Source organism: Miscanthus floridulus, chromosome 5, assembly GCF_019320115.1.
Source record: "Miscanthus floridulus cultivar M001 chromosome 5, ASM1932011v1, whole genome shotgun sequence".
Taxonomy (NCBI): domain Eukaryota; kingdom Viridiplantae; phylum Streptophyta; class Magnoliopsida; order Poales; family Poaceae; genus Miscanthus; species Miscanthus floridulus.
The window spans coordinates 97,068,192-97,139,923 of NC_089584.1; the positions used below are offsets into that span (position 1 = coordinate 97,068,192).

Here is a 71,732-nt window from a genome sequence, read left to right on the forward strand (position 1 = left end):
AAGAATAAATTTGATCACAACATCTCGTTGCAGTGGGTACTAAATCACAAAAACAAAAAATAGAAAATTAGAACTTTCTGCTCTTGTGCTTAGCTATGGGTTTCATTTACAAATAAATCACCCAAAAATTAAATAGTCAAGGTGTCGATGCAGAAAGTGACCAACACATAAATATTTATAGTTTTGCTGTACGTTGTGATCGGATGTGGCCTAGCACTCAATGACACAGGGTTTATACTGGTTCAGGCAACATGCCCTACGTCCAGTTTGAGTCGGTCGGTGACTTTATTCCTAAGCCTTGGTGCTCGAAGTTTGCTGTGGGGTTACAAACGGAAGGGAGAAAGATGGAGGTGCAAGAGGCTCGGTCAGAGAGTGATAGGAGCTCTGCTATGTGCTAAGTGTTTGAGCATGTGCTTGAGGTTTGAACCTAGTGGTTCTTATCATGGTGTGTGAGTGAACTGATCGATTGCCCCTTTTGGGAGAGAGCGCATCCCCTTTTATAGATGAAGGGGATGGTCTTACAAGTGAAAGAGGGAGAGTGTACATATGCCTAGTCTTGTTGCCCATGCTGTTGGGTACAAGATGATTGTAGGCGCCCATAATACTGTTAATGTTAGATGCATGTGGGAGGTTGCGTCGTCTTCTTCTGGTATGGCAGACATCGGTGCCTGCCATACTATTGATGCCCAGAGGCATATAGGGGGTTCTACCATGTTCGTCTAGTATGGTAAATGCCGGTGCCCACAACACAATTGATGCCTAGAGGCATGTGGGGGGAGCCTTACCGTGTTCGTCTAGTATGGGAGTTGATGGCGCCCATAATACTGTAGGGAAAATGTCGGTGCCCACAACACTGTTTGGGTGGATCTACGGACATCACGTGGCCCCAAGGTCATTGGTTAGAAAAGCCTTTCGTCAAGGTTTTTACTGGCCCACCGCACTACGAGATGCAGAGGAGGTCGTCCGCAGGGGCGAGGGATGCCAATTCTATGCTTGACAAACTCATTTGCCGGCGCAGGAGCTTCAAACTATCCCCATTACCTGGCCATTTATGGTCTGGGGCCTCGACATGGTAGGTCCCCTCAAAAAAGGCCCGGGTGGCTTCACTCACCTACTCATAGCGGTCGACAAGTTCACCAAGTGGATAGAGGCCAAGCCCATCACCGACATCCTGATAAGAACATGACCTCCATACATACAACCATGCTTGGAGATAGAGGTTGTAATAGAACCGACCAATTATACAAAATTAAGTAAGAAAATCATTCGCCAGAGCAGACGATCTAGCAAACTTAAGCCCGTATAACCCGGTAGTCCGTGAAATCACGAAGGATTTCAAACCAACTTCCATTCCAGCCAAGATCGTAATAAGTTTAGCGGTCACCATCACATATTACATAAAAGTTTGCATCTCAGATACATTAGAGTTTAAACATAGTTATTACAAAACAAGTTCGAATAAAAGTAGCGGAAGCCATTTGTTCAAACCACACACATACTCACACGGAGTTCAAATACAGTGCCAGCGAATGATCGTCTCCAACAAAAGCATCAGACAAGACGTAAGGAATGACCATGCCCATGGTCCTAAGCATCACCCATCGCAGGATAAAGGCAGTTGATACAGTAGCCGTAATACATCTGCCCATCTGCAACAAGTGGGAATAAAACCCTGAGTACGAGAAGATACTCAGCTAGACTTACTCGATATAACCGAAAATAAGTGACACCAAGGATTATTAAGGCTTTATAGTAGGGTAGCTGACTCATTTGTAAAGAAAGCATTTTTAGCATTTCAAGAACCTTTCTAAAAGTATTATTGCCAAATTAATTATTTATAACCTGTCGACTAGATTTGCACCTACACTAGAGCAAACATGTGATTAAGCCAATAATGATAACCAATGATCATTAACAACTTCCATACTGTCATATTCATTATAACTGTCCAAGTGTTCCATCAACATTACTACGATGAAGTAACTCAAGTCAAGTGCTCACTATCCAGGAGCGATGGCGATTCGAATCGATTCCTAACCAGCTGGTGATTTATTCCTTACACAAACCTCACTCACCCGCTAAAGTGAGATATTGATCACCGAGTCAACTATCCAGAAATCTCGAGTTTGCCAGGAACCACATGTACCCGGGGGCCGACCGACTGCACTTTGGTCTTATCATCTCGCCCCCGTGTCCTACCACACCTGCTCCGGCACAGTGCGCTGCGGGCAATCTACTCGGCCCGAATAATCTCCCAGCTTCGTGGTCGGAAGGTACTTTATCCGGCCAGCTAAATGTAAGGCATGCGTTCAACATGACTCGAGGCCCAACAATGGTCGGTCCTTAATCGACACAGACGGAAAGCACTACAGTCCAAAACTCTACAAGTCTCTGTCCGGTCTCAACTTCATTTAACACTTAGTTATACCATGACTTCATAGTCATCCAAGCAGATCCAGGTAACCACCTATAGCTCGCAGGTGACAGGAAATCACCCGACTTCTACCGGTCTAAGCCAGCTAAGCATTGACTCGACTGCGGATACCAGGGTAACAAGGATATAGTATAACAAAGGTAAACAAGGTATAATGCAGCAACGGTTGCAAACAACTCCTGAACGTAATGCATCAATTAAAGTAAAGCATTGAATTAATAATTGCAAACCAGAAGAAAATGCTCCGGGGCTTGCCTCTCTCGAAGGAGCTCGGGCGGTGATCGGGGCACTCCGGAAGTTCCTCAACGTCCTCCTCATCGACTTCGGGCACTTCATGCGGCTGCACCACGAGCTGCTCCTCGGGCTCCTCAGGTACGACGACTGGTTTCTCGGTTTGCGATCCTGTATGATGCAATGTGCGTAAGCGCGTATGCAATCGGTGCATCGAATGAGATGAATACAATGAATACATATATTTGAATGCAATGTAGTCAACATCATCCAAGAACATATACTACAAGCACATGTCATCTACTGCATTCTCTTCTACTACTACTATGCTAAATCAACACATCTTATTAATTGCTTCAAAGATACACCAAAGCTTCACTAATTTCTTAATCACACATAAAGCAACACTTGATTAAACCTTAATTAATAATAGGTTTGAATAGCAACATCTATTTTTATTGCTTAGAAAAATCTTAGAAAATTACTACAGCATAGTACTACCCTAAATAGTCTACTATCAGATTTTCATGGTATTTGAATAAGTGGATTAGCCTACACAAAAATAACAAGCTATGGCATGATTATGAACATGAAAATACTTTGTACTATGAAAAGTGTCAAACAACAGAGTTAGCATTTTTCCTATGATCTTCATAGCATGCAATCACTGTACAAAAATTATCACATGCAAGTTTTATACAAAGTTTGCTCTCTAGCTAAAATAACAAAAATCAGCCATTAAAGGTACTTGAACTACACCTCAAAATTTTTCTACAGCACATGCATGACACATATTTTTCCTAGGAAATACATTACATACGAAGGTTAAAAATCTTGGAAATCATATTTTTCTGAAGCCTATAGATTTTTCTACACATTTTTCAAGTTATCAGCAATATACATGATTAAATAAAGTTCTATAGAAAAGTATCCCAAAAATGACATGCAATAATTTTCCCAAGTAGATCTGGTGATAAGGAACCTAGCAAAATTTATTTCAACAGATTTGGAGTAAATTTGAGTATCCAAACATTTTCCAAACCATTTCTATTTTCAAATAATAAAGAAAAATTGAAAACGAATCCTCCTATTGCTACTGGGCCGGCCCATGAAAATCAATCGGCCCACTGCCACACTTGGCCTGCGCGGCCCGTGTGACGGGAAAGGGAGGCGGCCTGGCCGGGCGTCGGCCCAGCTCGGCCGAGGCGAAGGCCACGCCGGCGCCGTGACGTCGCGGCGGCGCGGCTCGGCCAACGAGGCCGGTGGCCATCACCGGCCGTGCTAGAGCAAGCGAGCAAGCGCATGCGGTTCGTGAGAAGCTGGCGAATGCGGGCAGGTAGCTAGGCAGGGTGGAGAAGAGGAGGAAGGGTGCCTTCCACGGTGGCCGAGCACGGCGACGCCATGGCCGACGGTGGCGAGGCGCGAGAAGGCGCTACCTGGGCTCAACAGTCGGCACAAGCACGAGCACCACGTGCCGGAGAGCAAGGTGGAGTTGCTGGCGCATGATTGCTGGCCGAGATGGAGGAGGGGCGGCGAATTTGACCGGCGGGTGCGGTGGCACGGCGAGGGGGAGATTGAGCGAGCTCGGTGCGGGTGGAGAAGAAAGGCAGCGTGGGAGAGTGAAGGAGAGCGCAGCGGCTTCAGTAGAAGTAGCGGGCACGTGGGAGTGGGCGCAGGCCGGCTACGACGCGCGGCGGCGTTGACGGCGCATGGCCACCACGCGGCGGGCTTGCTCTGCCATGGTCGGGACGCGGCGCGGCGCGTCAGCGGGCAGGCGAGCGCGGAGGCAGGCCAGGCGCGGCGCTGGGCTGGGCTAGGCTGGCGAGGCACGCAGCACTGGCACGGGAGGCTCGCTGCTGTAGGCCGGGCCGGCTTCGGCTGTGGGCCGGGAACGAGGCGACGGCCCGCGAAGTGAGGGAAGCCTTTTTCAATTTATATTTTCAAGAAATTTTTAAATGCCAGCTTTCAAATATCATTTTGAGCAAGAAAATGACAACTTTTGAAAATGTACCAAAAATGAAAATTGATTAGAATATAATTCTCTACAACTTTGCTTTTATGACCAATGCCAAATTCTTGATAGATTTTGAATTCTAAAATTAAAGTCAATTTTAACTCAAAACCCTAATTTTGGAGAATTATTTTTAAAAGCAAAATTTGGCAATAATTCAAATACAAACCTTGCTCCAAAAATTGTGCTAAACAGTTCTAGATGATTTACCATGATAGCCAAACATGTTTTACTAGCCTAGCAAACATAATCAGGGCAAAATAACTCTTAAACAGGTGTATGCAACATTGACGTTTCACGAACATGTTTCATATGTTTCGAAGCAGTGTTTCAGTTGTTATTTACATGATTAGGCATGTATGGTTAGGATGCTTTATGATGCATGATATGCATGATTTGCAGTGCCTAAATGCTGGCATAACACCGGGGTGTTACAGAGGCCAAGGAGATCAACGAGGTTGTCCTAACTGAGAAGGAGGCCCAAAGCTCATCCGGTTCGAGTCACCAAGGTGGAGGCCCAAATCAAGTTCGAGCCCTCGGGTTCCAGGATTAGTCTGTCATAAAACTGGTCACACGGGCGCGTATCGACTCTGTTTTCAACGATCCACATATGGATGGAAAGCTAATTAGATAAGGAAGCCAATGCAAGTGGCCTCATGTCAAAAGCCCTTCGGAATCAATTAGGATCGTCGAAACAAGTCAGCGTCCAGAATCTGCCAGGGTGTTGCGACACCATCTTTTGGTCTGTTGGACCGTGTATCGTGTTTAGGCCCATTAGGGGGCGCATCTAGGGGGGTGATGCTCAAGACTCTATAATTAGCAGCCGTCGTTCTCCTTAGGGTTTGGGTTTTGTTTAGTTCTTGATTTCCTTGTGAAACAGACATCGTTTTGCTATAACTGTGCTGCCAAGGCTACTTGCTGTTAACCAGGGCCCTAATTCTTGATCTTGTTCGCCTGTGGTGATTAGTCCTTTCAAATAAAGACTTGAACTCCTTCTTGTTTTCATAAGCCTCATATTTATTTGCAATTTTAGATTGCATTCATCCCGTTCATGCTTGTGTTCTCGATTCACTTGCAGAAAAGCCTTCTCGACGAGGTCAATCGTGTTTACGTGGTTGATAATAAATGGAGCAGTGGTGTAATGGTTGCGGGGATCATAATTAGTCTTGGTTCGAAGCCTAGATCATGAACATCGAGTCTCCACCAATCAACGCTATCATACCTTTCAGAAGATTGGGCCTTGTCTACATCACATCCACTCGAAAGAGGCGGTCAAATTCTTCCTCGACATCATCTATAGGTTCAGCGTTCCTTACTATATCATCACTGATCATGGGACTAACTTCACCAGGAAGAAGTTCCTAGACTTCAGTGATGGATACAGCATTAGGATCGACTAGCTCTCGGTCGGACACCCATGTACTAACGGTCAGGTCGAGCGTGCCAATGGCATGGTCCTCCAAGGACTTAAGCCATGCATCTTCAACCGATTCAACAAGTATGCCAGACAATGGGTTGCAGAGGTCCTAGCAATCCTCTGGAGCTCGAGAATGACCCCAAACCGATCCACAGAGTTCACACCCTTCTTTTTGGCCTACGGAGCTGAAGTAGTGCTGCCCTCCGACCTCGACCACGGTGCCCCAAGAGTGAAGGCTTTCGACCATGATCGAGCCGTGAAGGCTCAGCAAGACACAATTGACCTACTCGAGGAGGTAGGTGAGACGACTGTCATTCGCTCCGCTTGCTACCAGCAAACCCTCCATAGGTACCATGAAAGGAAGATCAGGGGGAGGATCCTCGAAGTCGGTGATCTCATACTCCAAAGGACCCAATCAACGAAGGAGAAACACAAACTCTCTCTACCATGGGAAGGTCCCTATACGGTGATCAAGGTGATCCGACCGGGCACCTACCGACTAAAGGACGACAACGGTAATGTTCTGACCAACACTTGAAACATTGAACAGCTATGTCGTTTTCCCCCTAAATTCAGTCTTACCTCTTTTTTCAACATTTACTCCTGTAAAAGCACCCTAGCCTGAACACTTTTAGCCCGGGTCGCTCGGAGGCTCCATGAGGATATAATACTACCTCTCTTTTTTACTATCACATGGTAAAAACTTTTTGCCCAAACGAAAGGGCATTCCATTCCTTTGATTACCCTATGTGACTTTATTTTTACTCCTGACCGAGCGCACCCCACCGCGACCTACGGTTACGAACAGCCGAGCCTCGTGGGCCACGCCCAGGTTCTTAGAGTTGCAGCCTACGGAACAAACGGGCAGGTGCAAAAAAGAAAGGATAAAAACAAAGCTATGCTAGGATAAAAAACAAGGAATGGATAGTGATTCTATCACAAAGCAAAACTGATGTATTCATTGATACAAAAACTGTTCACACGGGGGCTCCCCCATGAACTTAACATTTATATTTGCTGACTATTTCTACTCCAAATGCTACTATGGCCGCTCGGCGGCATCGACTGATGCCAAAGGTGAGGCCACGACACAGGCTGTCGAACATAACCACCACCGCAAGGGCCCCGCCCTGTTCCGCTCCCTCGACTTCAGCGAGCACAATGGGTACCTCAAGGGCGTCGCACCCATAGATGCTCAGCAGAAGAGCATGGAGCCCTAGACCTTCTCATGCAGTTGAGGCAGCTCCTGGGTAGTGATGCTACCCGCCGAAGTATGGCCGCCATGGCCGGAGGATGTCTCATCAAACTTTATGAACTAACCAACCTAAGTAGCTACAAGGGTGAAACCCCCCACTAGCGCAGTCCTGAGCATCTTCCCCTCCGACAAGACTAGTCCAGAGAAGATTCACCGGAAGGAGTCCACATGCGGCTCCATCCCGATGAAAGCCTCGCAGATGGTGATGAAGCCAGCGACGTGCAGTACTCTCCAATGCACCACCTCCTTCGACAGAAGCAACCCCTTCCCGGTGAAGGCAGCCAACACCACCTCCTTGGGCGGAAGCAACCCCTTCTTGGCGAAGGCGGCCAGCACCACCTCATCTACGCTGGATGACCTCCACCTCAACATTGCGCTCTGAAATCATGAACGGGTCTGTGAGTTCTCCTTTCCCTCTCCCTTCCCCTATTTAAGGAGGAGATGTAGTAGCTGAAGAAGGCGTGAAGGATTGGGGCGAAAAACCCTCTCCCTTCCCCCATTTAATGCGGATGGGAAATGACGGGTCACACCCTGACTGATGGGACATACCTTGCCTAACGGAACGGCGCTTGGTCAAATGAGACATGGCCTGGGTATGGGCCACCACTACTACACGCTAGGCGTGAGAAACAAAATGACACCATGCGTAGGCGACCCTCTGCCTTCCCAGGAGGGACTTGGAAATGCCCAACTACGGGATCTCCACCTAGGAGAGACCATCGGGCTTCCTGAGTCAATCGGATGACTCAGGCAAACACCAAGAGATAGGTAAGGAGCAAAGGGACACCCCATGTGGGCCATGCCGACTCTGTCACGAATGACGAGCGTGGATCCTGGCCGGACATTTCCGATTGGAGCTCCTCAAACCCCGTCACTCGAGTCATCAAGGTAACATTACCAACCCCCACTATTTCTTTATATAATCATTCATTCATCTATACATACATTCATTCATTCCATACATCCGAGGCATCGCATATGCAGTTAAATGCATCACAACGCTCCGTGTTGCGTCACGAAGCGGTAGTTGCCTCATTCAACATGAGCAACGACCGACCGGGGTTTGAAGGCCGGCCAACGAAGGGCTCGAGGCTGCCTCGCATCAAACAGAGCTAGGGGAGAAAATGTAGATGAGCCCTGAGCGGCCCTCGCCCAGTCTACCCTGAAGCAGACAGGGTCATCTCAACCTTCTCGTTCGATCCGAACCTCAGCCAAACCCATAGAATCTCCATCGAGGGGAGGCCAGCGGGCCACCCGGGTCGGTCTCTGAAATGACCCAGGCATTTGTCGGGTTGCAGGTTAAGGAGCAGTGGTATATCACATGAGGGCTATGCCAACCCCATCATGAATGATGGACCAGGATTTCACCCGAACGTGACCGTTAGCGAGCTCACAGAGCGCGTCACTCGAGCCATCGAGGCAAGCGATGTTAGCTCAAACCCTCCGGTTGTGAAAAACTGAGGATGTGGTAACACACAAAACTCAACCGACCCCTACCAAAGCCTAACAGGGCTCAGGGGCTCAAGACACCTAAGCTGCATCGGCTACGCCCGATGCTAGGATCTGCGACTCCACCTAGCCCGATCCCTCAGCTGCGCCCGACGCCAGGATCCGCGACTCCATGTTGCCCTATCCCTAAAACTACCTTGGCTATGCACGATGGGTCCACGAGTCCACCTCGCCCGATCCCTCAATTGCGCCCAACGCCAGGATCCGTGACTCCGTCTCACCCGATCCCTAAAACTGCCTCGACTACACATGACGGGTCCGCGACTCTGCCTCGTCCAATCCCACGGCTATGCCCGACACCAGGATCCACGACTCCATCTTGCCCGATCCCTAAAACTACCTTGGCTACGCACGATAGATCCATGAGTCTACCTCGCCTGATCCCTCGGTTGCGCCCGATGCTAGGATCCACAACTCCATCTCGCTCGATCCCTAAAAACTGCCTCGACTACGCACGATGGGTCTACGAGTCCACCTTGCGCGATACCTCGGCTGTGCTCGACGTTAGGATCCGCGACTTTGTCTTGCCCGATCCCTAAAAACTACCTCGGCTGTGCACTAAGGGTCTACGAGTCCACCTCGCGCGATCCCTTAGCTACGCCCGACGCCAGGATCCGCGACTCTGTCTCGCTCAATCCCTAAAAACTGCCTTGGCTGCGCACGATGGATCTGTGAGTCTGCCTTGCCGATCCCTCGGCTGCGCTCGACGCTAGGATCCACGACTCCGTCTTGCCCGATCCCTAAAACCTGCCTCGGCTATGCCTGATGGGTCCACAAGTCCGCCTTGCCCGATCCCTCGGCTGTGCCCGACGCCAGGATCCGTGACTCCGTCCCGCCCGATCCTTAAAAACTGCCTCAGCTGCGCATGATGGGTCCGCGAGTCTGCCTTGCACGATCCCTCAGCTACGTCCAACACTAAGATCCATGACTCCATCTCGACCGATCCCTAAAAACTACCTTAGCTGCGCACGATGGGTCCACGAGTCTGCCTCGCCCGATCCCTTGATTACGCCTAACGCCAGGATCTGTGACTCCGTCTCGCACGATCCCTAAAAACCACCTTGGTTGTGCACGATGGGTCCACAAGTCCGCCTCACCCGATCCCTCGGCTCCGCCCAACGCTAGGATCCATGACTCCGTCTCACCCGATCCCTAAAAACTACCTCGGCTGCGCACGATGGGTCCATGAGTCTACCTCGCCCGATCCCTCGACTGCACCTGATGCTAGGATTCGTGACTCTGTCTCGCCCGATCCCTAAAAACTGCCTTGGCTACGCACGATGGGTCCACGAGTCTGCCTCGCCCGATCCCTCGGCTGCGCCCGACACTAGGATCCACGACTCCGTCTCACCCGATCGCTTAAAACTGCCTCGGCTGTGCACGATGGGTCCATGAGTCTGCCTTGCCTGATCCCTCGACCACGCTTGACGCTAGGATCCATGACTCCGTCTCGCCTGATCCCTAAAAACTACCTCGGCTGCGCACGATGGGTTCGCGAGTCCACCTCTCCCGATCCCTCGGCTGCGCCCGACGCCAGGATCCACGACTCTATCTTGCTCAATCCCTAAAAGCTACCTTGGCTGCGCACAACGGGTCCATGAGTCTGCCTCGCCCGATCCCTCAACTGCGCCTGATGCCAGGATCAGCGACTTCATCTCGCCCAATCCCTAAAAACTACCTCGACTGCGCACGATGGGTCCGTAAGTCCACCTCGCTCGATCCCTCGGCTACGCCCGATGCTAGGATCCATGACTCCGTCTCGCTCGATCCCTAAAAACTGCCTCGACTATGCATGATAGGTTCGCGAGTCCGCCTCGCCCGATCCCTCGGTTGCGCCCGACGTCAGGATCCATGACTCCGTCTCGCTCGATCCCTAAAAACTACCTTGGCTGCACATGACGGGTCTGTGAGTCCACCTCGCCCGATCCCAGGATCCACAAATCCGTCTCGTCCGATCCCTAAAGTGGCCTCGGCTGTGCCCCATGCCTTGGTTGATGACTCTGTCTCGACCAAAGTGCATGCAGACACGCCCGCTGACGAAAACCCTGGGCGACTCTACCTGAATCACCCAGGGGCTACACCCGTGGATGCGCTCACGTGCATCCGCTGTCAAACAAACAAAAAGTTCCCTCGTGGAGAAAACAAAATACCCCCAGATGATTCTACCCAAATCACCCGGGGACACCCACTTGGTGAGGACCAGGAAATAGACGGAGAAAGTAAGGCAGGGCACTCAAGTCAACTGCAATACCGAGGACCAGCAGGTGTACAGGGTATGGTCCTCGGTATTGCGGTTGACTTGAGTGCCCTACCTTACTTTCTTCGTCCGTTTCCTAGTCCTCACCGAGCGGGCGTCCCCGGTCGGTTGGTCCCAGTCGGCTCTAATTGCGCCAGTCAGAGAAGAGCTATAAGCAGGGGTTCGGCGCATCCACGGTCGGAGTCGGAAGTGGTGTTTGGCCAGGCCTTTTTGTCAGAGAGGCCGTCCGGAGGTGGGTCAGAGTCAGAAGCGAGCGTTGTTCCTCCTTAGTGAGGCCTTCCGGTCAGAGAGGCGGGCTAGAGTCGTAAGCGGGCGCCGTTCCTCCTCAGCCAGGCCTTCCGGTCGGAGATTGGATTGCCCTTCTGGCCTATCGTTTAGGTATTTAGGCCGGCCCAGGAGTTATGCGTCGTTCGCAACGTTGTCTGCCGGGCCAAGCCTTTGTTGGGAAGCCGGTCCATAAGGGACCCTGGGTTTATGAACCCGACACAAGGAAAAAGTGGGTTGTATACTAAGTTGGTACTAATAATAGCACTGGTCTTGTGCTTAGTTATTGTCTAATATTTACAAATAAATCATCCAAAAAACTAAACAGTCAAGAAAAAGTGGGTTGTATACTAAGTTGGAGCTCCATGTCTTGCACTTGCACCATGAGGGCCATGACCATTAACCAAAACAGTGACCTGTGCAGCTCTAGAATTTAAGACATCTTGGTCCCTGTTAACTACTAACATGCTGAATTTGATAGACCAGCAACTCATTCAATTAAAGAAATTAAGATCTCATACTTCAAACATTAGAAAGTAGGATAAACATGCAACAATTTAATAGTATCATAAATTCAATCTCAGGCATTAAAAAATTAAGATCTAACCTGTGTCAAACCCAAGATCTCAACATCTTCATCAGTTTTAATTGCTGCCTGTTCAACACGCCCATTAACAATAGTCCGACCCTGCACATCAAACAGGCTACTTAAAATCATATGATAACTCCCTCACAATAATTTTCTTTCTTTGATAATTCAATAAGCAATACTGCATTGGGATGCCTAATAACACCATCAGTGATTCAATTTATAATTACCTTAAGAACATGACAAGCATGAAAGGAAACTCCAGGCAGTTCACAAAACAAGAAAGGAAACTGTAGGTGTAAATGCCACTGAAAATACTTTACAATACTAAAAGAAAAAATGTAGAGCACAAGTATAGTCAAGTAAAGAATGTCTACTGAAACCACTCTCTTTGGTTCTACGCAGTAGGAATATAGTATGGATGAGACGAACCATTGAATCATTGCATAGTACATAACTGGAAACAAGAATGTCTGACTCCGAAATAATTAGCAAATATTTAAAAAATGTACAGTACATTTTTATCAATGATTTTTTTTATAAACATCAAATTCATTATGTCAATCTACAAAAAAATTTAGATGTTCATAGGGTTTAACCAAAGCAGATCCAAAAAATAATTGTTGTTTAATTTTTTAGACTCCATAGCAATCATTTGTTCACACATAAATAGATCTAAATATAAAATGCCTAATACATACAACGATGTTGAAAAAGGCTCAGCTACGAGTCAGTCGTACACCACACGAGCACGCCTGATTGGTGCTTGACCGGATGACCCGAGGCGGAGCGGAGGGAGGACCCAGAGAACCTGTAGGACAGAGAGAAGGATGGAGAGCCACCTGGAGATGTGGTTCGAGGGCTTGCAGGCCAAGAACTCCTGCAAGGAGGCTCCATCGCTGGCACTGCTTATGCAGCGTCGTTAAGAACCCTAAGCGACGCTTTCGCTTCACCGCCGACATCGAGAAGCGTGGCGAGATGGAGGCCACCAAGCACGCACCATGTGCGTCCTCCGCTGCTACCGCTTAGTTCCATCAGGATCCACGGTAAGGCAAGCCGTGGGATTTGGACCTAGGCGAGGAGCAATGGGGATGGTGTTGCGGCAGGGACACGGGGTGCGGTGACGGGGAGCGGCGGCGTGTGTGTCCGCATGGTACGGGGATAGGTAGCGGCGTGCGCAGCGATGGCCCTGCTTGATTGGAGCGGGATCCTAGGAGGAGATAGAGAGTGATTGGAGGAGAGGGGTCGCAGGAGCGGGTCTCACAGACGAATCGCGGGGGAGCGACGGGATGACGATTTCCTTTTTCGGGCCAGCTATCGCACGGGGAAGCGAGGTGAAAACAGGCGGGGATCGTTTGGGGCGGACCGACAAGACGAGTGGACGATTGTCGCGCGAAAGAATTTTTTCGCACGGGCGGCAGGAAGGTGAGGCGAAGCTTTTGTCGCACCAAAACGGAGAGACAGACCCAAAACAAATGTTGCACTAAAAAGTGTCCACATTTTATTCTTTTTAGTTGTAGGAGATTTAATAATTAACACTGCATATAGGAAATTCCGTGAGGTTTTGTGAAATTAGAAAGAAAAATCCACTCTTTTTTTTCTCTCGAATACGCAAAAGATTTATGCATCATTGTATTAAGTAGAAGAGTTTAAACATACAGACAATGTGCTTTTATCGGACGCCGAAGAACAACTAAACAGCCGTGGCCGGACCATACTAGCAAAAGACCAGAAAAATCGAACTCAATTGGACAAAGCCAACACTAAGCAAGCGAGCAACATTAATTCAGCTGGAACAGTGTTTTTCTCTCACAATAATTCAGCCGGAACAGTGTTTTTCAGCCAGTTTCAGCCAAATTTCAGACCAGCGAACGGGGCCATTTTGTAATCCCCCTTCCCCTTCATCAATATTGGAAAGGAGCTCTGTGTAAGTGTCCTAAGTCAAGAAGCAGGTTCATACAAGCGCACAGCCTAATAAGCCAAGAAGCAGTTGTCTGTCTAAGCACGTTATGGCACAGGCCTGCATGCACGACTGCACACCTTGCACATGTGTACGTACTATGCAGTACGGGGCGGTGATCGAGCAATGCGTGCACCTATGGTCGCACAGGTCAGCTTCATCATATAAGCTGTAAAATAGCTTTATAAGTTTTTTTTTTTTTTTGTTGAAGCTGAGTTGTTTCGGAATAGGTGTTTGGCAAAACAACTTTACATGATGGAAATGAATAAAATGACTATAATATAGAAGACGAAGTTAGGATAAGCTACTTTTTTAAGCTTCCTCTCAATTCATATCTTTATGAGAGGAGGAGAAAAATAATTTCATCTCTGAAACTGTTTTAGAAATGAGTGTTTGAAAAAAAAAAACAGTTCAGTGAGCTGAGCTTATATGGCCTCCATATGTTGCGTGGCGGCATCGCAGAATCCAATAATAATTAATATAAGCTTCAATCTCGACACGGGCGTCGCGCGGACAGAGACGCCTGCATGCAGTTGAGTGTGGACGTGATCGTGGTGCTCTATTTTTGGCTTTTTGATCGAGGATACTTGGGAGCGGGCATCATGCGTTTTTGTCCATCTGGTGCATGATAGAAGAGTGTGATCGACATTTTTGTTTTAGGGACTTAAGTGTCGTCCCAAGCAACAAGCCACATATTAAGGGGGTGTTTGGTTTCTAAAGGTCCTTCTAAAATTCCTGTCGCATCGAATGTTTAGACACATGCATAGAATATTAAATATAGACTAATTACGAAATTAATTACACAACTTGCGACTAATTTGCGAGACGAATCTTTTAAGCCTATTTAATCCATGATTTGATAACGTGGTGCTACAGTAAACATGTGTTAATGACATATTAATTAAGCTTAAAAATCATCTCGTAAATTAGCATCTATCTATGTAATTGATTTTGTAATTAATCTATATTTAATGATCTTTATTAATATCTAAATATTTGATGTGACATGAATTTTAGAAACGACTAGAGAACCAAATACTCCCTAAGTAACATTTGCCAAGGAGACGACAGTGAAATGAAACTGATGCAACAACAGCGCCTTACGCGCATGTGTTTCTGATGGCTTGACCACGTACGCATCACCGGAAGCGTTACCTTTGAACACGTCTGTTTTCTTTCATCCATGCCAGGATAAGCGTCGGTTGACAACTGATTTCTCAGTGATGATGAGTCTCCCAATCATATAATGTTGCAAAGAGGAAGTAATAATGCGTGGTAATTAAGCGCCTCATTTAGTTACCGTCAGTCCCAAACCAGGGTTACATCCAACCAATCCAGAGACAAGGGTGAGGCAAGGCACTGCTGACGAGTCATAAGCCACAAAGCAGCTTGATCCGAAACAGAACCATCGGCCCTGCTCAATCGGCCATTCGCTTGACTTATAGGCTGTACTTTTTCAGTTAATGAATAATATTTTTTCTCATAACAAATTAACCAACAGTAATTTCAGCCATAACTTATCAGCTAAGTGAACATGACAAATGTAGACAACCAGTAGTGGTTACCAGAAATGAACCAATCGTCTGCTCTTACTGCCCTGCCCCTGGGTGTTGTCCCTTGTCATTACACCGGTTGGTCATCCCGAGCGAGACCGCACATATATAGTCAGTCAGACTGCCAAATCACGCTTATGCTGAAATTCGGCTTATGCTAATATTTACGCTGAAATGTTGGGAGAGAAAAATACTGTTACGTAGCTAAAAAATAGTTGTGAATAAGCTAAGCGAACACGTCAGCGTTGCGTTGCGTGGTTACCTCACTCGCTGTAACGACTAACAAGTACAACCAACCAGCAGGTTCGTTAAATTTGTGGTGGTAATAATCCAATTTCCCGCCACCACGGTCTGGAGCTCTGTAGGCGGAAAAAGGTGATGAGCCTTTCAGACGGCGAGATACGGCGCGGTCCCTCCGGCCTACACACACGCGACGCGGCGGATGCGTCCGTGGAAACGGAGAGGGACGCGGGATTCCAACCGAAATCCGGCGCAACCGCGCAGCGAGGGAAAGATTTGACCCGCGCCGAGAGCACCTGCCGCGGCCAGCAGGGCGCGCACAAGCGCAAGGCGCCGCACGAAGCGCAGCGTCACCACCCACCCACAGCCCACACAGCCAGCACCATCTCTCTTCCGGTCTTCCCCCGTGTCCATGACCATGAGACTGACCACGAGCCACAGAGGCCGCCAGGCCAACAGCGCCAAGCGCGGCAGGTGCCGGCCAGCCCGCCCTAGTCTCCTCTCCTGTATTGCAAGGCTGCATGCTGCGCCCTGCCCCTGCGCAGCCACCTAAACTAACCTAAAGCCACTCCTAATAATATATACTCCCAGTAAATAAACAAGCAAACCGCCTCCGCCTCCGGCCCTCCGCCTCCGCTCTCGCAAGATAAATACGCACTCCGAGGCCGCGCACACACGCAGCCCGAAACGCAAGCACAATCAACAAGCACCATTACCACCGCAGCAGGCAGCAACACCAGCGTCCGTTCGCAATGGCAGCTCGTCTTGCCTGACCTTCAAGGTCTAGACGCGCGCATTGGCGCCGCCGGCGTGACTTGCGCCCCTTGAACCGCCGCCGCCGATCGCCGGCACCCCATTATCGCGCTGGGCTGGCCTGGCCATCTCGCTGCGCTGCGCCATCAGGAAAGCCAAAACGCGGCGTCCCCGCGAATGGCGGGCCGCCGTCTGATGACGCTGCTGCTGCTGCTGGCCGCGTTCCTCGCCGGCGCATCAGGCAGCAAGCCGTCGGCGAAGTTCGAGCTCATCCACGGGGGGCAGGCGCCCTGGGACGAGGTGGCGCGCAAGGACCAGGAGCGCACGGCGTTCATCTGCTCGCACGCGCGTCGCCGCGCGACGGAGGCGGCGGCCAGGGGCGGGGCCAAGCGCAAGGCGAAGGCCGCGCCGGCGGACGAGGCCTTCGCGATGCCGCTCTCGTCGGGCGCCTACACGGGGACCGGCCAGTACTTCGTGCGCTTCCGCGTGGGCACGCCAGCGCGGCCGTTCCTGCTCGTGGCCGACACCGGAAGCGACCTCACCTGGGTCAAGTGCCACGGCCACGACCACGACGCGCCCGCCCCGGGCTACGGCGCCCCAGCGTCGAACGACTCCTCCTCCTCGCTCTCGGCGGCGGCATCCTCCTCCCACGCGCGCGTGTTCCTGCCGGACAGGTCCCGGACGTGGGCGCCCATCCCGTGCTCCTCCGACACCTGCACGGCGTCGCTGCCCTTCTCGCTCGCCGCCTGCCCCACCCCCGGCGGCCCCTGCGCCTACGACTACCGGTGAGTCCCCGCCGCCACCCCACCACACGCTCGCATTCCATCCACCCCATCCATTCCCTCGTAACATAAGCAGGAGAGCATTAATCCGTGCTTTACTTATATAAACCTCTGCGCGTTAATGGCGGTCCTTCGTCCACCCATCGATCTGGCCCGGTCTGGCGGGTGTGGGGCGTGCGTGGTTTTCAATTCGGTCCTGGCATTGATGAGCAGCAAGCGGCAGCAACAGCAGCTGCCGCGGCAGCAGCCTGCAATTAGTGGCTGCCTTGTTGGTTGGTGGGTGATGAGTGAGGAGTCGGGAGATCTCGGGAGGCTGTAAAGGCAGGCCGTGCCGCCGGCAAAGGCGAAGCAGCGCGAGGTGGGCATCGGAGGCCATGGGCCTGTTCGCTCGGCTCGAGGAATCTGTGAGACAAAAAAAAAAAAATACTGTTTTGGATGAAAAAAAAAATGAATCAAGCCGGGTTTAAGGGCACGTCAACAGGGTCTATAGATGGCCATTCGGGCCGTCTGGCCCGGCCCGGAGGTCATCGGGCCGGCACAGCCCCCGTGCCGGCACGGCCCGCCAAGTGCATTAGGCCGTGCCATGCCAGCCCACGGGCAGCACTGACGGCTCAAGCACGGCCCTAAAGGTCTCGTGCCATGCCATGTCGGCCCGATGGCCCGACTGGCCCAGCGTGCCCGTGCCAGCCCAAGTACCGACACCCTCTAGACTCAGAAAAACATATTCAGCTTAGAATTTTTCACAGATTACAAGTAAAACATGTTTCAATAAGTTCTCAGTTACATCTTTCAATAAGTTCTCAGCTATCTTTCAACAAGTAAACATCTTTCACAGATCACAAGTAACATGAATGTAAACATAAATAACTGATATATTAGCTGCTTAGTGCAATGGCTGCCTCATTAAAAATCTTTCTGGGTAAAAACTCACGCCTCGTGAGAAAACCCTAGAAAGGAAAAGAGTACAGCCCACAACTTTAATAAGTCTTCATAAGTTCATTAAGTCTTACAGTCATCCAGAAAGGAAAGGAAAAGAGTACAAGCCCATAGGCCACAACATTACACATTCTCATCATCAAGATACAAGTTCTCAAATGCCTCCACTAGCTCCACATTCTCCACCACATTCTCCATGGTATGTTGAGTCTTTGTATCTACTTGCTCCCAATCCTTCACCAACGACAGCATCTCCACCATGTCTGAAGTTAGACGCTGTCGCCGTTACTCAATGATCATGCCAGTTAGACTAAATGCAGATTCTAAAGATATAGTAGAAACAGGCACAGTCAAAACATCTCTGGCTAAGATGGAAAGAACATGATATGACAGTTTATGCTCATGCCACCAGTTGAGGATATTGAAATCGTCATATTGGTTGACAGTGTCACTGTCAAGGTATGCAGCCAACTCAGAAGCATTCATGTTAGCACCAGAGTGTGTTGCCTGCAGCAAAGCACATGCTGATGGCCTCCTAGTGGATGAAGATGCACCACCACCAAGTCCAGGAGGTAGACTAGCATCAGTACCAAGTCCAGCAGCAGCTAGAGTGACACCAGTACCAAGTCCACCAACTAGGCTGGCACCAGCACCAAGTCCACCACCTGGAGTGCCACCAAAAAATTCCCCCCAAGCAGTCTTTCTCTTCCCTGAAGCAGGGCCTGGAACTGTGGCCCTTTGCAATCTCACAGCACCAAACTTGCTGTCATACTTAGCAAAAGTATCAGATAGGTTAGCCCTAACAGTGGTTAAATATTCAGAATAGTTCTCATCAGTTAGGTTAGACATAATTTGGAGAACATTAGTAAATCCTCTTATCTTGGCTCTAGGATCCAAGATAAAAGCAAAGGAATAAAGCATTGGAATTGTAGACTAGTAGTCCTCAAACTTCTCTTTCATGGGGGCAACAACATTTCTCAGGTCCCTGTCTCTTTCATAAGTAGTATTTAAATGTCTAGCAATCTCAAGAACATGATGCATAATTAGTGGAGATGTTAGATAATAAACACCAGACAGCACAACAGTAGAATCATAAAACTGTTCAAGGAATAGGAGAAGTTTTTCAGTAGCTTTCCAGTCATTCTCTTTTAACAACAGCTGGCCATCAACCAAAGGATGGTTTGCAGTGATCCACACTGAAAAAAGGGGCCCTGTGTCCTATCAGATGCTTTAACATCAGATATGTTGCATTCCATCTAACATCCATGTCCAAGCCAAACGGTGGACACCTTTAGCAATGCAGAAATTTTTGTATGATGCAATGCACATATTAGAAGAATTTATGAATGAAATTGCAGTTCTAAAAGCATGCAGCATGGGCTTGAAGACTTCTAGCTCAGCTTTAACAATTAAGTTAATGATATGACAAACACAACACTGATGCAAAAACAGTTCACCAACATAACCAGACAATGCAGGAGCAAGAATCTCCATTGCTTTAGTGTTTGCAGAAGCATTGTCTAATGTAATGGAGAAAACCTTATCAGTTAAGCCATATTCATCAATACAAGTAAGCACACGTTCAGCAATGTTCTCATGACTGTGTGACACATCAATCAACCTTAGACCCAAAATCCTCTTCTCTAATTGTCAGTTAGAGTTAACATAGTGAGCAACAATACTTAAGTAGTCTTCTTTAGTATTACCAGACCATATATGAGATGTCAAAGCAACAGAACTAACAGACTTCAAAGATTCAAGGAATTTGCTACGACGTTCATTAAAGTACTTAACAAAGTCTCTGGTGGTGGTTTGCCGAGAGACAGGAACAAACCTAGAGTTATGAGCAAGTTTAATGTACTCCTCAAAAACAGCAGATTCACCAAAACAAACTGAAAGATCCTCTCTAGCAATTAACCTGCACAACTGTGTTCTAGCAACCTCAAGGCTGTATTCCAGTGATGGACAGAACCATCAGGATTAAACCTAAGCAGGGACTGAGACACGACATTACTGCCAAGCTTTCTCGATTTGCATGATTTGATATGCCTAATCAAATGACTAGTACCAGCACTAGAACGAGCCGTCAAAGTTTTTTTGCAGTAATTGCACTTAGCATTGACTCTAACTTGAGATCCATTGCGGAGCTCAAACAACTCCTCAAAATCCTCCCATACCTCAGACCTGGTGCGTTTGTTGCTGGCACTAGAGCCGGACGGTGCAGCGCCAGGAGCAGCGCCGTGCTCAGACTGCGCCGTCGCCGCCGATAGCTCATCTACGCCAACCTCGATCGGAGTGGTTGCAGTGCCGAACAGCTCTGCGCGCCCGTCCTCCAAGTCATCTTCGTCATCACCTCGAAGCCCCATCATCCTCAACTCGTAATTGGTGGAGGTGGGATCATCGCCATCGGCCATCGCGGGCACTCCGGTCCCTCAACGGTAGCTACCGCAGCTTAGCAAGAAGCCTGCAGCCTGCAAAACGATAGAAGTTAGAACAAGCTACACAAAGTTGGGGTTAGGGTTAGGAGTGTGGCTTACCTACTCAACCGGAGCACCGAAGTTGTCGTTGAAGACCGAGATCCACAGATCTACGAGAAGAGGATGGAGAGACTAGGTTTTGGGGGACGGATCTGACGAAGAGAAGGACGGTGGAGGGAGCGAGACGGGGAAGAGACGGTCAGAGGGGAGAGAAGAGGCTATAGATGGCCAAAACGGGACCGGATCCGGCGAACGGTGACCGGAGATGAAGACGAAGACGGAGGAAGTAGGAAGGATGCGTGGAGCAGACAAGCGAGAGGAGTCGTCGATGCGCCTTCGATGGCCGTAGTCGTAGATCCGGCAAGGAAGCAACCTCAAACGAGCCGAGAGAAGCTCGCCGGCGCCCGGTGATGGTTGGAGGCGAGCGGCAGCGGCGCTCCCTTTCTCCGCTCTGGCGCTAGGTGAGCGAACGAGGCGGCGGCCGACGGAGTGAAATGAGGATTAGGGTTTGGGATGGACCGATGGAGAGAGGGGCGATTTTATATTGGCCGGTTGCCAAACGGGCCATGGTCGGGCCCCTCGTGCCGACCGTTGTATCAGGTCGGACCGGGCCGGCACGACGTGCCGAAAGTGAGGCCCAGACACGGCCCAAGGGTCGGACGGGCCAGTCCGGGCCCACCAACCATCGGGCCGAAACATCCGGCCGTGGGCCGGGCCAACGGGCCTCGGGCCATATGGTCAAGTATATCGGAGGCGCGTGTTCACTGCGCCACAGCTTCCCGCCCTCTGCAGGATAGATTGCACTGTAGCACTATGCTCTTGCGATTGGGGTCCGAGCTGAGCCTTCTTCACCCTCTCTTTTTGATTGCAATTCCGGCCGATTTTCTTTTCGAGGGGGTTTGTTGGTTGCGCCGGAGCTCTGGCGATCGGCAGATCGTCGCTTTCTCGAGGACCAAGCAGACTCATTCATCAACTCGTCGTCCACGTCTTTTGCCGCGCTGCCCCGCCCCGCCCCTTTTCCAGTCACGGAGACAGACAGACACGGAGCGGCCATCATGCATTCAGCGCGCTGCTCACCCAAAAGCTGAGCGCCCCCGCCCAGGGCAAACAACGACACTGACTGACGCTTGCCCCCGACGCCGATCGACCGATCGACTTACCGATCGGCCGGACACAGTGGCGTCGGCGTCCCGATAAGCATCATGTTACGTGCACGCGCGCGCGCATGTGCGCTGGATCCTAGCTCCAGAAAAGGATGCCCACGGCGAGCAGGCGGGCTCGAGGGCATCCATCGATGATGCCGATGGCGTGTCAGTCCGTGCTCGTCTGTCCGTTCATGCCTGCCTTGCGTCGACGCCGGCTGTAGCTGAATGCTGTCATGCTGAGCACTGGGCACTGGCGGCGTTCGTATCTAGGCAGAGGCTTGGCCCAAGCCGCTTGGCGCTTGCTGTTGCCGCGTCCTGCCAACAGCGGCGCCGCGGAAAGAGAGCCGCCACCCGAACATGCCGAACATGGCGGTGGCCGCGAGCCGCTGCAGCAGCCACGCTCTGCCCCTGCTCCGTCATGTGCGACTGCGACGCCGGATTGGGGCTGTAGTGGACTCCATCCACTCCACCCCACTCCACCCACGGGTGGCCGTGTCAGCTTGTCAGGACATTGAACATATTCCACGGTGAAATATCTAGGCTTGGCCGTTGTTTATCCTCTCCCAAGGAGGAGTATTTGCTTTTCACTGACACCATTGTGCCACGAGCCACGAGCATGGCGCCCAAGCAAGCAAGCAGAGACTGTGGAAACGGTACAGAACGCTTCGGGATTCCACGGATTTGCTCAGCTGGACTGGCCCTGGAGTTCGTGTCGAGTGCTGCAACATGTCTGGCTACATGGCCAAAAGGACATCCCGGTCCGGTCTCATCATGTTGCTTTGCCTGGCAACTTGATCATCAAAGGCCCGGCCCGGATGAATCTGACGGAATTTGTGAGAGGAAAAACACTGTTCCGAATAAAAAAAGAAGCGGATCAAGCTGGGTTTAAGGGCACGCGAACGGGCTAGGATATGCACATGGTGCCCTGTTTGGCTGTTTCGGGCAAAACACCATGGTTTAGGTACATGGATCTGAGGAATGGCCAATGTGGCAATGTAGAAGGCGTCAAGCATCACAGATACAATCCATTCTCGTGGACCATACCATAATACCCGAGCCACGTTCTCTCTGGTCAAAGCTCCTCCTGGCTGGATTATATAGAATAGAATAGCTAATCCTCCAGTTCAAATGCGTTCTGCTCTGTAGTGAACAAAAATAGCTTGGCGTTCGGTGAGCTGCTACGGCGATGATTGCCATCGCTGTCTCTCTGACGAGACAGGCAACGTAAGGCTGCTAAATCAGGTTGGCACTGCACTGCCATGCTAGGCCCATGTCCATTTCTTGGATGCGTTTGCACAGTCTCCTTGTTCTTGGCGTTCAATGATTCTGCTCAAGAGGGAGGGCCTGCATCAGCATCTGCTGCTGGATGTGATCATGGCGCGTCGCTTCTGTTGCCTGCAAGTTGAAAGCGCGCAACGCAAGTACTCACATCCAGCAGATACGTGTATACATACATGTCTGTTTCTGTTGCTACAGAATTGTACGGGCTTTGTTATTTCTTGGTCAAACTTGGTAGTCGCACTCAGGAGATGTTTCGATTAGCGTACAGGCAGCTAAACCAAGCAATTGTTTAACTGCAATTTGCAAATGAAACGTTTTGTTTAGTCGGAGTAGATGAGGATTCACCGAGCGAGGTATGGTAGCGGCGGCCGGCGGGCTTAAACCTTAAAGAGATGGATGGATCCCTGAATCGCGCCATGTGCCATGCGTGACTAACCGCCACGTATTTTTCTCGCGGGATCCGCGGGGCTTGCAGGTACAAGGACGGGTCGGCGGCGCGCGGCACGGTGGGCACCGACTCGGCGACCATCGCGCTGTCGGGGCGGGCCGCCACCGCCAAGAAGCAGCAGCGGCAAGCCAAGCTGCGGGGCGTCGTGCTGGGCTGCACCACGTCCTACACCGGCGAGAGCTTCCTCGCCTCCGACGGGGTGCTCAGCCTCGGCTACAGCAACATCTCCTTCGCGTCGCGCGCCGCGGCGCGCTTCGGCGGCCGTTTCTCCTACTGCCTCGTCGACCACCTCGCCCCGCGGAACGCCACCAGCTACCTCACCTTCGGGCCCAACCCGGCCGTGTCGTCGCCACCCTCCAAGACGGCCTGCGGCGGGGGCTCGCCGGCGGTGGCGGCGCCCAGGCCCGGCGCGCGGCAGACGCCGCTGCTGCTCGATCACCGGATGCGCCCGTTCTACGCGGTCACCGTCAACGGCATCTCCGTCGACGGGGAGCTCCTCAAGATCCCGCGCCTCGTCTGGGACGTCGAGAAGGGCGGCGGCGCCATCCTCGACTCCGGGACGAGCCTGACGGTGCTCGTGAGCCCGGCGTACCGCGCCGTGGTGGCGGCGCTGAGCAAGAAGCTGGCCGGGCTGCCCAGGGTGACCATGGACCCGTTCGACTACTGCTACAACTGGACGTCGCCGTCCACGGGCGAGGACCTCGCCATGGCCGTGCCGGAGCTGGCCGTGCACTTCGCAGGGTCGGCGCGGCTGCAGCCGCCGGCGAAGAGCTACGTCATTGACGCGGCGCCCGGCGTGAAGTGCATCGGCCTGCAGGAGGGCGACTGGCCTGGGGTGTCCGTCATCGGCAACATCCTGCAGCAGGAGCACCTCTGGGAGTTCGATCTCAAGAACCGACGGCTAAGATTCAAGCGGTCGCGGTGCACGCAATGATTGGACCGCGGCCATCCAATTGTTCCTCCCTCCACTTCTTCATTTTTTACCCCTTGGTGGTGGTGATCTTGCTGATTCTTTTTTTTCTTTGTTTTTTTACCCATGTTCAGATACTAATGCAATGAGAAAATGTACCTTCTTGCAATGCAAAGTGATAAGCTGTAATCAGTTTTCCTTTTTCTTTTCGTACTCTCTGGTTCTTCTCACATTCTATTGAATATATTATATTCATGCTTCCAGTTCGACAACTGTTATACAAGGATGGAGGGAACGTTCTACAAGGGTGGATGCTACTCCCTCCGTAAAAAAAAAAAAAGAGACAATTCTCACTTTTTTTAGAAGTCAAACAGTATGAATTTTGACTAAATCTATCCTTAGTAATATAAAGACAAAATTTCACATTTTTTTTCGTCCAACTCTGATCTCTATTCGAATTCTGCTTTATATGCTCAGTAATCCACTTTTTTTCGAAGTCGCGTAGAAGAAGGGGTCAAGGGAGGAATTAGAAAGAAATAACGGGGTTTCAGATGCAAAGATACCGGAGACAAAGAAATAAGGGCTTAAACAGTTTTAGAAACAAATTTAGGGTTTATGATATAAAATTTCCTTTTTTTATTATTTTTTTCACTTGGGCATGTTGTGATGGGCCTCAGATTTGACCCCAGGCTGGGTTGGCTGGGCTGGGCCAAAGCCCATGGCCCAGCCGCACATTCCTTTCCTTTCTGTTTTTTTTGTTTTAAACCAGTTGAGAATTCTAAAAATCATAGAAAAATCACAAAAACATCAAACCAGTTTTGTTACACTCCCTTTGGCTAGGTCTACATAGTAAACATGTAATATAATATGCTTTAGTATAAGATATATGCTTTTATGTAATTAATTTGCTTGAAATTTTTATCTATATCCCTACTCTCACTGTGTTCGCGTTCTGGATCTACCTATACCTGATATAATATTAATTAATTAAAGAGCCAAAATGTTAGCCCTCTTTTTTGGTTCCCTTCCCCTAACTACCCGATAGTGTAGTTTCTTTCGTTCGGGTATACAAACCCGTGCTCATGCCAATTGGAACAACTTGGGTTGTGTATATGATCCGGATCATGAGTCGTGCTTATACGAGTTAGAACATCTCACGTCTAAAGATGATTAAGTTGAGTGTGAGCCAATGGCGGCAACTTAACTTTGTCCGGGTAATTTGAGGGGCGCCAGAGGCCAGATCCGGCCATAGCTAGTGGCTAGCTGGTGCGGCTAGGGGCAACCTGGGAAAGCTAGCGCCGGGCAGTTGCAATTGCAACCCTCACACCACCCTAAATGGCGCGGTCACATCTAGCGAGTCAGTAGCTGGCGGCAAGTTGACGGTGGTCGTGCTTGACCTGAATCGATATAAGAGGCTAGGACAAAGAAAATACACACATGACGAAAAAATGAGAGAGAAGGAAACAACTGCTATTGAACGTGGAAAGTTAGTTGGAGAAGAATTTTAGCAACTTCTTATTTGTAACTCGGTGAGTGTGAAAACTGTATGTCTCTGCTCGTGCTACCTTCAACGCAATAAATTGTTCTCCCGTTGCAACGCATGGCATGTTTGCTAGTTTATATAAAACACTAACATTTATGATACAAAATAAGTATCATTAGATTAGTTATATAATATATTTTCATAATAAATTTATTTGGAGATATAAATGTTAATATTATTTAGTATAAACTTGGTCAAACTTGAGTCAATTTGACTGACACGCATCCCATAATTACGTTCTTTTGCGGACAGAGGGAGTCCATGACACTCAGGTGTTACCTTGAACTACCTACATCCGATCTTTTTCACTCAAATTGCACCCTCTAGCCTCGTCTCAAATTTCTCCATTCCCCGCATGTTTAGTGTAACACCTCTGGTGTTTTGACCTAGCACTAAAACTTGATATGTCATCATATGCATTGCAAAGCATTCATAAAGTAGAAAATTTTGAATGCATTCACTAAATAAGCTTTATTTCATAAGTTGTTATGTTATGTGATGTAATGTGATCCAAAACTCTAAATAAAGATCATGACCACAAGGGTCAAATTTCATGTGATCATGTGAGATCATGTGTCAATTGACTCAAATAACCCTAATGGGCCATGTAAATGGTCAAAAATCATAGTTAAGTAAAAAGGTAAACAAATCAAATGTGAATTCAAGTATAAATCATAAAAGTCCTTTTTGCCCCTTCTGTCTATTTCAAAATCCATTTGGAATTTAGGGGTGTGACAAAAAGCAAAGTTGAAGCTTATTTTATAAGGATCAACTTTGGTATTCAAAGTTTTTAAAGTTTACATATAAAATTTGGAGTAATTTTGAAATGATTCAAATGCTCAAATACACCCTAAATTCAAATTTCAAAATGGAGGTAGAATTTGAAAATGTTCATTTAAGCAAAGTTGTAGAACTTGAAATGTTGAGCAACTTTTATTTTTGGAGATTTTCAACTTCTTTAGAAAATTTGGGAGTAATTTGAATTTTAAAATGGATGGCAATTCTGTAATTCTGGTGAACAGTGCATGACCACCGCCCCACCGCCGGCGTCCTTTCTCCGGTCTTCCAGACGCGCCCGTGGCCGCCCTCGGCTTCGCGCTGGCACGAGATGGTCACTGCGTGTCGTTCCCTTGCTCTCTTGGCCGCGCTATAAAGCTCCGACGCCATTATCGGCTTTTCTTTCTCTCCTCTGTTTCCCGACGCCGCCGCCTCAGCTCCGTCGAGCACCCCTCTCCTCCTCAGCGCAAGCCAGTCTCGGCAAAGCAGTGTTCCAGCTCCGTCTCCTCCTTGCGAACCCATCCCACCAACTGTGGTTGTCTGAGTCCACCGAGAACCGCCGCTAGCGACCCTTCTTCCTCGCGGCCGGCGACCTCACCCGAAGTTTCGTTTCACCGTGGCCAGCGTCATCCGATGAGCTGTTGCCCTTGCTTGTTGTCTCTACAGCTTCGTCTCGATGTTGTGGTACTTAATCCATTCTTGCTTGGTCATTTTGCCCACTGCAGTCGTCGAAACACTGTCGTCGACGAAGTCTGCTCCGCCGTGACCGCTGTCACTGTCGACCCACGTCACCGTAGCTTCTCCGGTCTCGTTCTTTGCTCCAACGTGATCGTGGTGAGCTGCTGAACCTTCCCGTGCCCTTTGTTTGATCTCTACCGGCCTTGATTCACCGGTGTAGCACCACCGTGCTGTTGCATCCGCCATGGCCGGCGTCAGCCTTGATTCCTGCTGTAACAGCTTAAATTAATGCCTTCAATCGATGCGTCTAGTCATGGTGATTGTTTTGGTACCTTGGCTGTCGCCGTTGGAGTCACCGTCGGTGAGTTAGCGTCGGTCAGCGCCGTCGTCGTCGCGGTCAAAGCCGAAGGTTAGGGATGACAAGTGGGTCCCGTATGTCAGCGACTGTGTAGTTTAAAATAGAATTTTTCTATTTTCAGAAATGGATGAATAGTGTCTGTTTTTGTTAATTTTGTGTAGATTTATTTAGAGCTCCAAAAATTATGAAAATTTTTGTGTGACCTCTTTGTGATGAATAATATTTAGGAAAAATATGAAATATTGATTTACAGTACTTTTTAAATGTGATGAAAATTGCTCAATTAATTAATAAATGTAATTTCCATGATTTTTGTAGGCCATTGTATAACTTCAAAAATTACAAAATTTGTTTTGGTACACTAAATTGTCATGAGGAAGCTTACATAAAATTTTGAGTTCATTTGGAACAAGTTTGTTTTGGGCTTATTTCTAAATTAATTAAAAAAAATAAATAAAAGCAAACCCTAAGTGTTAGGTTAGAGTTTGATTTTTGTTTTGGTCATGTTTTGTGACCAGTAGGGTTTCAAGATCAATTTGGTCAAGTCACTTAGGTCATAAGCCCTAGGTCATTAAAGTGTTGGTTAGAGTTTAGTTAATGAGTGATTTCATTCATTAAGGGTAGAACTTTGGAGTGAAACTTTGGGTAGTTCCTTAGAAGAATGTAGGGTTTCTTAGTAAACTTTTTTTGTGTGGTCCTTGATGGTAGAATTACAAGTTGGTTTTGTTGGCTTGCAACTATACCGTGAAGGAAAGTTGTATTCAAGGTGTTATTATATTTCATGCACCATAAAAGCATCATGTTTACATTATCATCATGTTGAAGCATATGTTATTATTTCATGTAGAACCCGAGAGTGAACCGATCCTAGTTGAGCAAGTTGTGGAAGAATCCCCGATTGTCTCGGGATTCGATATTTGTGGTACTGATCCGGAACCCGAGATCGTCAACGAAGGCAAGCCCTGGTTTATGCATTAAACCCTTACCTTGTTTACTTTGAAGAGTTTATCACCTATGTTACCTATTGCATTAAGTTGATTAATTCAAATGTTACCTACTTGATGCATTGCCTATCTTGTTAATTGTTTACCATCCTTGAAGATGATTTCATTTACAAAGGCGTAGAATGCTTAGTATGCTTTATGGTAGGCTTTCAAAGTAAAAGTTTCGATACAATCAAAGATGGCATTCTAGCCAAAGAAAGAAAGAAGATAGAATGAACTAGAGACTAGTCGGGTAACTTATCTTGAATGTTGAGTAATGTTGCTGACTATGTCGCTTAAAGGCCACTCATTGTGGATCTTCTAAACGAGACACTTTGTAGTACTAGTCACATACTCCGGTAAGCCTACTTTGGCTAATCCGATACTAAGATGAATGCCCATGCACTGGGAGTGGATAGATGGCGGGAGTAGCATGTACCCTCGTGGCTGGAATGTGGCCGGATTGGAGGTGTGCTGTGCTCTCGGGTGGTGTGGAGACAGCTTAGTATAGGAGGATCCGGTAGCGAGGTTGATATATGCAAGATTAAGTTCTACATATGTCATGTGATAAGGAATCCCCAGCTAGGACTTGAATCAATTCGAATTGCTGGTGCTCCATGGATATGGAGACTCATTTCATTACAGAAGCAATGCAGGACTGGTGAGTTACTAAAACTTGAGAAAAGGAATGGAATGAGAAGGATTGGAACGTGGGATATGAACACTTAGTTTGAGATAATGAACTAAGAAGACTTAGGGTAAAAACTTGAAAATAGGATCAAGAATAGTAAGCTTTTGGCAAAGAACTTTTGAATCTTGCTACATCCTTACCTTGCCCCAACACCTGCATCTCTAAAGTCTTTCACCCCCTTTTACATTGGGTCAGTCTTGTTGAGTACTTTTGTACTCATGGTTTGTTAACCCTTGTTGCACATGAGTCGCATGTGCAAGCTTGTTTTGGTCCCTGCTGCATGTCAGTGTTTGAAGTCGATGACGATGAGGAATGATGAATGGCCTTTGGACAAGACACTAGTTTGTACGAAAAATAATGTTAATGTAATATTATCCTGCTACTATGGTTGTATGATACTTATGGTTTTGTAAGTTTGAAACAACTGGTTTGTAATATTAAAAACTTTAATCTTCCACTTTATAATCTTTGATATGTATATTGAAAACTATTGTAATCTGCAATGTTTGTGATTGGGATCCTGTTTGGAAAAGATTCGTGGATGATTCGGGTTTCCCAAGGACACCCAACAGACCTGTTAAGTTGTTGGGAACTTGTGTACGCTATTAGAGGTCTGTTGAGACAACGATAAATGCACATGGGCCCGATTTCTTGGGAGGTTCTGCCACATTTAGCCCACCTAGGGTTAGGGTAAAGAGATTTAGGCCTTGTTTGGATGCGTATGTATTCATTTCAATCCACATGTATTGAGTGCATTGGAGTGGAACTAAATTAAATTTTATTCCAATTCACTCCAACACATGTAGATTGAAGTGGATACATTCGTATCTAAACAAAGCCTTAGGTATTTTGTGAGTTAGGTTGGGGACTGGTATTAAGGACGTAGGGTTAGGAACTCTGAATCTTAAATTATACCATATTCAGTGGCCTATACATAAAAGTAGCAGTTTAGGAGATCTAGGTGCCGCAACAGATCATCTATCTCATTTTCTATACTTATAATTTTTAAAGAGATTTTTTTTTGCTAAAACCAACATCCTTTCTCCTAAACAAAGGAGACACTCCACTCTCTCCCCTATTCATAAATAAATATGGATACAAGGTTTAGATAATCTATTGCTAAAGAAATATGGATATAAAGTTTAGGGGCCTGTTTGGAACATAGGAATTTCACAGGAATTGCGCAGGAATTTCACAAGAATCAGTTTATTTTTCATAGGAAAAACATAGGAACAGGAAAGAAATTCCATGTCCAAACATGGCCTAGATAGTCTATTTGCAGTGGTGCTCTTTTATATTTTGAATTAATTTTAGGTACCCCTAAAAATAATAGATGTAATATTTTGGTGGAGTTATTTTTAGAGCAAGGCCTGCGAAGCAGATCACACTATGGTGGAGGCACATGGTTGAGGTCTTGAGGATGACTCGTTGTCATTGCAACTTGGGACCAGGGAGGATGCCCATATGAAAGGTCCTAAATAACTAGAGGGGGCTGAATAGCCTATAAATTTTTTCTATAAATTTACTAGAGCAAAGGGTTAGTAACCTAAAATGCAAAATACAACTTTGCTCTAGCTATATAAGAGTTGCAAGCCACCTATATCACAATTCTAGTTGCTATGATGACTATGCACACAATTTGCTAAGTCACTACTTACCTATACTAGTGAGCTAGCTAAACAATTAGATTACTAACTAGGCTAAGCTACACTAGCTACTCAACTACCTGTACACAAGATATCTCTAGGAATGTACATACAAGAGGTAGAGAGAGGTATACCGCATGTGGCAAGAGATGATCAATCACAATATGAATCCCAAGAGAGAAATCCAATGCATAAGAGAATCAATTTTTCTCCTGAGGTTCACGTGCTTGTCGGCACACTAGTCCCCGCTGTGTTGACCAACACTTGATGGGTCGATGGCTAATAGGTGTTTCACAAACCTAGCCCAACACTTGGGTGCCACAAGAACATACTCACATGTCTTGTTTGTACCTTAGGCACAAACAAGACCAACCTATTCCACTCCTGCCGAGAGGTCTAGGTCCCCGTCCAAACTTGGACTCTAAGCCCCCACACCTAAGACCTAGTCTCACTATGGTGCTTAGACCTCCACCTTTCCCGTCGCCAATCAAGCGGTCCAAAAAGAGCTGAAACCCACGACAAGAGCATAACGAGCCTTCCTGCTCTGATAAGCAAGTATGTGCTTAGGATAATAAGTCTATGACCTGACTACTATCCATAGCATCAGCTGGTCCTCAATCGACACAGGCGGAACAAGTACAACCCGAGCCTCGCTCGAATGCCTAACCAAGTTTAGATCCAAGTACCATTCTGCCTAGTCTCCAATTATTATTCATATATATTCCCTGTGATAGTAATATAATAACAACAATAATATCTTTTCTATTTCTCACGAGTGACAGATAATCACTCGACTTCTATCGAGCCTATAGCAGAGCAATCTATACGATCCTGACATACTAGTAGGACTCATAGGATTAGGATATATATATGCAAGTGGTTTCATTCAACTCCTTAAAACTTAATGCACAAGCATAAAATAAAGTGCAGAATAATATGGGTTATACACCAGGGCTTGCCTAGGCAAGATATAACCAAAGATTAGCATTCCATTGGTGATACGATCACCAAGGCACCATCTTTGTAGATGAAGGGGATGACCTTACAAGTGAGAGAGAGGGAGTGTGTGCTACCTAGTCTTGTTGCCCATGCCATCGGGTATGAGATGGTTTGTCAACGCCTACAATACTGTTGATGCCCTGATGCATGTGGTTGGTTCCATCGTGTTCTTATGGCATGGCAAATGTTGGCGCCTACCATATTGTAGGACAAATGTTGGCACCCACAACTCTATTCATGTCCTAACATGTCTAGAAGGTTGCAAAGTACCCTTCTGACATGGCCTGACAGTACTATCTTACAGGTATGCAGGGTACGGTCCTTGGTGTTGTGATTGACTTATGTGCCTTACCTTATCTGCTCTACCTGATTTCTCAGGTCCTCACCAAGCAGGCGCCGCCGTTTGGTCGTTTCCAGTTGGCTCTGACCGCGCTGGTTGGAGAAGAGCCATATGCAGAGATTTGGTGTGTTCTCGGTCAGAGAGGCGGATCGGAGTCAAAAATGATCATCGTGCCTCTTTGGCCAGGCCTTTTGGTCAAAGACGCGAGTCAGAGTCAGAAGCGTGCATTGCCCCTCTTTGGCTAGGCCTTCCAATTGAAGAGGTGGGTTAGAGTCAGAAGCTAGTGTCGCCCTCTTTGTCCAGGCCTTATAGTCAGAGAGGTGGGTCAGAGTTGGAAGCGAGTGTCGCCCCTCCTTGGCTAGGCCTTTCGGTCAGAGAGGCGGGTCAGAGTCGGAGGCGAGCGTCACCCCTCCTTGGCCAGACCTTTCGGTCGGAGACAGGATCACTCTTCCAGCCTATCATTAGGTATCTAGGCTGGCCCAGGAGTGGCACATCATCCGCAACATCGTCTGCTAGGCTAAGCTTTTTGCTGGAAAGCAGTCCCATTAGGGACCTCGGGTTTATAAACTCGACAGGAGCCCCCAAGCCCCCAGGTGATTCAGGTAGAATCATCTGGGGGATTTCTTCATTTTGTTAGTGGGTGCATGCGAGCGCACCTGGTGGGTGTAGCCACTGAGCCCTCGGGCAATTTGGGCAGAATTATCTAGGGGTTTCGACTTGGCAGCGGGTGCGTGCGAGCGCACCCGATGGGTGTAGCCTCCGAGCCCTCGGGCGATTTGGGCTGAATCGTCTAGGGGTTTTTTGACTTGCCAATGGGTGCACACGAGCGCACCCGATGGGTGTAGCCCCCAAGCCCTTGGGCGATTTGGGCTAAATCGTCTGAGGGGGTTTTCGACTTGCCAGTGGGTGCGCGCGAGTGCACCCGGTGGGTGTAGCCCCTGAGCCCCTGGGCAATTTGGACAGAATCATCTGGGGGGCTTCAACTTGCCAGCGGGTGTGCGCGAGCACACCCAGTGGGTGTAGCCCCCGAGCCTATGTCCGACTGGTGAGTCGGTTGGGGCTAAATATCTTGGTACTCTTTCCTGGGGACACAGACTCCTGTATTTTTGTCGTTCAGGGTGTTTGCCCATGTTTATCTCGCCCATGACTTACGTGGTGGGTTGTTTTCCTGAGTCGACATCGAGCGACCTAAGCCCCTAAGCCCTATTGGGTTTGGCATGGGTTGGTCTAGTTCCATGCGTTACCCCGTCCATTGTTTTTGCAACCGAAGGGGCTAAACTAACATCGCTTGCCTCGATGGCTCGAGTGACGTGCTTGGTGAGTTCACTAACGGGCGTGTTCGAGTGGAATCTAGGTCCATCATTTGTGATGGGGTCGACATAGCCCCCATGTGGCATTCCACTGCTCCTTAACCCGCCTCCCGGTAGATGCCCGAGTCATTTCGGAGACCGACTCAGGTGTTCTGCTGGCCTCCCCTTGATGGAGATTCTGTGGGCATGGCTCGAGGTTAGGATCAAACGAGAAGGTTGAGATGACCCTATCTGCTTCTAGGCAGATCAGGCGAGGGCCACTAGGGCTCATCTATGTTTTCTCCCCTAGCTCTATTTAATGAAAGGCGACGTTGAGCCCTTCGTAGGCTGACCTTCGAACCTCGGTCGGTCGTTGCTCATGTTGAATGAGGCAACTACCATCTCATGACGTAACATGAAGCATTGTGATGCATTAATTTGCATATGCAATGCTTTGGATGTATGGATGAATGAATGATGGTACGAATGCGTGTGTGAATGCATTGTGTGAGAATGGATGAATGAATGATCATGCATCAGAAAATAAAGCAAGAACATTTGGTAAAGTTACCTTGATGACTTGAGTGATGGGTTTGAGGAGTTTTTATCATATATGTCCGAATGGGATCTGTGTTTGTCATTTGTGACAGAGATGGCATGGCCCACATGGGGCATCCCACTGCTCCTTACATATCTCTCGGCAGTCGCCTGAGCCATCCAATCAACTTAGGAAGCCTGTTGGTCTCTCCTTGATGGGGATCCCATAGTTGGGCCCTTCCAAGTCTGGCTTGGTGAGGCGAAGGGCCATCTGCGTGCGGTTGCACCTTGTTTCCTACGCCCGGCGTGCGGTAGTGGTGTGCCATGCCTAGGCCATGTCTCATCTAACTAGGCATCATTTTGTTGGGTAGGGCACGTCCCATCAGTTAGGACACGTCCCACCGCATTCCATCAGCATTGAATAGGGGAAGGAAGAGGGTTTTTCACCCCAATCCTTCGCCTTTCTCCAACTATCGTGTCTCCTCCTTAAATAGGGGAAGGGAGAGGGGTTTGTCCTAATCCTTCACCTAATCTCCAACTACTCCTCCTCCTCCTTTTTCCTTTTTGCCAAGCACGTTTGTGTGCCGCGGCAGTTCCTAAGTGAGAGAGTGTAAAGTGAGGGACATGAGAACTCACAGATCCGTTCGTGAGTCTGAAGCGTGATGTCGAGCTAAAGGCCATCCAATGTGGATGAGGCAGTGCTGGCCGCCTTCATCGAGAAGGGATTGCTCCCGCCGAAGGAGGTGGCGCACTGGAGAGCTCCGCCTGTTGCTCCGGTGGGCGCATCATGAGCCGGCGGTTGTGTTGGCTCATAGGCCGATCGGGAGCTGGCCAGGTCGACTCCCCCCTCAGTCGATGTGAGGGGGCATGGGTCATGACCCGTGGGCAGTCCTCATCCAGTGGGCTCTTTGACAGCGGGTTGGGGCTTTAGGGCCTTGCCCCTTGCGCCTAGGTATGTACCTATGTTTCTTTTGATATCATAGTTTAAATTTTTTGATTGTGACTGACATGTACCTTTTTGATAGTGGCCAGATACTGACAAAATTGAGCATCGCCCTGCCTCCCATGCGGGAGGAGTGGAGACCAAGCCTGCAATGGGTCATGATGAGCAGTGGGAAAAGCAGGCTAGTGGCGGTGTGACCTTCCCCTCTGGGGGTTGCGCCCTCCTGACTGGTCACAAGCTCGGTAGCAACAGCAGCGATGGTGATGGCGGTGATTCCCGTGGCAACAACGGAGGCTGGGTCAGAGGTGACCCTCGTGATCCCTCCCGCACCAACTACGACGGAAGAGAGGAGGGAGATTGGGCTCCCTGCCTCGCTCGGTGGAGGGATGCACGGCTCGCCCTCCTGGTCAGAGCTAGAGGTGTTAGGGGGTGATGCAGCTTGGCCAAAGGTAGAACTTCTACCAGTGGGCCATGGGGTCGAGGCAATGGAGATCCCCTCCCCCGGTGAGATAGGCGCTAGGGTGGAGCCACTAGTGATCCCACTGTTGCAAGAGTTGGCAGTGGTCCGATCATCGTATGGGCCTTCCAGTGGGTTGGAGGCAACTCGCGAGCTGGTGTGGCCCTGCCCTGGTGATTGTGGCAGAACCGCCTAAAATAGCACACTTACAGAGGCGCTTATTTTCCACCAGACACTAAACACCCTGAAAGCCAGCTACATCGGGCAGTGTCCATCGGGCACACCCCAAGGGAGAACCCAAAAGATCCACATTTTCCCCAAGGATCCAATAATGGGAACGAGTTGCAATACAAATCCATTTCATACATCAGAGTTTCTTAAAAAGTACATTACTACAATACCAAATACTAGAGTGTGGAATGATAAATAGTGGAATTTAAAAATATACATCTAGTGATAGGGACAAGGATCCACCTGAGCCCACCAGAAGAATCCTCCACACAAAGTACTTCTCATGCATCACCTGCAACAGGGGTGAATAAACCCTGAGTACACAATGTACTCACAAGACTTATCCGACTAGTTGGGAATAATTTCCCGACTCCAAGGAATATGATAAGCTTTATGGTTTGCTCGTTTTCTTTAGTAAAAAGCAACACTAATAGTGAATCCTTATTCATGTCTTATTATTAGCCATATTAAGTTATCATCTAGCCAGTCTATATAAGCACATGTTCTACTTTCAAGCAAGAGTTGAGCAATCAGTTCCATTTCTTCTCCTTTCAACTTTCAGTTCTTACTATGGCGCTCGGGACAATAAATCTATGACTTTCCTAGAGTCGTATGCAATGACCGGTCCTTAATCGACACGGATAGGGAAAAAGTGTAACCAAGCCATGCCCTGTTGGCCGCAGGACACAACCCTTTACACCCACCAGTACCCAAACCATATCCCTTCCCGGTTACTATTTTCCTTCCCACCATTTTATCATGAGTGATCATATTTCATTACCTATTTGCGAGTAACGGCAGGTTACTCATGCTACCGATATCCTGAGCATAGCAGCTACTCGACCTGTACTAGTAGGACTCATGGGTAGATATATTTATGCATGTAGTTTCCATAAAATGCCTGTAACTTAAATACACATCACATATATATGTATTCAGTGATCATTAAAATAGGGGTTATGCACCGGGGCTTGCCTTGGGCAGGCGCCGGGTCAGCACCAATAGGCTCCTGGGCTCCCTCCTCCTCATACTTCTCGATCACCTCGTCGTACTCTGGCTCACCGACGGGCACGAAGTCTACTAGTTCATGATCTACATGCATAAAATGATGATGCAATGTTTAGGAATATAACAACAGCAACTCTTAAAATAATAGTACATCGATTTACCTACTAAGCTAGTGCTACCGACCACGGTGCTAAGCTACCTATCGTTACCGATAAGTTGAGGCATGACATTCATTATTATTATAACAATTATGGTTATTCGTACTCCTAATACCAATTTACGCTATATATGATAAAGCAAGGGTAATAGCTACTTTATTTAGCAACTCATTTTAAAGATACAAAATTTACAGCAAGTACATAACAATCTAGTGAGCCTACTGTAAATTTTTCATAACTATATCCAATACCAATTTACCACAAAAATTCCTACAAATATTAATCTACATAATACTACACCATCTAGTTTGGATTTATGAACCTACCATCATCATGGCTAACTGTAATCTAATTGCACTAACAAGTAGATGAAAATTTTGCGAACCTAACAAACTTGGTTTCACTATTTTTGGACATCTACAAGATTTACCATAATTTATCAAAGTTTAGCTTGAAAACTAAATTAAATAAGCCAGGACTCCGTGCGTGAGGTGCCATCACGGCGGTAGTGAGGATGCGGTCGGCGCTTCAGTGCGCACACGCTGGGTGAGCCAGCAGCAGCGGTGGCCACGATCAGCGCGTGGTGGTAGGCGGCCTTGGCACGCAGCGCAAGGGCCGTGCGTGTGCACAGGCGAGGCAGTGGAGCGCGGCCAGCGTGGCAGCACGCGCTGGCAAGCCAGCAGCGGTGCCAGGCCAAGCAAAGGGTGGTGACCGCTCCCAGAGCTAACCCATGTGCCGTGCAAGCATTTTAAAGCAGCTAAAAAACTTGTGCCTAATACTCCAAATGCCAAACCAGTTGTTTGATGCGCAAGAGGGTACGTCAAGCTACCATCCGAAGTCATGACATTGCACTACTTCCTAAGCCGATCGCTCTACAAAACTTGCCAAAAGCGGCTTCGTCGACCCCTTTTAAAACTTCTTGGAATGACATCGATTCAAATGATTTCACGTCGAATCCCAAATCTGGCCTACTAGATGTACAAGCTAGCTATCCTTGTCCTCGACCGCACATGTTTTATCGCCGTTCGCAAAATGTTCTATAGCATTTTTGTTTCGACAAAAATTCGATTAGAATACTAAACAATATTATGTGACACAAAACGTAACATTCGTTTCTTATTTCATATAAATGTTTCCAGTGCCAAACATTGATTTGTAATTCATGTCATACACATTTGCACATAAGTAAGATTCTCATGAAGTGTTTAAGCAAAACGGTACAATGTAACACCCAGGGTGTTATAGTGACCTAAGGAATGCTCGGTTCATCCTTCGGGATGAGGAGGAGGTGCAGCTCTAGGACTTACTTGGGGGGAGAGGACTCGTGATGGAGTCTGATCTCGCCCAAACCAAGGCGAGGCTTAAGGAGGCCTTGGAGCATGTTGAGTCCATCCAACAGGTGGTTACGGTCAATCTTCCCCACATCATAGATGTAAGTTTTCTACATTTTTAGCGTTTGTCCTTGACTTCTTGGTCTTTCGCTGGTTGTTTTAGCATGTTTGCTTCTTGCTTTGTAGGGTTTAGAGGAGATGTTGAGCCGCAAGTCCCGTTTCCTTTGGGAGGAGCACGCTCGAATGAAGTGGAAAGCCATGATGTCACAACGGGTCATCGAGCTTGAGCGCTAGCTGGAGTCCACTCATCGTGAGTCCCAAGACTGAGTGGCCGAGGCGATAAGAGCGTGGGCGGTGGAACTGCTCGCGGTGGAATGGGCAACTACCGTTGAGCGGGGACTCAACGTGGCAAAGGTCCACTAGGTGGAGACCGAGGTGGCGCTCTAGAAGTCCCTAGCAATGACTGTGGCAACGCTCCAGAAGTCCCTAGAGGCTCTAGAGTCGAAGTGGAAGGCCTGGTCAGAGGTTGACCAGGAAGTGCTCGCGCTCCAAGGGCAGGTGCTTGGGACAGAGGATTCGAACGCTCGGCTATGTGAGAAGGTGACTCGGCAGGAGGAAGGACTCTCCATCCTCGAGAACACCTATCTCAGTATGTACCTATTCTACTTTTGGTTGATGCCTTAGTTTTTCCCTTTCTTTGCCTCTGAACTTGTCGTCCTTCTTCTAGAACTGGGTGGAAGGGTGGGATTGCTGGAGCGGGAGCTGGAGACAGCCAAGGTGGCGATCGGTCAAAGTGCGGAGGTGTTGGCCAAGTCCCTTGAAGAGCGACATGCTCTCGAGGGTGAGATCGACCAGATCCACAACGTCGCCTAGGTCATTGTCTTGGAGGTGTTCGGGTCGGCACCAAGTACTAGCACACCCGCCATCCAGCTGGCGGAGGTCCCAAACGTGGTTCGGGTGCTCATCTCCGATGAGATGTTCTATGGGACATTGAGGGTGTGAAAGGTCCTAATGGCTAGAGGGGGGGGTGAATAGCCTAATAAAAATTTTTACAACAACACTTAACCAAATGGTTAGACAATTATGAGGCGAAGCGAGTGTTGCACTAGCCTACTTAAAATGCAAGCCACCTACGACAATTCTATTTTAGATAGTGTCTATTCACACAATAGCAAAGACACTATCCTATGTTAGTGTGCTCTCAAAGACTAACTAAAGAGCCACACCAACCAAGCAAGCAAGCTCTCACAACTAGCTACACTAAAGAGCTTGTCAACTAGTTTGCGGTAAAGTAAAGAGAGTGGTTAGGATAGTTATACCGCCATGTAGATGAAGAACCAATCAATCACAAAGATGAATAACAATGAAGACCAATCACCTCGGAATCAATGATGAAGACAATGATTTTTTACCGAGGTTCACTTGCTTGCTGGCAAGCTAGTCCTCGTTGTGGCGATTCACTCACTTGGAGGTTCACGCGCTAATTGGCTTCACACGCCAAACCCTCAATAGGGTGCCGCACAACCAACACAAGATGAGGATCACACAAGCCACGAGCAATTCACTAAAGTACCTTTTGGCTCTCCGCCGAGGACAAGGTCAAGAACCCCTCACAATCACCACGATCGGAGCCGGAGACAATCACCTCCTCCGCTCGACGATCCTCGCTGCTCCAAGCCGTCTAGGTGGCGGCAACCACCAAGAGTAACAAGCGAAATCCGCAGCGAAACACGATCACTAAGTGCCTCTAGATGAAATCACTCAAGCAATGCACTTGGATCACTCCCAATCTCACTATGATGATGAATCAATGATGTAGATGAGTGGGAGTCCTTTGGCTAGGCTCACAAGGTTGCTATGTCAATGAAAATGTGCAAGAGTTATCCCTTGAGCCGGCCATGGGGCTATAAATAGAGCCCCCAACAAATAGAGCCGTTATACCCCTTCACTGGGCAAAACGCGCTCTGACCGGACGCTCTGGTCAAACTGACCGGACGCTGGCCCTCAGTGTCCGGTCGTCCGATGGACGCCACGTGTCATCCCCTTCAAACGCTGTTCGTCAGATTCCAACGGCTACGAAGCTGACCGGACGCTCCGGTAAAACTGACCAGACGCTGAAGCCCCAGCGTCCGGTCGTTTCTAGTAAGCTCCCCGAGGCATGTTTTTCTGACCGGACACGTCCGGTCCACCTTGACCGGACGCAGCCAGCGTCCGGTGCTCAACCCTAGCCTACTGTGCTGTCTGACAGCTCGACCGGACGCAGCCTTTCAGCGTCCGGTCGCTGAGTGACCCAGCGTCCGGTCAGTAGACCGACGCCAGCATCATTTTGACCAACTCCATTTCAACTCTAACTTCTTCACCCTTGCTCCAATGTGCCAACCACCAAGAATTTTGCATCCGGCGTAATAGAAAATAGACATTTCATTTTTCCAAAAGCGCCGAATCCCGCCGAATCAAGCTCGGCAGGAGGGAGAGAGGGACCCAAACCCATCTTAACCCTACAAGCACCTTGTGCACGTGTGTTAGCATATTTTCACAAATATTTTCAAGGGTGTTAGCACTCCACTAGATCCTAAATGCATATGCAATGAGTTAGAGCATCTAGTGGCACTTTGATAACCGCATTCCGATACGAGTTTCACCCCTCTTAATAGTACGGCTATCAAACCTAAATGTGATCACACTCTCTAAGTGTCTTGATCACCAAAACAAAATAGCTCCTATGGTTTATACCTTTGCCTTGAGCTTTTTGTTTTTCTCTTTCTTCTCTTCAAGTTTAAGCCCTTATCATCTCCATGCTATCACCATTGTCATGTTATGATCTTCATTTGCTTCTCTACTTGAAGTGTGCTACCTATCTCATGATCACTTGATGAACTAGGTTAGCACTTAGGGTTTCATCAATTCACCAAAACCAAACTAGAGCTTTCAGGGTGCTGACCTTAGTGGCGATGCACCACCTAGACTTGGACTTCACCTTCATCTACAGCGGGTATGCCAATGGCTAGAGCGTGGAAGCCATCCATGTGCTTGGAGAGAGATTGATGACATGCACACAGATGGTGGCCGAGCAAGTCTCTACGCAGTGGGTGATGGAGGCTCACCGTGTGAGTGTGGCTTAAGGCGTACATCAAGAAGACGTCACCCAGCCTATGGATGGAGTGGAGGCCGAGTCAGAAGTGGGCGCTATCCCTCCTCCAACTAAGTCCAACGTCATCCCGCCAGAGAGCGAGCAACCCTTATCCTTGTCGACCGAGCCATCAACCGATGCCGTCGGTCAGTCATAGTAGGATTTAGAGTAGAAGTTGTTTGTAAATGTAAAAGTTAAGTTCATGGGGAAGCCTCCATGTGAACAGTTTGTATTCATGAACACATTGACTTTGTTTTGTGATGGAATCACTTCGTAAGGGGAAGCTTTGTCCCTATCCGTTCTTTGATTTTACCCTAGCATAGCTTTGTTTTTTTATCCTTTCTTTTTCACACCTGCCCGTTCGACCCATAGGCTGCAACCTTAAGAACCTAGGTGTGGCCCGTGAGGCTCAGCTGTTGGTAGCCATAGGTTATGGTGGGGTGTGATCGGTCGAGAATTTAAAACAAAGTTACGTAGGGTAAGTAAAGGAATGGACTACCCTTTTGTTCAGGTGAAAAGTATTTACTATATGATAGTAAAAAAGATAGGTGGAATCGCACCCTCGTGGAGCCCTCGAGTGACCTGGGCTGAAAGTGTTTGGGCCGGGGTGCTTTGTAGGAGCGAACGTTGAATGAAAGAAAGCATTAAGACCGAATTTTTAGGGAAAGAAACGACATAACTGTTCGATGTTCCAAGTATTGGTGAGAACGTTGCCGTTGTCGTACTTCAGTCGGTAGGCACCCAGTCGGATCACTTCGGTCACTGTATAGGGTCCTTTCTACGGTGGAGAGTTTGTGTTTCTCCTTGGTTGATTGGTTTCTTTGGAGTACGAGGTCTCTGACCTCGAGGATCATCCCTCTGATTTTCCTTTCATGGTACCTGCAGAGAGTTTGCTGATAGTGAGTGGAGTGGATGACGGCCATCTCGCAGGCCTCCTTAAGTAGGTTGACCATGTCCTACTGAGCCTCCGCGGTGCGGTCATAGTCGAAGGCCTTCACTCTTGGGGCACCGTGGTCGAGGTCGGAGGGCAGCACTACTTCAGCTCCATAGGCCAGGAAGAAGGGTGTGAATCCTATGGATTGGTTTGGGGTCGTTCTTAGGCTCTAGAGGATCACTAGGACCTCTGCAACCCATCGCCCGGTGTACTTATTGATCCGGTCGAAGATGCGTGGCTTGAGTCCTTGGAGGACCATGCCATTAGCCCACTCGACCTGGCCGTTAGTATCTGGGTGTCCGACCGAGGCCCAGTCAATCCTGATGTCGTATCCATCACCAAAGTCTAGGAACTTCTTCTCAGTGAAGTTAGTTTTGTGGTCAGTGATGATACAGTTAGGAACACCGAGCTAGTAGATGATGTCAAGGAAGAACCTGGCTGCCTCTTCTGAATGAATGTTGGTGATGGGCTTCGCCTCAATCCACTTAGTGAATTTGTCCACTGCTACGAGTAGGTGAGTGAAGCCACCTAGGCCCTTTTTGAGGGGTCCTACCATGTTGAGACCCTAGACCATGAATGGCTAGGTGATGGGGATGGTTTGGAGCTCATGTGCTGGCAAATGAGTTTGCCGAGCGTAGAACTAGCATCCCTCACACCCACAGACGACCTCCTCTGCATCTCGTAGCACGGTGGGCCAGTAAAAACCTTGGCAAAAGGCTTTTCTGACCAGTGACCTCGGGGCCGCATGATGTTCATAGATTTTGGCATGGACCTCGAGGAGGAGCTGTTTCCCTTAGTCGGTAGGGGCACACTTCATGAGTACTCCCGATAGACTTCGCTTGTAAAGTTTGTTACCGAATGCGATGAAGGTCTTGGTGCATCGAGCGATCCATCATGCTTTAGTCCTTTCGGGTGGGAGAACCTCCTCGAGGAGGTAGGCGAGTAATGGCGCTCGCCAGTCGGTTTGATTGAGTGCTGCCACGGCGACTTCGGTGGGTGACGTCGTCATGGAAGCACTGAGGTTGGAGCCCCCAAGCACTAGGTTGGCATCAGGGTGTGTCTGGATTGGACCTTCCAGGATGCGGGTCGATGGCTCGTGAAGGTCATTGATGAAGACCCCATCCGAAGTTGGAACCTGCCTGGCAGCCAATTTCATGAGAAAATTGGCGGCCTCGTTGTCCTTTTGGGGGACATGATGTAGTTCGATCCCCTAAAATTTTTCCTTGAGCTTGCAAACCTCCTGGCAGTATGCTGTCATGAGCGGGCTTTTGCAAGAGGACTCCTTCATGACTTGGTCGATGACCAACTCTAGGTCGCCGTGGACATATAGCTGCGTAGCGCCGAGCTCGATGGTGATGCGTAGTCCATTAATAAGGGCCTCATATTCTGCGGCGTTGTTTGAGGCCGAAAAATGGAGGTGGATCATGTAGCAGAGCCTGCTCCCGTCCGGGAAGATCAGAACCACTCTAGCCCCCGAGCCAGGTGCCATTATGGACCCGTCGAAGTACACCGTCTAGTACTCGTGGGTGACGACTGGGGTCGATAGCTAGACCTCCATCCATTCGATGACAAATCTACGAGAGCCTAAGAGTTAATAGCGGTGTGGGGGATATACCTGATGTCATGGCCCATTAGTTCAAGTGCCCACTTAGAGATCTGTCCCATGGCATCGCGGTTGCGGACGATGTCTCGCAGTGGGTATAAAGTGACGACCAGGACTTCGTGGTCGGTGAAGTAGTGTAGGAGCTTCTGGGTCGCCATCAGCATGGCGTATAGAAGTTTTTGCACCTAGGGGTATCAAACCTTGGCATCAATGAGTACCTCACCGATGAAGTATACGGGTCGTTGGACCTTAAGGTGGTGTCCTAGCTTCTCCCTTTTGACGACTAGGGCAGCGCTCACCATGTGGTGGCTTGCCATGACATAGAGGAGGAGGGGTTCTCCTCGTTTGGGAGCGACAAGGATTGGGGCCAACGTTAGTAACACTTTGAGGCTCTCCAAAGCCTATTGTGCTTCCTCAGTCTAGACGAACATGTCTGTCTTTTCGAGAAGCTTGTAGAGAGGCATTCCCCGCTTGCCCAGCTGGGACATGAACCGGCTTAGGGTAGCCAAATAGCCAGTGAGCCTTTATATGCCCTTGATGTTACGTACAGGGCCAATGTTGGAGATGGATATGATTTTCCTAGGGTTGGCCTCGATACTGAGTTTGGACACGATGTATCCAAGCAGCTTCCCCTTTGGAACCCTGAAAACATATTTTTTGGGATTCAATTTGATGTTGAACCTTCGGAGGTTCATGAACCTTGTGGCTAAGTTTGCAATCAGGTCACAAGCTTGAGCCGTTTTGACCACTATGTCATCAACATAGATGGTGATCATTGGTTTTGGCCGCTCAACTTGGTCAGGCTGATCGAGCGGGTCAATTTGATTGGTGAAGCATTGCTACATGCACCGTTGATAGGTGGCGCTAGTGTTCTTTAGACCGAAAGGTATGGTTACGTAACAGTATGAACCATATGGGGTGATGAATGAGGTTGTGAGCTAGTCGGACTCTTTCATCATGATCTGGTGATAGCCTGAGTAGGCATCCAGAAAGGAGAGGATTTCGCATCCTAAGGTGGAGTCGACTATCTGGTCTATGCATGGCAAAGGAAAATGGTCCTTTGGGCATGCCTTGTTGAGGCTAGTATAATCAATGCGTATTCTCTATTTCTCGATCTTCTTTTTAACTAGAACAGGATTGGCAAGCTAATCAGAGTGGCATACCTCCTTGATGAATCCGGCTGCCAGAAGTTTGGTGACCTCCTTGCCTATGGCCCTGTGCCTCTCATCGTCAAAGTGACATAGGCATGGCTTGACAGGCTTTGACCCTAGGACAAGGCATAATGCATGCTCGGCGACCTCTCATGGTATGCCTGGCATGTTAGAGGGTTTCCATGCAAAGACATCACGATCGGAGCATAGAAAGTCGGTGAGCTCGTATTCCTATTTGGCCGAGAGCTGGGTCCCGATCTGCACCATCTTGGTTGGGTCGGTGGGGTTAATCCCCACCACCTTAGTCTCCTCGAGTGGGCAGAAGGTAGTGGAGGAGGTTGGCTTGTTGTAGTCTGAGACTGCTAGAGTCGATGGTTCTCCGAGGCGAGGGAGCTCGACTGAGTTGATGACGGCAGTGGTGAGCTCGTAATGCTCGTGGTCACACGTGTGGGCGTGCAAAAAGGTGCTACCCATAGTGATGACGCCATTTGGTCCTGGCATCTTCAACTTGAGTAGGTGTAGTTGGGGATCACCATAAACTTAGCGTAGCATGGCCGCCCCAAGATAGCATGGTAGGACCCTAGGAAGTCCACCACCTCGAAGGTAAGGACCTCCGAGCAGAAGTTGGCTCGGTCACCAAACATGATGGACAGATCGATCTACCCTAGCAGGTATGCATGCGTTCCTAGGATCACACCGTGGAAGGGAGAGCTCACTAGGCGGAGCTTCAACTGGGGGATGTGCATGTCATCAAGGGTGTCGACGTAGAGGATGTTGAGGCCACTGGCTCCGTCCATCAGCACCTTGGTGAGGCGCTTCTTGTGGACAATGGGGTCAATGATGAGCGAGTAATGACCTAGTCTGGTGACGTGGGAAGGATGGCCCCTCTGATCAAAGGTGATCGGTGATTCTGACTAGCTAAAGAAGGAGGCGATGGCCGTTTCGGCCGCGCATGCCTCTCTATAGCACACTTTGTGCTGGCACTTGGAGTAGATGGCATCAGATCCCCCGAAGATCATGAGGCATTCCTCATGATCAAGAAAGCCGTCCCCATCCTTGCTCGCCGTGCCTCCTTTCTTGGTCGCTGCCTCCTTGCCCTTTCCTTCTTTTGGCCCGCTGGCCTGGCGTAGAAAGCGCTTGAGGAGTTCTCAGTCCTTGTAGAGGTGCTTGATGGGGTAGGCATGATTGTTGCATGGACTCTCCATGAGTTATTCGATGTGGTCGGGCAGGCCCTGCTGAGGCTGCTTGCCCATGTGATCGGCCACGGCGACCAACGCGGAGCTGGTCGGTCGACGCCAATCATTCTTGTTCTTTTTGCCCCTCTGCGTGGAGGGGGCCTCATCTTGATCCATGCGTTTGGCCTAGCCCTTGTCCCAGCCTCCTTTAAAGACCACTCCGACCACCTCCTTGCTAGAGGCATGGTTTGTGGTGACGTCGAGTAGGTCGTGAGTGGTTCGGGGCTTTAGACAGCCAAGCTTGTGAATCAAAGACTCACAGGTTGTCCCGAAGAGGAACGCGCTGATGACATCTGCATCGACGACATCAGGAATGGAGTTGCATCATTTTGAGAACCTACGGGTGTAATCCCATAGGGACTCATTAGGCTCCTACTGGCAGCTCTTGAGGTCCTAGGAATTTTTAGGACGAACATACGTCCCCTAGAAATTCCTGATGAAGATCCTCTTGAGATCCCCCTAGTCACGGATACTATCATGCAGGAGTAATTCGAGCCATGCTCAAATGTGTTCAACCATGCAGATGGGGAGGTATTGAATGATGAAGTGGTCATCATCCACTCCTCTGACTCGGTAGGCGAGCCAAAAGTCTTCGAGCCATATACCAGGATTCGTCTCCTCGGTATATTTTGGCGATGTTGGTAAGCGGTCGGAAGCGCTATGGGAACGACGCTCTCTGGATGCATCGATCGGAGGCTCATGGTCTCGAGCCATCTAGGTTGGGACTCCGGTCTTTGGGTCGGTGACCATGCCTAGGGTGCATTTCATCGCTCCCCTCGATGGTCTGGCCGAGGCTCGTGCCCCCTGCTCTCATCGACCCTCGATGGACATCATCATCATGCTAGGCCTGATGCCGGTTGTTGATGACGCTGCAAGCATCTTGGTTCGGCCTGAGGCATTCGCGCACAGGTGGTCAGTGTGGAGCGGGCACCGGGTCAGGCCATGGTGCAGCTATGGCCTACTGTTTCGCGCCCGACGACTGTAGTGGTGAGCGAATGGAGTGATTTGATTGGTGCGCCCCCATTCCCCCGGTGGGGAGAGAGGCCACGAGTCGGTGTCGCGACGCGGAGCTCTCCGCCTGTTGAACAGCGGTGGTTTCCACCAGCGCCCAGAGGTTCCGGTGGATTACCTGCTCTTGGGGGTTGACAGGCTTTGGAAGGCCGCGTAGAAGCATCGCCGCAGCGGTGATGTCCTGGCTAGCCTGAGTGAACTATGGGGGATCATGCCCCCTATCCATGATGTCACACTAGACCTGGCGGACATGACCCTGGGTGTCGCTCGTCGGGTTACACGCGCATGGCGTAGCATGCTGCGCCGAGCGCGCTTGCTTAGGTGGTGGTTGGTTCTGCCACCTTTGTCGTAGCTCCTCGCCGTGCTCCTACACACATGCAAGGGACTCCACTCGAGGGTTCGGAGGGGTGTGAGTCTGTAGAGAATCTGCTACCACCGGCGGTTGTCCTAGGATGTCCACCATAGCGCACTCCTAGGACAAAGGGTGGCTAGGTGCCATGACATCATCGATGCTAGAGCTGTCGCTCTCAACCTCATCATCCATGAGGTCATGGAAAGAGGCGGGAACGTAGCCCACCATCCCCACGAATTCAGATGTGAGAGGGGGTGGCATCAGCATCTTTCGGAGCCCCCGAGCATACGCGTCCTTGGGGGACGCGAGGCCATAAGGGAACTGGTCGCATGGCGGTCGTGTCAGGGACAATGGGGTCCCTCCGGAGAATCAGCGGAAGATAGTAAATAGCAAGTAAAGAACAATATGTATGTTACTCACATTAGGGTTTGAGCCCAGCGTAGGCTCGGAGCGAAGCGCAGGCGCCTTGTCATTGAGGTCGCCGAGTGTCTCAGAGCCGATGGGGGACGCTCCTCCTCTGACGGGCGTCGGGTCAAGTGCCTCCTAGCGAAGGCAAAGCACGCCAAGCCATTCGGCGACGAAGTCCAGGCTTCCAAAGAGGAAAGTCTAGGACGACTCGAAGACGGGAGGAACGCACGTCCCAACAGGTGGGAGTACAAGGAACTCCAGCGAGCCAAAGCGAGTCATATCACTTGAGCCCACCATGCCGAGGACGATGGAGAGGTGGGCCATCTAATGACCAACAAGCGTGAACGTACGGTGTTCTCCCCACGGATGGCGCCAACTGTCAGTGCAAAAAGTGACCAACTAGTAAATATTTATTATTTTGCCATACGTTGTGATCGGATGTGGCCTAGCACTCAATGACACAGGGTTTATACTGGTTCAGGCAACATGCCCTACGTCCAGTTTGAGTCAGTCGGTGACTTTATTCCTGAGCCCAGGTGCTCGAAGTTTGCTGTGGGGTTATAAACGAGTGGGAATAAGATGGGGGAATCAGAGGTTCGGTCGGACTCTAGACCGAAGGGCCTAGAGTGATGGGAGCTCCTACGTGCGCTAAGTATTGGAACGTATACCATGTGTAGCTTTAGAGTGTCTAAAGCTAACAGAGAGTGAGATGGAATGATCCGTGTGTTGTCTATTGTTCGTCGAATCGATCCCCTTTTAGGAGAGAGTGCATCCCCTTTTATAGATGAAGGGGACGGCCTTACAAGTGAGAGAGAGAGGGAGTGTGTGCTACCTAGTCTTGTTGCCCACACCGTTGGGTACGAGATGGTTTGTCAGTGCCTACAATACTGTTGACGCCCTGATGCATGTGGTTGGTTCCATTGTGTTCTTCTGGCACGGCAAATGTCGGTGCCTACCGTATTGGTTGGACAAATGTCGGCGCCCACAACATTGTTCGTGTCCTGACATGTCTAAAAGGTTGCAAAGTACCCATCTAACATGGCCTAATGGTACTATCCTGCATGTGTGCTGGGTATGGTCCTTGGTATTGCGGTTGACTTATGCGCCTTACCTTATCTGCTCCACATGATTTCTTAGGTCCTCACCGAGTGGGCGCCCCCGCTCGGTCGTTTCCAGTCGGCTCTGACCGCGCCGGTCAGAGAAGAGCCGCAGGTAGAGGTTTGGTGTGTTCCCGGTTGGAGAGACGGGTCGGAGTCAGAAACGAGCGTCGCCCCTCTTTGGCCAGGCCTTTCGGTCAGAGACGCGGGTCGAAGTCAAAAGCGAGCGTCGCCCCTCTTTGGCCAGACCTTCCGGTCAAAGACGCGTGTCGGTGTTTTGGAACCGGACGTCCCTCAACCAACGAGTGAATTTGTGCTGCATGCCCCTAATCCCGGATGGTGATGCAAAGAGACACAAGGTTTATACTAGTTCAGGCAATCGAGGCCCTACGTCCAGTCTGAGAGATCGATCTTCTGTTCCTTGCACCGGAGTGCTCATAGTAGGGGGTTACAAGCTAGGTGAGAGAGGGAGCTAGCCCCAGGTCTCGGCGAGGGTGGTGCGGGCTGCTTGAGGCGTTGTTCTCAAGCAGTGTAGAAGTGTGTAGTTCTATCGGTGTGTTCGTCTTTTTCTCTCCTAGAAATGGCCCCGGTCCTTCCCTTTTATACTCTAAGGGAGAACCAGGGACGTCCATACATAGCGCTCTATAAATGGGGGTGGCGTGTCCGAACCCTGTAGCCGGCCACTGTTGTGGTATGGTCGATGGAGTGGCCCTGTCCTTGTCGTGCAGAAGTGATGCGCCGGTCATACTTGGTCTTGTGCGTCGTGGGGCTCCAGTACAGCTTGATGCAGGACATGGCTGGAGACGTGCTGGTCATCGTGCGATGACGTCGTAGGGAGCTGCGGCTCTGCAGATGCCGAGGCCGAGCCATCGTGGGGGCTCGGCGGACATGGATCCTCAGGCTGCCGAGCCCCTGAAGCAAACTGCCGAGGCCTTGGAGGGAATTATTGGTCCTGGGTACTGATTCCGAGGCCACAGTAGCCCAGATGTGGCTCCCCATGCTGCGTTGTTCTCGGAGCAGGAATTGGCAGCACAGTGAGGCATGGGCGTCAACCATGTGCATAGTGGTTAGCACAGTGGCGGGTAACCCCTGCCCAGTCCTGCCTCCTGTCCCGTCGGCCATTCCGCTGTACTGTGCCGAGCATGCGGCCGATGTCAGGGGCAGCAGTTGGCTGAGTTAATGTGACACGACATTTTGTCAGAGGGACGGGTGAAGGAAGAGGCAGCGGAGTGCTGCCGAGCCCGCCTCGCGCGAGACGGAGGGTCGGCGGCCCGGCCGAGGCCTGCGACGAGAGGGGGTCGGCCGAGGCCTTTGGTGGGGATCGCCCGAGGTCAGCGGTGAGGGGGCCTCGGGCGAGTCGGAGAATCGGCCGAGGCCAGCGGTGTTTAGCTGGTTTCGACTTTTACGAAGTCTAAGCAGTCATTTTTTGGTTCTTGCTTAGGGTACCCCTTCTCACTGTATCCGACAACGCGGGTCGGAGTCGGAAGCGAGCGTCGCCCCTCTTTGGCTAGGCCTTCCGGTCAGAGAGGTGGGTCGGAGTCAGAAGTAAGCGTCGTCCCTCCTTGGCTAGGCCTTCCGGTCGGAGAGGCGGGTCGCAGTCAGAGGCGAGTGTCGCCCCTCCTTGGCCAGGCCTTCCGGTCGGAGACTGGATCACTCTTTCGGCCTATCTTATGTATCTGGGCCATCCCAGGAGTTGCGCGTCGTCCGCAACGTCGTCTGCTGGGCTGAGCTTTTTGCTGGGAAGCAGTCCCATTAGGGACCCCGGGTTTATGAACCCGACAGTAGCACTTTCCAAGTGGTGCAGCAAGTGATGATGATCATGTTGGTGGTGATGGCCATGGTGAGCAAGTACTCGGGCTTGGAAAAGAAGAAAGAGAAAAAAACAAAAGCTCATGGTGTAAGAAAAATGGACCTCAGCTTATTTGTATTTGAATTTTGATGTTTGATGATCAACAAGATCGATTTGGATTAACGTGTTTGTAAGTTATTATTTTATTGTTTAATAGGGTGCAGATAATGACTTTGGACAAAGGAGCCAAACTGACCGCAAGATGGCAAAGAATTAAATACAAAATAAAAAGAGAAAAAGCTATGCACAACGTGCATGCACAAGGGAGAGAGGTGCACGTGCTGCTGTTCCTGCCTTGCATGCTCGTTGAGAGAGGTGCACGTGCTGCTTCCTGCCTTGCATGCTCGTTTGTGACTTAGGCTGTGTTTAGTTTACGAAATGAAAAATTTTAGATGTCACATCAGATATTTTGGGAATGTCGGAAGAGGTTTTTAGATACTAATAAAAAAACTAATTACATAGCTCGTCTAGAAACTACGAGACGAATTTAGTAAGCATAATTAATCCATCATTAACGCATGTTAGTTACTGTAGCACTTATGGCTAATCATGGCCTAATTAGTCTTAAAACATTCGTCTCGTGATTTCCAACCAAACTGTGCAATTAGTTTTTTTCGTCTATATTTAATACTCCATGCATGTACCGCAAGATTCGATGTGATAGTTTAGGGTGAAAATTTTTTGGAACTAAACCAGGCCTTAGAGAAAGAAGTAACCAGCAGCAGCTCGCCAGCTCACGTACCGAGCAGCGGTAGTCCTTGACCAGACGCTGAGGAGCCACGGACCTGACGCGACGATGACTCGATCCATCAGGGTGTCTTCCAGCTCAGTGTGCACCCGACGCCACAGTGGACGACGCACATCCGATCATTTCCATAATGGTTTCAAAACGGCGCAGCACGAACCTGACGCGTCTGGTTGTGTGCATCGAACTCGACCACAGAGTCCGATCAGTAGAGGTGCGCCAACGGTCGGCTCTGTCACTCGATCGTTACGAGGACCGGGACGCATGCAGAGTCGGATCGCTAGCAGAAAGTTGAGACTTGTGTCCAACGGCTACCTCTCTTATTTGGGGCTATAAATAACACCCCAACCAGTCATTTGGAGTTAAAGAGAGGCTAGAAAAATACCAAAAAGGTGATACTCTATTTTTAGTGATCTTCGCATGCATAGTGCTTAGCGAAATATTCAGTGATTAGCGTAGGTGCTTTGCGAAGTATTTAGGTTCATTAGACCACGCTCATATGCGTTTACTTTAGGTTTAGGCCTAATGTTTAGTGATGTTTATATACCTCTTACCACTCAATGCTTGTATGCACCATTATTGTACTCAACGGGGCTTGTAAGTCTTGCAAGACCACACCAACCGCGCTTGTGGTGTGGCCGCCACCGTGTACGGAGGGAACAATACCCGCGGTGATTTGGTCGAAAGCTTGATAGGGAAGACGGCGGGGAGCGGACCAGGAGAGGCTTGCCAGAAGGCACACCGGAGACCCACTTGCACGTGGGAAAGGTCCGGGGCTATCCACGGAGTTACCCGACCAGGGAGCTTGGCTCTTGCGAGAGATTCCTTGTGAGGGACTCCAACGAGGATTAAAGGAAAGCTTGAGCGCTTCTCGACATCTCGGTAAAAATACCAGAGTCGTCAACAGGAGTTTGCATCTCTATCGTCATTTTACCTTCCGCATTAATTGGTTGGGTGCCTACTTTCCTATCTTAGTTTGATTGGCTAGTTGATAGAATTGGAACCTAGGGTACATAACTCTTTTGCGATAGAGATAGCAACACACATAGCAAAACATTAGTTGCACAATTAGATAAATTACTTTTTGCATAGGTTTTGACTAGGTGGATTTAGAGGCTATAGTTAGAAATAGAATTTTAAGTTGCCTAATTCACCTTCTCTTAGGCGTCATGGCCCCTTACACAAGGTAAAGGTGAAACTTGATAGGAGCTTTTGTGTTTTGGTGATCGGGACACTTAGCGAGCGTGATCGCATTTATGATAGATAGCCGTACTATTAAGAGGGATGAAACTCGTATCGAAATACGGTTACCAAAGTGTCACTATATGTTCTAACTCATTACATATCCATTTAGATTCTAGTGAGTGCTAACACCCAAGAAATTATTTGTGAAAATATGCTAACACATGTGCACAAGGTGATATAATTGGTCGTTAGCACATTTGAGGAAGGGTGGTGAAGTTTGAGGTCAAAAGAAGTCTCGAAGTGACCCGACTCTGCCTTGGGTAGTGACCGGACCCTGATCCCACGTCCGGTCAGTGGCGCGCAGTGAAGGTCGCCCTCAGTTGCGCAGGGCCTACGTCCGGTCAGGTGATGACGTACGTTGACATTTGCGAGTGCGCGTGGCCAAAGGCGATTGGACACAGGGTGGCGTCCGGTCATCTACGATCTGACGAGTTCGGTCATGAAATTTCGCCTCTGGATGCCTACTGGATGTGACCTGACATTGGGTAACCATGGGGAGCAACGCATCCGGTCATGGTGTGGCCTTGGCACATGCGCGTGTGTTCTGACGTAGATCAGCACGTCCAGTCCTCGGGACGGCGCGTCTGGTCTTAACTTAATGCGTGGCACGGGGTTAACTAGCCGTTGGGATCGAGCGGTGCTCGTTTAAAGCGGGGGACGTGTGGCAGCAATCTAGCGATCAGACGCTAGGTGCGTGCATCCGATCACAGCAACTAGCGCATCTGATCACCCTGAGAAAAGTGCAGTTAGGAGCCCAACGGCTCTATTCGTTGGGGCTCTCTATTTAAGGCGTGTGGTCGGCTCTTGCTCACTCTCTTGGCCATTTTCATTGACATAGCAACCTAGTGAGTTAAGCCAAAGCCCTCCCACTCATCTCCATCATTGATTCAACATCTTTGTGAGATTGGGAGTGAATCCAAGTGCATTGTGTTGGTGTATTTAACGCACACAAATAAATCTGTAAGCGCACGGATACCGCTGTAGTTTTCACCCGAAAGTATTCCAAGTATCGTATCAACAGGGAAACGTGTGAGACTAACTATGGTCTAACTTAACAAGGGGTAGTGATTAGGTTAAGGTTTAACTTAACTAGGAGTAGCAACAAGGCTAAGGATAAATAGGAGCGTAGAGAGGATAACTAAAGTTCTCTAGTTCTGACTTGGGTAAGTTTATGTCTCCTACTATTAAACTAGGGATATTACTAGGGAAAGACACCAGCAGAGGATGCTTTCTTTCGCAACCGCGTCCTACATGCACCTACAGACGTGAGGTGGACTACAAAGGATCAACGAAGCTATATAGAACTTATGTCACTCACGCGATCTACCACCTTCTGGAATGCAGGATGCATCCATGATTAACCTAAGTCTAAGCACCATGCTTACACTTACGATTAATACTCTACTCCCTCTAGAACAAGAATAAAGTACTCAAAAGAGTCATGAACCTGAAGAACAATATAAATAAGATGCTTACTCAAATTAGAAGTTGATTACCACAGATATCTTGAAGGCAAGATCAAGTAGAACTTAGATCCACTAAGGTATAAGCCGTAGAGAGAGCACCGATAGGCCAGCACCTCCTCCAAATTCTTCCCTCACTCTCTGTCTCACTATTTCTATTTATAAGACTAGATCCTATAGAGAACTAATCTTTTCTTGATAGCTGGCTCTAATCCTAACGAGGAGAATATGAATTAGGGTTTTAGGATGACTCTTAGGAGGGTGGCAGGGGCTGGTATATATAGGACAAAGCGTCCAACATGAGCCCTTGGATCAAACCAACTTAAAGGACGGCCTAGATGCAACCTAGGAGGTGGTGGAGAACCAACATTGTGACATGGAGGCTGATAGGTGGGCCTAGGGGCCACCCGGCTGAAAGCTCTAGTTTAGTTTTGGTTAATTGATAAAACCCTAAGTGCTAACCTAGTTTATCAAGTGTTCATGAGATAGGTAGCACACTCCAAGTTGTGAAGCAAACAAAGATCATAGCATGATGAAGATGATGCCATGGTGATGATCAAGTGCTTGGACTTGGAAAGAAGAAAGAGAAAAACAAAAAGCTCAAGGCAAAGGTATAAACTATAGGAGCTATTTTGTTTTGGTGATCAAGACACTTAGAGAGTGTGATCACATTTAGGATTAATAGTCGTACTATTAAGAGGAGTGAAACTCGTATTGAAATGCGGTTATCAAAGTGCCACTAGATGCTCTAATTCATTGCATACGCATTTAGGATCTAGTGGAGTGCTAACACCCTTGAAAATGTTTGTGAAAATATGCTAACACATGTGCACAAGGTGATACACTTGGTGGTTGGCACATTTGAGCAAGGGTGGAGAAGTTAGAAGTAAAATGGAGTTGGTCGCAAAGATACTGGCATCGGTCAACTGACCAGACGCTAGATCACCTAGCAACCAGACGCTGAAGGGCTATATCCGGTCGAGTTGTCGGATGGCACAGTGACTAGGGTTAAGCACCGGACGCTGGTCTGTGTCCGATCAAGCATGACCGGATGCGTCCGATCGGCAAAAGACGGTTTTGGGAGCTTACTGGAAATGACCGGACACTAGGGTCTGAGCGTCCGGTCACTTGTGCTAGAGCATCCAGTCATCACTTGACCATTGAAACCGAGCGATCGGCATTTGAAGCTGATGACACATGGCGCACATCGCACGATCGGACGCTGAGGTCCAGCGTCCGGTCAATCTGACCGGAGCGTCTGGTCGGCCCGTGTTCAGTGCAGTGGGAGCCCAACGGATCTATTTCGTGGGGGCTTCTATTTAAGCCCCATAGCCGGCTCAAGCTCACTCTCTTACACATTTTCATTGACATAGCAACCTTGTGAGCTTAGCCAAAGCCCTCCCACCCATCTCCATCATTGATCCATCATCATTGTAAGATTGGGAGAGAATCCAAGTGCATTGCTTGAGTAATTGCATCTAGAGGCACTTGGTATTTGTATTGCGCTGTGGATTTTGCTTGTTACTCTTGGTGGTTGCCACCACCTAGACGGCTCGGTGCAATGGTGGAGGATCATCACGAGTTGGTGATTGTTCGTGGCCGTCTCCGGTGATTGTGAGGGGAGTTGTACCTTCCCCGGCGGAGTACCAAAAGATAACTCTAGTAGATTGCTTGTGTCATTGAGTTACCTTACTTGTGGGTAGGTTCTTGTGGTGTCCAATTGTGTGGACGAGGTTTGTGAAACACCTCTTAGCCGCCGAACCACCAAGTGTTGGTCGACACAACGGGGACTAGCGTGTTGTCAAGCATGTGAACCTCAGGAGAAAAATTGGTTGTCTCTTGTCATTCGCATTCTCCCAGTGATTGGCTTAATCTTCATCTTATGATTGGTTCATCCCTCTACATGGCTATATAACCATCCTACTCACTCATTTACATTCTTGCAAACTAGTTGTAGCAAGCTTTTTAGTGTAATTAGATTTGAGAGCTTGCTTTGATATTTAAGTTTGCTTAGTGGAGCTCTTTAGAGTAGAAAGTTTGAGAGCTCTTAGTGAGTAGTATCATAGCAAGTTGTGTGTCTAGCAATCATTGCAACTAGAATTATTGGATAGGTGGCTTGCAACCCTTATAGAGCCAGAGCAAGTTTGCATTACGCTATTTGTCTTACTAATCAAATTTCTCTAGTTGATATGTAGAATTTTAAATAGGTTATTCACCCCCCTCTAGCCATATTAGGACCTTTCAAGTGGTATCAGAGCCGTGGTCACTATTTGATTAAAGGCTTAACAACCTCAGTGTCAAATTATGGCTCAAGTTGTGTTCAACCATGTAGGGGGCAAACCACCGTTCTTTGATAGCACATGCTATGATTATTGGAAGAGAAAGATGAGGATGTATCTTGGTTCAATCAATGATCAAGTATGGGAAGTGACCAAGAATGATTATGCTATCATCGATCCTGATAATCCCACCAACCAAGACAAGACCAACAAGCAATGCAACACAATGGCTCTCAACACCATATATAATGCCATTTATTCCAAGGTGTTTGAGCAAATCAAGGATTGTGAAAGAGCAAATGAGGTGTGGACAAGATTGGAGGAAACGTATGAGGGCACACCGGCGGTGAAGAGTGCCAAGTTATACATTCTCAAGGACAAATTGACAAGCTTCAAGATGAAGGAAGATGAGAGCATTCCAGAGATGTTTCATCGATTGCAAGTAATTGTCAATGACTTGAAGGCTTTGGGAGAAAAGATCAAGGATGATGACATCTCTCATCGGTTCTTGATGTGCCTATCTCCAAGATTTGAGATGTTAAGATTGCTAATCATAAGAGGAGGATTGAAGGATATTACCCCCAACCAAGTACTAGGTGATGTCATGACATAAGAGACATACCGTGTGGAATGGGAGGGGGATGACAAGGATGACAAGAAGGAAGAAGAAGACAAGAAGAAGAAAAGCATAGCATTCAAGGCTAGCTCATCATCATCAAAGAACAAGGGCAAGTCCAAGAAAGAATCAAGTGATATTGATGATGAAGCTATGGCCCTCTTTGTGCGCAAGATGGGAAAATTCATGAAAAAGAAGGGCTATGGTGCAAGAAAGAGAAGAGATCACACCAAGAAGAAAGAGTATGTGAGAAGATGCTATAATTGCAAGAGCCCTGATCATGTAGTGGCAAATTGTCCATATAATAGTGACAATGATGAGGATGAGAAGAAGAAGCACAAGGAAAATAAGAAAGAAAAGAAGGAGAAGAAGGAGAAGAGGATGACCTTCCAAAAGAAGAAGGGTGGAGGTTATGTGGTCACATGGGATAGTGATGGCTCTTCGGATAGTGATAGCTCTAGTGATGATGACAAGAAATCTATCAAGAGAGCACTAGCAAGCATCGCCATCAACAACAAGCCCTCCATCTTCGACACTCCATCGACATGCCTCATGGCAAAACCTACCAAGGTAAAATATGATGTGAGTGATGATGATGAATGTGAAAGTGATGCTTGTAGGAGTGATGATGATGATGATGAGGAGTACTCCAAGAAGGAGCTCATGGACATGTGTGAGCAAGTGCATACTTGCTTTGAGATGAAGAGAAAGGAGTGTAAGGAATTGAACAAGAAAGTCAAATTTCTTGAGCAATCCCTTGATGAGCTCAATGCCACTCATGAGAGGCTAATGAAAGCCCATGAGAAGCTTGGCAAAGCTCACTCTAAGCTTGAAAAGGCTCACTCCTCTCTCATTGAGCAAGTCAAAGTAGAGGAAGCCAAGAAGGAGCAAGTGATCATAACATGTGATCTTATTGATGAATCTATTTTTGTTGCTCCCACTAACACTTCTTGTAGCACTACCATTTCCACTTCACCTTTGAATGATGGTCTCACTTATGAAACCTCACTAATGGTGGGAAATAAGACCCTCAAGAAGGAGGTGAATGAGCTCACTCGTGCCTTAGGCAATGCCTATGGTGGAGAAGCCCGCTTGCTAAAGTGCTTGGATAGCCAAAGGTTTTCTCTCAACAAAGAGGGATTAGGCTATACTCCCAAGAAAGGCAAGGAGGCCTTTGTCACTCCCAAAGCTAGCTTTGTGAAGGGCAATGGTCAGTTTTGCAATAGATGCAAGCAAGTTGGGCATATAGAGCAAAATTGCAAGACTAACAAGAACAAGCTACCTAATGTATCCTCAATTAAATTTGATTCTTGTTACATGCTTTTTAAGGGTGCCAATGGTGTGAATGCTAAGTTCATTGGTACACCAATTGTGGGCCCAAAGAAGAAGGCCATTTGGGTACCAAAGACCTTGGTAACTAACCTACAAGGACCCAAGCAAGTTTGGGTACCTAAAAAGAATTGATCTTCTTTTGTAGGTAAATTATAAAGCCGGAGGAAGGCATTGGGTGCTTGATAGTGGGCGCACACAACACATGACCGGTGATCCAAGAATGTTCAATTCAATCAATGAAAACAAGATCAATAAGATTGATAGTATCACATTTGGTGAGAATGGCAAAGGCAAGGTCAAAGAGCTTGGTAAGATTGCAATATCCAATGACTTGAGCATTTCCAATGTGCTATTAGTAGAGAGCTTGAATTTCAACCTATTGTCGGTAGCTCAATTATGTGATCTTGGTTTCAAGTGCATATTTGGTGTGGATGATGTAGAGATCATAAGTGTAGATGGCTCTAACTTGATATTCAAAGGATTTAGATATGAGAATCTATACTTGGTTGATTTCAATGCTAGAGAAGCTCAATTGTCAACATGTTTGATCACTAAGTCTAGCATGGGTTGGTTATGGCATAGAAGGTTTGGTCATGTTGGAATGAAACAATTGAACAAGTTGATTAAGCATGACTTAGAGGCTTGAAAGATGTCACATTTGAGAAGGATAAGCTATGTAGTGCATGTCAAGCCGGAAAGCAAGTTGGTAACACACATCCTAAGAAGAGCATGATGAGCACATCTAAGGCATTTGAGTTAATGCACATGGACTTGTTTGGACCAACCACATACACTAGCATTGGAGGAAATAAATATAGATTTGTGATTGTGGATGATTTTACTAGATACACATGGGTTTTCTTTTTTGGTGACAAGAGTGATGTGTTTGCAACATTCAAATATTTTGTCAAGGGTATTCACAATAAGTTTGAAATAACAATCAAGAAAGTTAGAAGTGACAATGAAAGTGAGTTCAAGAACACCAGAATTAATGAGTTATGTGATGAATTTGGAATTAGACATCAATTCTCGGCCAAGTATACTCCTCAATCAAATGTGATAGTTGAAAGAAAGAATAGAACCTTAATTGATATGGCAAGATCAATATTGAGTGAGTATAATATGAGTCATTCATTTTGGGCCGAAGCAATCAACACGGCTTGCTACTATAGCAACCAACTCTATTGTCATCCCATGATGGAAAAGACACCTTATGAGCTATTGAATGGAAGAAAGCCCAACATAGCATACTTCTGGGTTTTTGGTTGTAAATGCTATATATTAAAGAAAGGCACTAGATTGAGCAAGTTTGAAAAGAAATGTGATAAAGGTTTCTTGCTTGGTTACTCCACTACTAGCAAGGCTTATAAAGTTTAGAATTTGGCTAGTGGTACTCTTGAGGAGGTTCATGATGTGGAATTTAATGAAACAAATGGTTCCTAAGAGAAAGATGAGAATCTAGATGATGTTAGAGGCACTCAATTGGTCAATGCAATGAAAAACATGGACATTGGTGATATAAGGCCTAGAAAGGTGATTGATGTTGAAGATGACAAGAACCAAGTGCTCTCTAACTCAAATGTGCAAACTAGTGGTTCTCATGATCAAATCCAAGCAAGCACTAGTAATGGCAATGTGCAAGATCAACAAATGGCTAGTTCATCATCTCAACCAAGTAATCAATCTAATGCAAGCAATCAAGTGCAAGTGCTACAACCAACCAATGTTGCAAGAGATCATCCATTGGACACTATCGTTGGTAATATTTTAAGAGGTGTGCAAACAAGATCAAGATTGGCTTTATTTTGTGAGCATTTCTCATTTGTGTCATCTATTGAACCTAAGAAGATAGATGAAGCTTTGAGGGATGTTGATTGGGTCAATGCTATGCATGAAGAGCTAAACAACTTCACAAGAAACCAAGTATGGGATTTAGTTGAGAGGCCTAAGGATCATAATGTGATTGGAACCAAGTAGGTCTTTCGGAACAAGCAAGATCAAGATGGGATAGTAATAAGGAACAAAGCAAGATTAGTGGCTCAAGGTTACACTCAAGTTGAAGGTCTTGACTTTAGAGAAACATATGCCCCGGTTGCAAGATTGGAAGCAATTAGGATCTTGCTAGCTTATGCTTGTGCCCACAACATCAAGTTGTACCAAATGGATGTGAAAAGTGCATTTCTCAATGGGTACATCAATGAGCTTGTGTATGTTGAGCAACCTCCCGATTTTGAAGATGAAAAGAAACCCAACCATGTGTTTAAGTTGAGAAAGGCTTTGTATGGATTAAAACAAGCACCTAGAGCATGGTATGAGAGATTAAGGGACTTCCTACTCTCTAAGGGGTTCAAGATGGGAAAGGTTGACACCACTCTCTTCACCAAGAAGCTTGGAAATGACTTGTTTGTAATGCAAATCTATGTTGATGATATCATCTTTAGATCAACAAATCAAGAATTTTGTGAGGAGTTTGGCAAGATGATGGCAAGTGAGTTTGAGATGTCTATGATTGGAGAGCTTAGTTACTTCCTTGGTCTTCAAATCAAGCAAATGAAGAATGGCACATTTGTGAGTCAAGGCAAGTATATCAAGGACATGCTCAAGAAGTTTGGAATGGATGATGCTAAAGCTATTAGTACACCAATGGGGACAAGTGGAAGCTTAGATAGTGATGCTAGTGGCAACATGGTGGATCAAAAGATGTATCAGTCTATGATTGGAAGCCTACTCTATGTGACTGCATCAAGACCGGATGTGATGTTTAGTGTGTGCATGTGTGCTAGATTTCAAGCCTCACCAAAAGAAAGTCATTTGAAGGCAACTAAGAGAATATTGAGGTACTTGAAGCATACACAACATATTAGATTATGGTATCGCAAAGAAGCAAGATTTGAGTTGATTGGATATTTGGATTCCGATTATGCGGGATGCAAAGTTGAGAGAAAGAGCACATCGGGCACATGTCAACTATTGGGAAGATCATTTGTGTCTTGGTCATCAAAGAAGCAAAATAGTGTAGCACTTTCAACCGCCGAAGCGGAGTACATTTTGGCCGGTAGTTGTTGTGCTCAATTACTTTGGATGAAGGCTACCTTGAGTGACTTTGGGATCAAATTCAAGCAAGTGCCATTGCTATGTGACAATGAAAGTGCCGTAAAGCTCACCAACAACCCGGTTCAACACTCAAGAACAAAGCATATTGATGTCCACCATCATTTCATAAGAGATCACCAATAAAAAGGGGACATTTGCATTGAAAGTGTGGGCACCGAAGATCAACTTGCCGATATCTTCACCAAGCCACTTGATGAGAAGAGGTTTTGCAAACTAAGGAATGAATTGAACATACTTGACTTCTCAAATATGTGTTGATGCACCCCCATTATATGACATGCCTCTCATTCGAGCAAAAGCAAGGTAAAGTTGATTGACATGTCATTCATTCATTGCTAAGGACTTGTTTAGTGCATCTAGTTATTCCTATCATGTCCTAGGCTCATTCATGAAAATCAAATGAATTTGATGCTTGTATGGTACCACTATTGCTTGTATGTTTGAAATGATCTAGTGGTAGCATATGACATGTTTGTGGGCTTGTAAACCTAGTGTTTTGATTTAGAAAATGAGCTATAAGTGTTTAACTCAACATGGTACAAGATAACCCTTATTTGGAGGTGTGAAGAAGCTTATCCTTGGATCAAACTGAGTTAAATATCTTTTGCAAGTGATCTAGATTGAACCAAATTGGGAAAATAATCCTCATTTCACATAGTTTTACCCCAACCTATCTATAATTTGAGCTCACCTTTTGTGCTAATTATTGACAAAGGGGGAGAGAAACAAAGATATGAGTGATAGGGGAGTGAGTATTTGACATATGAGTGATAGGGGAGTGAGTATTTGACATAAGGGGAGAGATTTTGACATAAGGGGAGAGATATGATAAAGAAAAGGGATCAATTAAAATTTTGATCACACAAATAGGGGGAGCAAGCTCATAAACTTATATGATGCATTTGAATGAACATTTCATATATTTGCTTGCATGGTACAAGTTCTTAATTTCAATATCCATGCTTGTGTGGTGTATGCTAGTTATAGGTTTGAATAATGAAATAAAAAACTAGCATGCATAGGCTAAAGTAACTAGACTTATGTTCATTCTATGGAAACTAGACCCTTGCATGTAATGTTGATCTCATGGGGTACTCTAGTTTTTGTGTATGTCTAGTTACTAATGATGCTAAGGATGGTATATTGGTGCACTCCGATTGGTATCACGCTTTAAAGGTCCATCTCTTATACCTTAGCATCATTTGGTAGAAATTGTCTCCTATATTTCATATCTAATCATATGTATAAAGCTTAAATCCAAACTCTTAGCATATATGTAGGGGGAGCAATTGCTATCATATGGAGTTCATAAAACTTGTCCATATCATTTACACATGATAAATATGCTTGGACAAGCAACATGGATTCAATTGAACTTTAATTCATATCTTTGTGTAAGGGTTGTCATCAATTACCAAAAAGGAGGAGATTAAAAGCTCTAGTTTGGTTTTGGTTAATTGATAAAACCCTAAGTGCTAACCTAGTTTATCAAGTGTTCATGAGATAGGTAGCACACTCCAAGTTGCGAAGCAAACAAAGATCATAGCATGATGAAGATGATGCCATGGTGATGATCAAGTGCTTGGACTTGGAAAGAAGAAAGAGAAAAACAAAAAGCTCAAGGCAAAGGTATAACCCATAGGAGCTATTTTGTTTTGGTGATCAAGACACTTAGAGAGTGTGATCACATTTAGGATTGATAGCCGTACTATTAAGAGGAGTGAAACTCGTATTGAAATGCGGTTATCAAAGTGCCACTAGATGCTCTAATTCATTGCATACGCATTTAGGATCTAGTGGAGTGCTAACACCCTTGAAAATATTTGTGAAAATATGCTAACACATGTGCACAAGGTGATACACTTGGTGGTTGGCACATTTGAGTAAGGGTAGAGAAGTTAGAAGTGAAATAGAGTTGGTCGCAAAGATGCTGGCGTCGATCAACTGATTGGACGCTGGATCACCCAGCGACCAGACGCTGAAGGGCTACGTCCGATCGAGTTATCGGATGGCACAGTGACTAGGGTTAAGCACCGGACGCTGATCTGTGTCCGGTCAAGCATGACCGGACGCGTCTGGTCGGCAAAAGACGGTTTTGGGAGCTTACTGGAAACGACCGAACACTAGGGTCTGAGCGTCCGGTCACTTGTGCTAGAGCGTCCGGTCATCACTTGACCATTGAAATCGGGCGATCGGCGTTTGAAGCCGATGACACGTGGCGCACATCGCACGACCGGACGCTGAGGTCCAGCGTCCGGTCAATCTAACCGGAGCGTCCGGTCAGCCCGTGTTCAGTGCAGTGAGGAGCCCAACGGATCTATTTCATGAGGGCTTTTATTTAAGCCCCATAGCCAGCTCAAGCTCACTCTCTTGCACATTTTCATTGACATAGCAACCTTGTGAGCTTAGCCAAAGCCCTCCCACTCATCTCCATCATTGATCCATCATCGTTGTGAGATTGGGAGAGAATCCAAGTGCACTGCTTGAGTGATTGCATCTAGAGGCACTTGGTATTCGTGTTGCGCTGCGGATTTTGCTTGTTACTCTTGGTGGTTGCCACCACCTAGATGGCTCGGTGCAACAGTGGAGGATCGGCACGAGTTGGTGATTGTTCGTGGCCGTCTTCGGTGATTGTGAGGGGAGTTGTACCTTCCCCGGTGGAGTGCCGAAAGGTAACTCTAGTAGATTGCTCGTGTCATTGAGTTACCTCACTTATGGGTAGGTTCTTGTGGTGTCCAATCGTGTGGACGAGGTTTGTGAAACACCTCTTAGCCGCCAAACCACCAAGTGTTGGTCGACACAACGGGGACTAGCGTGTTGTCAAGCATGTGAACCTCGGGAGAAAAATCGGTTGTCTCTTGTCATTCGCATTCTCCCGGTGATTGGCTTAATCTTCATCTTGTGATTGGTTCATCCCTCTATACGGCGGTATAACCATCCTACTTACTCATTTACATTCTTGCAAACTAGTTGTAGCAAGCTCTTTAGTGTAATTAGATTTGAGAGCTTGCTTTGCTATTTAAGTTTGCTTAGTGGAGCTCTTTAGAGTAGAAAGTTTGAGAGCCCTTAGTGAGTAGTATCATAGCAAGTTGTGTGTCTAGCAATCATTGCAACTAGAATTGTTGGATAGGTGGCTTGCAACCCTCGTAGAGCTAGAGCAAGTTTGCATTACGCTATTTGTCTTACTAATCAAATTGCTCTAGTTGATTTGTAGAATTTTAAATAGGCTATTCATCCCCCTCTAACCATATTAGGACCTTTCACCGGCCCCACATGGCAACCCCTTGTGGTCTATTTCGGTGGAGAGCCTCCTATAGTCTTCTAGAATCTTCCCACACTGTTTACGCAGCGAAATTCCATAATTTTGTTTGACGAATAGGCCCCCTTGATGGTTTTCTGGATAAATTCTGCTGAAAACACATATTCACCAAAACTCATGAAAATTATTAGTTTAAACCCCTATACCTATGTTTGGTGATGGAATTAAGTATAAATATAGGTTATGTTGACAGTTTATAATTGAAGTTAGTGACCGTCAACACATTGCTTGAGTGATTGCATCTAGAGGTACTTGGTGATTGTGTTTCACTATGGGATTCGTTTGTTTCTCTTGGTGGTTGCCGCCACCTAGATGGCTTGGTGCAACATAGATCATCGAGCGAAGGAAGGTGATTATCTTTGGCTCCGGTCTTTGTTATTGTGAGGGGTTCTTAACCTTTCCCTAGCAAAGAGCCAAAAGGTACTCTAGTGGATCGTCGAGCGAAGGAAGGTGATTATCTCTGTCTCCGATCATTGTTATCGTTGAGCGAAGGAAGGTGATTATCTCCGGCTCTAGACACTGGGTGCGTGCATCCTATCACGACGACCAGCACATCTTGTCGCCCCAAGAAAAGTGTAGTAAGGAGCCCAATGACTCTATTCATTGTGGCTCTCTATTTAAGGCGTGTGGCCTGCTCTTGCTCACTCTCTTGGCCATTTTCATTGATATAGCAACCTAGTGAGCTAAGCCAAAGCCCTCCCACTCATCTTCATCATTGATTCATCATCTTTTTGAGATTGGAAGTGAATCCAAATACATTGCTTGAGTGATTGCATCTAGAGGCACTTGTTATTGTATTTCACTGCAGGATTCGCTTGTTTCTCTTGGTGGTTGTTGCCACCTAGATGGCTTGGTGCAGTGAGGATCGTCGAGCGAAGGAAGGTGATTGTCTCTGGCTCCGATCATGGTGATTGTGAGGAGTTCTTGACCTTTCTCCGGTAGAGAACCAAAAGATACTCTAGTGGATTGCTCATGGCTTGTGGATCCTCATCTTTTGTTGGTTGTGCGGCACCCGATTGCGGGTTAGGCGTGTGATGCATATTAGCGCATGAACCTTCAAGTGAGTGAATCGCCACAACAGGGACTAGCTTACCGGCAAGCAAGTGAACCTCGGTGAAAAATCTTGTGTCATCATTGTCTTCGAGGATTTCTATTATGATTGATTGATTGTCACTTGCCACGACGGTATATCTTCACTGCCTCTATTTTGTATTTACATTCCTAGTGTAGCTAAGCTCTTTAGTATAATTAGTTTTGAGAGCTAGCTTGTGTCTTGTCTAGTGGTTAGTGAGGCTCTTTAGTTAGTATTTGAGAAGTCACTTAGTGGTAGTGACATAGTCTCTTGTGTGTGAAATAGAGATCATAGTAACTAGAATTGTGGATAGGAGGCTTGTATTTTTAGTAGGCTAATGCAACACTTGCTTCGATGTTTAATTGACTAACCACTTGGCTTAAGTGTTGTTGTAGATTTTTTAATAGGCTATTCACCCCCTCTAGCCATTAGGACTTTTCACCAGTGACCAACCTTTCAACTTCCAACTTCATCCCTTGTGCAAATGTGTTAACTCCACCAAGTTCCAACACTTGTGCCGTGAGTTAGCATTTCATAAATAAGTTTTCCAGGGGATATAAGCACTCACTAGGTCCTAATACAAATGCAAGTGTTAAATCACCTAGTGGCACTTAGATAACTGTATTTGTGTCGAGATTACCCCTCTTAATAGCATGACTATCTATCCTAAATACACTCACACCCTCTGTGGTGTCTTGAGTGCCAAAACAAAAACTTATTTGATACCTTTGCCTTGATCAACACTTGGTTTTTGTTTTTCTCTTTCTTCTTTTCTAAGTTGGAGAATTTGATCATCTCTTTTGGTCATCACCATCACCTTGATCACCATCATCTAGCTCCATTGCTTAGATGTACCAACCTAGCTCATATTCACACTTAATGACATAGGTTAGTACATAGGTTTCGTCAATTAGCCAAAATCAAACTTGGGCTTTCACTGTAGCCGACCTCGATAGTTTGTGTTGTTAATCCAATCGAGTTGCCACAAATGGATCAGGTGGGGGCGAGCAACTGGGCCCCAAGGAAATCTATGATTAAGAGAGATCTACAAGCAGTGAGCCCACACTGAAAAGCAATAATCAAGAGAGAAGAAAAGGAATCAGGAAGAGTACTCCTAGTAAATGAAAATAGAATATTTTTAAACGAACAACCCAGTGATCTTACTGATTCTTTTTTCTTTTGTTTTTTCACTCACTCCCATGTAATCATAGTGTGATAACTTACATGTATAACTTAATGAATGACTTAGATGTAAATTATTATTATAACATATTAATAAAAATATAAAACTATGTACAAAATAACTATGTAGCATAACTTATAAATATGAAATATTGTAGAATTTGCACATTTTAATACCATAATCTAACATGAAGATTTTATCATATAACTAAATAGAAAGCAAAACATCTTTCTAGGTTTACATCATAAGTTATCTTAAAACTAAAAAGAATAATTTGTGAAACTTTAAGCATAGTATAATTTAATATCGTGTATCCATTACTGATGCATGATTTGTATGTTGCATGCCCTAATACAAAATAAAGAGACGAATAAGAAATAGAAGGTCGCAAAATTTTAACTAAAAACTTAGAACTAAATATGAAATCACATGTTGATCAGCTATTGCCTTTATTTTAGGTAACAAAACTCAATTTTGAATACTAAATCTTACATCATAAGTTTTGCATATAAATATTAAGATGATTCATGAATTACATGAATCGGATTAAAAAAGAGTGAACACTCGCGAATAGTTTGCGTGAAAAGAAAAGGAAAAAGAAATTCGGCATAATGGGACAAGGGGGGGGGGGGGTGTCACGGGATTGCAGGTTGCAGCCGAGCAGACGACCGCCAACCTGTAATTGGGGTCCTTCTGAGGCGCAATGACGAGAGAAACGAGAAAGAGGGAGGTGGTTGGCGGAAAAAGGAAGGTTGTAAGCAGAAGAAAGAACATGAGCCAATGGGATTCTATGTTTGATGAAAATTCAAGAGCCCAAAATTCACGTGTGAGTAGTAGAGAGTTGAGACCACCACCCACGTATGCAAAAGAAGGACCTCTATCAAGATTTTATAGCCACTAAATTTTCAAATTCAATACACGATCGAACCTTTAGCTATATTTTGTTGCCACTTTAAAATCTCAAATTCATTATTTTTTTTAGCAAATCTCATGACTGGCCTAAAAAGTTAAGTACACGATGGTCTGCTGCTCTCTCTCTCTCTTCTTCGGCTCGTTCTCATATGCGGCCGAGTGGCGTGGGCCGGTTGGCGAGGTCTGTCTCGCGTACTTTCAAAGCCCAACAAATTGGTAGCACCCAAAGCCGAATGGGTCAAAACACAAGGCCTTGAGCGCTCCGTTGTGCTCCGCGAGGAAATCGAGACTCGAGAGGAGCCGAGGAGGCGACCGGCTCGGTGCTGAGTACCAACGGAAAGTCCAACCGGAGCCACCAAGGAAACGAGGAGGAATGGAAGCCGCCGGCGCAGCCTCGCCGCCCACGGAGCCGTCGGTGACTCACCCGGCGGTGGCGCCGCTGGCCTTCCTGCTGGGGAAGTGGCGCGGGGAAGGCGAGGGCAGCTTCCCCACCATCTCCTCCTTCCGGTACGGCGAGGAGCTCCTCTTCTCGCATCATCCCTCCAAGGTGTGGCGCCTCCCTACCTGCGCTGTTTCCCTCGCGAGAAAATCTTCCCTTCGGCTGCCCAATTCTTGGAGCTTTTTCTTTGACTTTACGGATCGGTGGTGGGTGGCTGCAGCCGGTGATCTCGTACACGCAGAAGACGTGGAAGGCGGCGTCTGGCGAGCCGATGCACGCCGAGAGCGGGTACTGGCGGCCCCGCCCTGACGGCTCCGTCGACGTGGTCATCGCGCAGAGCACTGGCCTCGCCGAGGTCCAGGTGACCTCCTCGGGCCAGTTGGCCTCTTCTCTTCAATCATAGCGGCTGTGCTACCTGCAGGCTGCTCTGCACATGTGCCATCGTCTGTTGCATAACCTAGTGAACTACTGCACATTTCGTTGCTCGCACCGGCATCCAAAGAATGATTTATGCTGTTTGACCAGAGATGCAGGGCACAAGCATCTTTAATTGCCGCACTGAAACTAGTATCGAACCAGCATTCCATTGGAGAAGTTGTATTCTGTTCCTGTATTATGAGTAGGAGATTTGCATTATTGACGCTTGATGGAAACGAGTATGGATAGAATTGTAGCAAATTATGGAACTTATGTTTTGTACTTCTGTGGATGGGAAATGCTCTACTGCTACCAGGTAATAGAATAGGTGAGTGAATGGAAGTATGGAGCAGACAGTCCAGGAACAACATGAGTGCAAAATGGCTAGAGCTAATATTATTATCCTTGTGCCTCTTGAAACTGTTGATAAATGGAATGCATATTTCACTTTATAGTAGGTATCTTTTGAATTTAAATATGTTGCACCTGGGACTAAAAGGTACTTCCTCCATTCCAAATTATAAGATGATTTGGCTTTTGTAGATACATAGCTTTTGCTATGTACTTAATTATACACAGTGTTCGGCTGATATTATCAGCCGGCTTATTCGCCGGCTTATCAACAATGGTACATTGTTTTTTCTCTCACAACAAATCAGCCGTACAAATCAGCACCAGCGGCTTTAACATCAGCCGAACACTCCTATAATTTGAAAAGCAATACATCTAGAAAAGTCAAAACGTCTTATAATTTGAAAATGAGGGAGTACTTGCTAGCTGAAAGCTATGTTACTTTTCTAGAAACTATGTTATTCATATTCCTTAATTAATTTGCGTTTCCTTTTATTGAGCCACTTTTTCGGTTCTATGAAATCGCAGAAGGGTTCATATGACGCTGAAAAGAAAACAGTGACACTCCAAAGTGAACTCGTAGGAAATGCATCAAAGGTACTGCTCACTGGGTAACTATTGTTCTGTGTTGTCCTCATTTTCTTTTACATTATCAGGTCATATATCCCTAGAGAAAATAGACCATGATATGGAATATTGGAAGCTTCTTCTATGCTTATAGCGAGTACCATGAATCTCTGAAAAAAACAGTATCATGAAATTATATCAAGAAATCCATCTTTGCTTACGGGCGAGGCTATTTTTTATTATTATTGTTATTGTACTGTGATACACCTTTTGTGTTCAAGAATCATGCTACTATAGGTTGGCCCATCCCCTAAATTCAGTCGGAATTCCTATTCTGAATTGGCCCTTTGAACTTCTGCATTTTGATTGCATCGCCTTCACACATTACCATGTGCTAGATCAGATGCTACGAGTTTAGATGCAGATATGATCTCTTCTTTTACCGATGATCTTGAAACCCACGGGATAAAAGGAGCCAAGCCGTTGTCTTTTTCTACTAATAAATACTGCTGAATTTTGCCAGGTGAAGCAGATCACGAGAACTTTTCAAATGGCAGATGGGGAGCTCTCGTACGTCGTTCAGATGGCAACAATCACAACTAGCCTACAGCCACATCTCAGGGCCCTTCTTAAGAGGATTTGAAGATGACCGGCAATCTCCTATAGCGACGTCGCTGTGGCTAACCAACCGAGGGACACCTGTACTACAGAGCATAAACTTCCGGTCATTACTAGTTAGTGAACTTACAAGTTCAATAAGCTCATTTTCATAAACAATAGTTCCGCTCTTAGGAACCACCGTGTATCTAAACGGTTTAACATTCAGCCCATACTCCACATATCGAGATTTTTCAGGGTTTTTTACTTTATTATTTGCTCCTCCTTAACATGCATAGTGAGAACACAAATCACTATGTTTCTGAATATTACATGCATAGAGAAAATAAGAGAAGAGCGTAAAAAAAATGAGCTCATGTTGAGCCTTTCCACTATTTCAGATCGATCTTAATGTTCAAGGCAGCAGAGAGCAGAGGAGTTGAAGCGGGTCATGTTTCAGAGTCCTGGGGTTAAAAGTTCCAACAGCCACTGCATTCTGAAGCTGCCTCTTACAAAGAGGATCATCCAACAGGATGCTAAAGCCAGGAACCAAACAACAGAACCACCACACCGAGAACTTGGGTACTGTCAGATTTTGTGGATATGCTGCACAAGAAATGAAGCAAGTAGAACGGAGAACCAGAGACAACCTAAGCGCGCTCTCTAAAAAAGAGACAAGTATAAAAAACAAATATTCCACGTTATGGAATAAGGATTATGATCAAGCGGGTCAAATTTGCAACGAGAACCAAGATTTAGCACCATATTTTTGGAGACCCTAAACAAGACATTGATTTCCAAGTCTTAAGACACTAAAAAAGCACTAGGACTCCCTTCAGAGAAGAAATCCAATCACGCTTCAGTTTGTTCCCTCAAGCGACGGACTGTGC

The 71,732-nt window shown here is 47.4% G+C and overlaps 3 protein-coding genes across 3 annotated transcripts in view; 2 read left to right on the forward strand and 1 right to left on the reverse strand.

The window, feature by feature from the left end:
- Positions 1–16,395: 16,395 nt before the first annotated feature.
- Positions 16,396–24,612, forward strand: LOC136452700 (aspartic proteinase NANA, chloroplast-like). The gene is made up of 2 exons (XM_066453291.1): positions 16,396–17,258; positions 23,570–24,612. The coding sequence occupies exons 1-2, from the start codon at positions 16,651–16,653 to the stop codon at positions 24,474–24,476; spliced, it is 1,515 nt and encodes a 504-aa protein (XP_066309388.1). The 5' UTR covers positions 16,396–16,650; the 3' UTR covers positions 24,477–24,612.
- Positions 24,613–68,737: 44,125 nt separating this feature from the next.
- Positions 68,738–71,193, forward strand: LOC136452701 (peroxynitrite isomerase Rv2717c-like). Its single transcript, XM_066453292.1, has 4 exons — positions 68,738–69,018; positions 69,131–69,271; positions 70,207–70,275; positions 70,769–71,193. The coding sequence occupies exons 1-4, from the start codon at positions 68,845–68,847 to the stop codon at positions 70,886–70,888; spliced, it is 504 nt and encodes a 167-aa protein (XP_066309389.1). The 5' UTR covers positions 68,738–68,844; the 3' UTR covers positions 70,889–71,193.
- Positions 71,194–71,694: 501 nt separating this feature from the next.
- LOC136452702 (large ribosomal subunit protein eL43z-like) overlaps positions 71,695–71,732 on the reverse strand; it is a 1,314-nt gene continuing 1,276 nt past the window's right edge. Inside the window, exon 3 of the mRNA XM_066453293.1 lies at positions 71,695–71,732. This exon is cut by the window's right edge and continues 26 nt beyond it. Within this exon, the coding sequence (XP_066309390.1) occupies positions 71,695–71,732 (38 nt within the window).

Excerpts from the sequence above, each read along its gene's own strand:
- LOC136452700 (XM_066453291.1), top strand. The coding sequence starts at position 16,651 with ATGGCGGGCCGCCGTCTGATGACGCTGCTGCTGCTGCTGGCCGCGTTC. Across the intron at positions 17,259-23,569 it reads CCCTGCGCCTACGACTACCG|GTACAAGGACGGGTCGGCGG; the intron begins GTGAGTCCCCGC and ends CGGGGCTTGCAG.
- LOC136452701 (XM_066453292.1), top strand. The coding sequence starts at position 68,845 with ATGGAAGCCGCCGGCGCAGCCTCGCCGCCCACGGAGCCGTCGGTGACT. Across the intron at positions 69,019-69,130 it reads TCTCGCATCATCCCTCCAAG|CCGGTGATCTCGTACACGCA; the intron begins GTGTGGCGCCTC and ends GGGTGGCTGCAG. Across the intron at positions 69,272-70,206 it reads CTGGCCTCGCCGAGGTCCAG|AAGGGTTCATATGACGCTGA; the intron begins GTGACCTCCTCG and ends ATGAAATCGCAG.